We start from the raw sequence: 58,364 nt of genomic DNA, 5'->3' as shown, positions 1-58,364 counted from the left end.
TATCTACGCATATGAAATTTCTAGTATCTATCGAGATCTACTTACTTATCTAAAGTACAAAATTTCATTAATGTACCTATTGTAGATCTTGAGATATTGACGTCAGAAAATCGCTATTTTTACTATACACTCACTGACTGACTCACTCATCAAAAACCTAGACCACTTCCAATAGTCGTATTGACTTGAAATTTGGCATGGAGGTAGGTCTTTAGGTCAAGGTAAAGGAAAAAATCTGAAAATGGCCAAGTGTGAGTCGGTTTTAAAAATAATGAAGGTGTAAATTCATACCCCTAAGGAACTAAAACAAAAAAATTATCTATATCTTCCAATGGTCGTACCGACCTAAAATTCGTTACGAAGGTTTGTATTTAGTCAAAGTAAAGTAAAATAAGAAAAAAAGAAAATAAACCTTACAAAAATAAATGAAATCCCACCCAAAACATAAATGTGAAAGGATGCCAAGTTCGATAATATTGGAATGCTTCGCCTATAAAAGAAGTGAGATCTAAATAGTACCAAGTTCCATACACAGACCTCAGTTAAAAATGATATAACTTGGCAAGTTTTAATAGAAAATTATATACTTGACTCATTGCGTTTAGTAGGTTTATAACAAAGTGTGTGAAAACTTGCCAACTTGTTATATCATTTTTAACTGAGGTCTGTGTATGGAACTTGGTACGTATTTAGATCTCACTTCTTTTATAGGCGAAGCATTCCAATATTATCGAACTTGGCATCCTTTCACATTTATGTTTTGGGTGGGATTTTACTATCCCTAAAACCTTCTCCTAAGTCTGAAAATTACAACGCTGAACACCGCTTCAGAATCGGTTCAGTCAAACGCGAGATAATCGCGCACAAACATACATACACACAGGCCAAACTGAGAACCTCCTTTTTCTATTGAAGTCGGTTAAAAAGAAACAGTCTGCTAAGTATTTTCCCAGTGGCCAGTGTGACAGATAATTTTATAGGCTTGGCTTGACCGTGTTCCATTGGCCACTGCGCCTTGGCCTAGTTTCAGCAGGACAACTTCGCTACAGCTGTCAATATTACACTCGATATGTTTTATATTTCATTTACTATCGATTGAAAAAGGGACAATAATATTGCTCTAGTTTCTTGGTGGTTAACGATTGAAAATAACCGATTAATGGATATCGAAAAATCTTTGCATTTTCACTTTTTTTTTATCTGGCAAATCGATTTACAGATTTTGTATTAGTAGTTAATAAGTGCTAATGCTCTAAAAAATCTTTATTTACTCAAGCTTTTTAGAGCATTTCTTCTCTTACAAGAAATTCTCCTTCTGTATAAAGATAAAAGTACAAGATCAGTAGAACGCATCATTTCAAATTGCAATACAATCAGCCCAATAGGTAAATACAACAATTCTATAGCATTAATGTCCACACTGGGCCCATTAAGGTCCTGCCCAAGAGCTAAGCCTATCGTCCTTTACATTGCTACCTAACTACGTGTCAACAAACCTTATTTTACATACCAGCGTACTGGCAGGTGACACTCCCCGTGTTCTCATGGCTACGTACGAAAACACACCCTAAACTGCTACGAACACGAGCCTAATTTAATTACACGCTACAAATTAGTACACGTTTAATAAATTAAATTACTTTTTATTATTAATGTATGAAATTAATTGTTTAAAAAGTTTATTAGAAAAAATAGACATTTGCTGCCAGTGTCAAAAAGTTAAAATTGTTTTTGGAATAAAAGAAATAGCAGCCATTTTGAATATCCGTTAGACAAATGCGCATTTAAAATTGGAAACCGACTGTTATTAATATTCACAGACGTCGTATTACTCGTATCCTTTATTTGGACAAAATGGCTAATGTCTAGCTCTTTATTGCACAAATGTCTTGTTAATTTGATCCTAACTCAAATATTACAAATTCAAATAGGAAGCAAAACGTTTGATAAATGGCTATAACTCTTCGATTAACAAATTAATTTGCCGTATCTTAGTAGTTACACGATTATATACCTTATGTACTACAACATAAGCCTCATATGAGTACAATTTCTCTTAAATCAAGGCTGTCATAAGAACAAGAGATTGTGCAATGCGGACCGACTACCCGGAATGGGGTCATTTCCGAAGTTGGCAATGGTGATGAATATTGAATTTTACACTGAGAGAAATAAAGTTGAATTTTAATTGGATTTGTTACGAGTGTCTAGTCCAAATACCGGTTTGCAAAAGTTTGATCGGATATTGTAGGATAAGAGCAGTTTGTTGCATTTTGATAGTAATTGCGAACACGTTCTGTGTGCACAGTGGTCGGTTATTGCATAGTTTTCTATATTTATTATGCAAGCAAGAGTCGCGGACTCGCGGCACATGTATGGCCTTATAACAAGTGACACGTGTACCACTATTACATGTAAACTTACATCAAAGAAATTGTTACATAATCTATTCATTTCCATTTTCAATCTACATTCTTATAAGTCGATTCGATACATCGCTAGTAACAATGTTAATGCTTCACAAAATTAAATATTTGTTAGGTTTGTAAGAAAGTATTATGAATTTAAATTTAGGGTCAATAGTTAATGCAAATGTTTCTTTTATTTAAATAAATAATCGTCGCTATTAACTTATATTTGTTATACATACGACAAAATAAACCACAAATATAGGCATAGGCGTGAATAGGTTGCTTATGGACAGACTTGCTCCATCGTAGACCGCATTATCGCTTACCACCAGGCGAGATGGTAGCCAAACGTCGATCTATCAAATTAAAACCACTTTCATATTTTGTATAGTAGAATAAATATAATTAAAACTAAAATAAGTAATTGTTGCTACCTCCTTATAAATTAGTTTGATGAAATAATTCGTTAGGCACCTTCGTATTATCTTAGATTACTGTACCTATACAAAATATGCAAAGTAAGCATGATTACCACAATACATTATCTAAATGGTCCCCCAGACATTATCATATAAATAAAATTTCCTTGTTCCAAAAATCCAAAATTTTACGTATAAAATCAATTACATATTATGTTATCAGCTTACTCACGTAACTGTTTGACGAGGAACTTGACTAGTTTCAAGCCATGCTAGAGGCTTATATTCATGAGCAGTATAACATATTTCCAAAGTCATATCGAGTCTCACTGATTGCCATAACTAAAATCCCTAGCAACAAATCCTAAAACTTAATTTCTAAAACACCGAGATCAAAGGCAATAACACAAATAATGCAATTCATCTAAAAAAAAATTCTTGAAAGTTCTAAAAAGAAAATTCAAATGTTTTGGTACGAAATGACCGATAGTGTCGCGTATGACTTATCGCTGCCATGTGCCAACACACGGTCTCCATTGGCGCATAGATATTTATGTAAACATGAATATTAGTATTTTAAAATTAGGACTGTTGTAATCAACGATAATAGATGTTACAACACTTTCAAGGGGTAGGGAGAGAGACTAGGCCGAAATATACGTCGATCTCTCGACTGCTGACTGCTGTTATATGATACACTAGCTACTTCCGCGCGGTTGCACCCGCTCTGCTTGGCTCCTATTGATCACAACGTGAAGTTTCACAGCCTATAGCCTTCCTCGATAAATGCACTATTCAACACAATAAGAATTATTCAAATCGGACCAGTAGTTCTGGAGATTAGCGCGTTCAAACAAACAAACTCTTCAGCTTTATAATATTAGTATAGTATAGATTACAAAAATAAATTGTCTTGCTTAGATTTAGGTCCTGGTAGCTCTGTAACAACTTGCTGGTGGTTGATAATAACAAGAAAAATATCTTAAAGGAGATGTTATAGTCAGACACCCCAAAAACCAGAGGCGTTACAAGTGCGTTGCCGGCCTTTTAGGGGTTAGGAATTTAAGTGTTGGTGGATAATTGGGGAGATTGGGAAGGAGGGTAATTGGGCCTCGAGTAGAGTCACTCATACAACGAAACACAACGCAAGCGTTGTTTCACATCGGTTTTCTGTAAGGCCTTTGTATCACTCCGGTCGAGCTGGCCCATTCGTGCCGAAGCATGACTCTTCCACACTTAAAACCTTACTTTGGCCTTTGGTTCATTAATAACGTTTTGTTATCTGATTTAATAGCACTGCTAGGACGAGTTCTTGCACTGACATTCCAAGATTACTACCCGTCGCTGCATCACTACCGCATCGCATCCAGTGATACTCCGATAAGTATCATGCGTGATAATGATCATACTTATGTTATCGGTAAATATTGGATACTGCCGCCTCAAGCCCGATACTGGCAGCCAGCTTATCTGATACCGTTCCAGCAACCGATCGTATGATCGTTCTAGACAGATTTGGAAAAAAATCGGTAAGTAATGAATAACCTATAAAGACCCAAATTAGATTCTTTACAAAGGTGGAACAATTTTTCTTGACGTAAAGAACTTTAGTAATGCTACATGTAATATCAAAGTTCAATTATTCATGAAATATAAAAGGCCGGGTGTCAATGGACGGCGCTGATCGCTCACCACCAGGTAATCCGCTCGTTTGCACCCAATTTATTGCAATCTCTTCAAGCTCCACTTCCCCGAAATGTTTTAAGTTATTTGCCGGCCGCAGTATATGGTCTGGTATCCATCAAACCCGTCACTCCGTCAGTGATTCACGCCCACTTCGCGAAGACTTCACCCATTACCTGCCCAAACATCATTCTACATCGTCAAACAACACGTTCAGCTTGTTAAAATTAATAACATTGACGATACTAGATTTCAATGTTCCAACGGGATTTCCAAAGTGTTTTAAAAAACATTATCCAATAGACTATTTCGTTTATTTTCCTTGAGCGTTACTAGGAAGCCTGGTCAAGATATTGGTTCTAACACTAATTTCGCAACAGTTTCATTTCCTATGAATCGTAAACTTCAGTATAATCAGATAATAATCCACTTTCCAGTACTTTATTTATATCGTCAGGAAGTATCGAATCACAGTATCGATACTAAATGACGCATTAAGATAAAATATATTGACTCTTCCCGGCGAAACAACAGCCCAGCCCCCATTGAACACTAATCGGACTCTCTCAGAAATCCAAACGTATCGATTTGTTATCAAATACTTATGTTGAAAATTCTAAATAATATGGCGTCACAACAATTTTCGTAAACAACCCAATAAGTAGACTTGCACAGTGAGTCATCATATTGCAAGTCCAATAAAAGATGCTGATATTCCAAATCAGCACATTTCCATATTTACTATTAAATACATCGAATACATATTCAAAGGTGCACAACACGTATGAAACGTAGGTATACAAGTATAGGTAACACAAATTTTCAGTCAGTTTTATCGAAAGCCTTTACTTAAAATTTCGAAAACTCAACACAACACAAAATTATTGTCATTACATTTTATTAAAAATCTTTCTTCGCCTTTTACAGAGGTTTACGTGATGGCGGGACCCTGAGAGAAAGTAGCCGCGCCCGCCAATACCCTGCAAGTTTCCATACCGGTGCCGCTGCTCGCCCACATGTCCTCGACAAACGTGCAGTCTACATATTTTATTGTTTTGTTTTTCTTGCATGATTTTCCTTATAGCTTTGAAGAACATTGGACAAGATAATAAATATTATGTACCTACATTATGTTGCCAATATTGTTTTAGAACTTAGATTTTGTTTTACTGCGGTTTGTGGCACGTCCTTGGGTAATAACTAATAATAGAAACCACATAAGTTATATCTGTTTTAAGTGTGGAAGAGCCATGTTTCGACACGAATGGACCGACTCGACCGGAGTGATACCACCGCCTCACAGAAAACCGACGTGAAACAACGCTTGTGTTGTGTGAGTGAGGTTACCGGAGGCCCAATCTTCCCAATCCCCAATCCCCAACAACCCTTAATCCCAAACCCCCAAAAAACCGGCAACATGTGTGTTCTGGCGTTTGTTTCGGATATCCATACATGTTTTATTCCATACAGATTATAAATCAGCCATATTTACAAACAAAAAGGTAGAAACCTCTGACGCCCTCTAACGCAGTTTGATCAAGTGGTGATTGATCTTTTAGTGACAATCCTAAAACAATTTAAATAAAAAAAATTGGCTCTATAAATTGGTTACAATATCTTAGTACTTTCCCCTTTAGGTACCTAGTTATATAATTTGATAAACGATAAACAAAATGTTTATTTTGTGTAATAATCAAAGTTCATCAACCTTTATTACTTAGATTAATCAGTAATGAACGTTGTTAGTTGGTTGTTTTGTAGCTTTACTCGTAATAAAAACATTAAATCTTGGTACTTAGTGCTCAAACTTAGTACTTAGATCTTCCGATATATTTATCTACTCGATCGTTGTTCTTCAAACAAATTAAAAGTTGCAAAGAAAACTACACTTTCGTAGCTACAGCTTTTTTAGGCAAAAAACAACTTTTAGAGCAAAAAGATTAGAAGAATATGGTAGGTATAGTATGGAACTGTAATGGAGCGATTGACAGATGATTAAAATCAATCACGGTTTACTCACGTAAATTAATGGAGAAAAGCTCTACTAGTTTCGAGTCACAGGGACTCTTCTGTTGTGACGTTTTACTGATTAAAATCCGCAGTTTTCAAATCCTGATTAATAGATAGGATTTCAAATCCTTAATAGATCCTACATAATTAAATAATCCTATGCTTTGTATCAGATTAAAATACAACTCTAGAATGGCATGTACGCAAACCAAATTAACCACAAATCAGCGATATTCCATTGTTTCTGTATTTCCATCCGACTGAAACACCATTTGTAAACAGGAAAATTAGACTCTAATCACTGTTTATTAGAATTAATTAAAATATACTGAGAATATGGTATTATGGTATAAGTATTGAAAATATTCAGAACATGGAATTCTTTATTATCATAGTTACAATTTTCGTGAATACCTACAAGTTGTAGCGCGTGGCGGCCACACCAGATTCAACCGTATACGGCGACTCCATATAAAATGTATGAAAAGTACAGGAAATATGCCGGTGGTGGCGTTTTATGGTTGTGGCCGGTGTGCAGAAGCCCTAATTGAATTCAAATTCGTAGTCCAAAATATTTATTTGCATACGTTTATTTGAATAAGACCATAAAATACTATACAGTAAATATTAAATACTAAGATCGTTGAAGAATCATTCTAACAGTTTCTTTTATTGAAATAATTTTAGCCTATTTATGTTTTAAAAGGTAAAGGACTGAAATTTTACAAGAAGGGAACTTTTCAGTAATAGTTAATCGTTAATCGTGCTAGTTAATTTTACTAAAATAAATAAAATGAATAATGAGAGTCGAGTACAACACCACGATAAGAAATAAGAAAGACAAAGTTATACACACTTTATTATTTTATCTTCCAAACAATACTGAACACCTTTGTATTATCTTTTATCAGCAATAGACAAAGTACCCATAAGTAAATAGACACGTGGCAAATGACATGGGTATTCCCCAAAACATAAATTATATGTACTCATATTTCCTTATTTATTTTCGAACTACGAAATCGATTAGATAAATCGATTTATAATAACTATTAACATTGCGATATCGAGCAAGAATCGCTGATTAAATAAAGTGAATCTATTTTGACAATTGCAGCAGTGATTACTAAATAGTTAATTACTTGGATGACTCATTGTTGTACGGAGACAAGATATTTATAAAAATGTTTATAAATAGGAAATGTACCAATGCTCAACTGAAAGAGTGGTATTGAGCGAGTATTCAGGGAAACTTCGGTATGGCCCTTTTTGTTGAGCGGGTAAACTCATCCAATGACTTCTCCAGCTTTGGGCAAGGCGAGAGGGAGTGTCAGACTCTTACTGACTAAAAACCACCCTGTTCCTACTCCGGCTCTAAGAGCAGGATCCTCTGGATCAGGTCGGTATGGCCCTAGGCGACACAAAGCTGTTCAAATCGATGACAAAATTTTATAAGCAAAAGAGATATTCCTGAATTGCAATTGAATTGCTTTTGAGTGTTCGTTATATCTAGCTACCGCAATGAAAGATGGAATAGGAATAATGAAACGCTGAACCTGTTGAAAAATATGTATGCAACTGCCAGTCCATCCCCTGCAACTCTTTGTTTCCGAAGGACATACGTTACTTTGTATTTCTACTGCAAAATATTGAACTAAAACAATACTGGCTTCATACCTTTACATCAATAAGAATATTCATCATCATAAAGGTAAACTTGATATTGTGCCCACAAATCTGCAAAAAGGCGACGCCACGACGTCGGACTGTTTACCGAAGCTGTTTGCCCAGCCCGCGCTATCTTATCACGTAAGATTAGACATTAACCAAGTCCCAACAAACAATGGCCGTCCATTTTCCTGAAAAGGCTTATCTTTGTTTTGTCATCAGATATGTGGCCCTCTTCACAGATTAAAGGATCTTGCGATTGTGACGTACTTTATCGAGTAATTATGGACCTTAAGCTGAGGTGAAACGGCGTCGTAAGCCGCGGCGATATAATCTGGTGATGTGTTACGTAAGGTATCAGTAATGTGATTATTCGCAGAAGTATCGTAGTCGTCATGTCGATTAGCAAAACATTGGTGATTGTACACAAAGGGTAGTCACCAGATTTTTATCAGGTTTGCTTTAAAAAGTTATAAATACGGTCGATGCATACAGATGTGTGGGGTAAAAGGTAATGACGGAAAAAATTATGCAAAAAAAGATTTCAACAGAATAAACAGTAACAAATAACATACAACAACAGTGTACAAAATGTCAACTACTTTATTAAATAGTCGAACATTCCAAGAATTCATAACTATTTGGCAATAGGACGGCGCCAATACTTGGCACGGTGGCCACCCGCTTAACATTGTTACTCACTGACAAATTACATGGACAACGCTTTATTTGAACTCAACTAATTAGCAATTAGCAATAGGTAGCCTAACTAATTACCTGCTTAGAGTTTGTAATTAATATATCCAAGAAAGATCTGATTAGGATTAGTTACACAGAAGATTTAAGAAAGTAATTAGGACGACCCCAATCAAAGAATAACGTTCGTGGGTTAATAACCGGTTGGTTCTAGTGCAACCATCGCAACGGATGGGGCCCAGTAGGACTGATGCCTGATCCAGAGCTGCGGACTACCTAGCCGGGTTTACCGGGGCTCCGACTCCTTAAAGCAAAGTAGGAACGGGGTGGTTTTTAGTCAGTAAGAGTCTGACACTCCCTCTCGCCTCACTCAAGACGAGAGAAGTCATTGAATGATTTTCCAGCCTAAAAAAAGTGCATACCATTAGATCAATCATCAAAACTACAAACTTAGTTGACAACAATAATAAATATATTATATGTTTACTTCTCAGCACAATGTTTTTCAAATACATCGTTGAAAATGTTATGTGAGCAGTTTATTTACTGTGGGAGTCGGTGACTATGTACACAATGCTCACAACACAGACTAATGTACATAATCACACATTGTATGTTAATGTAGCAAATACATTTAATTGCCTGTTTGCTTTTTGTCTCTAGTACGTCAAACTACGGCAAGAGATCCCATTCGAAACCAAGTTCTCAAATGCATGAAAGAATCAAAGTCAAATCTCTTACTTGAAGAGGATCAAGCTCAACAGGGTTTTAGACATGGACAAAAATGTCTGTCTGCAATATTCTTATTTGAAGAAATAGATAGTCTGTTCCAACGGTTTTTACAGGCTTGTGCAAACCGATGGCAATAGTATCTGGCAAACGAAATTGGAAACGAGGGGACTAATGACGGGCCGGGCACTGACCTCATTCGTGAGAATGTAACACGAGCCACAGGGATGGTTTGATGGGAGGGACCTTGACCTGTTTGCCCTCTAGTTTGACCTCGTACCCTCACATTGAGTAGACACTAAAGGTTGACAAACAGGGGACGATATAATGCGTATTATAAAAAAGACTAACAAAAGTTCTATTCGAAGAAATCAACCACAAACTGAAATAAAAGAACTCATACAATACAGTAGCGACAGCGACCAGAACCGCATTGAAAGCCGCTTATGATCCACCTAAGTACCCCTTAATTCCCGTATAAATACAGCTTTTACACAGTAAGTGTATGCTTAAATACTGAACAAAGGGCATATGGTGGCTTGGCACATGGCTTCAATAAGCAGTTTATTGTCAAAGTGAGCGGCTATCAGGCCATTAAACACAGTTTCGGCACATGCGGGTGGAATGAACGAGAGGTCGTCACACTCGATTGTCGCCACTCTATAGACTACGGATTATTACATACGATACTGTTATATTATCTCTGCTAGGTATATCAGGACCCCAGTGGGCGGATCGCTTTTATAACAAAAGATATTTAAAAGATTGTAATTAATATGGGCGCGGATTTGCGGTAATTTTATTTTCATAGTGAGACACGACGTCGCTTTTAATTAGAATTTTAAAAATCTGGTAAAGCTTTTCAGACGTGAATTTTTTACTCAATATAGAATGTAAAATTACCAACGAGCATGCTAAAAGGAACTGCTGTCCTGTCCTACTAATACGTAAGTTCATAACCAGAAAAGCAACGGAAATGGTCACAACTTTGAAGAAGGATAAACCAGAAGGAAAGACAAAAATAAAATGGATGACAGGTTAAAGACAAAAATAAAATGGAAGATAGATTAAAATGTGGTGATGATCGGATGATGAGTAAGTAAAGCAGAACAAGGATGGGGAACAAATTGATGAAAGAATACCAACTTACGAATACGATGATACAGAGATCAGGGATGTTACGGATATGGAATTTCGGATATGGATGTGGATACGGATAGTGGACTTTTTTATATCGGTTTCGGATACGGATAAGAAATTATTCCAAATTATCCAGTATTTTTTTTTTATTTCAGATATCCGATAGTTTCGGATACGGATGTGGATATCCTTAACATCCTTGACAGAGATGGTGACATTTACAGAAAATATGATGGAAAATATCATCGTTAATTGGTCTCAGTGTAAGACCTTTACTACTTTTACCTCCCAAAATTAGTAGACCAACAAAACTTATTACAAACAGTAAAACTCTAAAATTAATACAACTGACACAAGTACACGCATATGTATACCACATTAGCAAAGGTCAATTGAGTTAAAACCTTCAATTGATGTAATTGCTCGATACGAAACGAAATATGGTGATATTAAATTAATTACAATTTTAATTAACTACGTATAAACATGTACTGGAAAGTTCCAGAATATTCCTTGCTCATTGTTCAATTGTGGTGGACAGACGACCTGATTAAAGTCGGAGGGAGCGTCTGGATGCAAGCTACTTCCAACCGGCCTATCTGGAAGTTATTGGGAAGATCAGGGGAGAGATGTTTAGCAGTGGACGTCTATAGTCTGATATGATGATGATAAAGATTGTTGGATAGAATTAAATTAATGTGTACTTACATGAGTAACATGGGATCTTTCAGCAAATGAGAATAGTTAACTCAGAGTAATCAATAAACTGGTCGGTACATAATTAATTATATGTTTTTCGGTAGCAGCGCGACAGTCGCCGCGTCGTGTATCGCGTAATGCCTGAACATGAGCCTCTAGCGTGGCTTGAAACTAGACGAGATCCTCGTCAAATAACTGCGTGAGTAAGCCGAACAGCATAATAATTAATTTAGTATATCTCACGAAAGTTATAATATAATCACGAAAGGTATATAGGTTTAATTTGTACGACTGGATACTGGATAATCTGCTCGTAATAGTTAGACGTGTATTTATGTATAAGCTTAGCTACATTAAACAGTATTCTAGCTGCTCAATAGTGGATGTGGAACGCATAAGGCTTGGCTTGTAGAATGGTCAATTGATCCATTGTGGCAGAACCTGGCACAATAAAGCTACATACCTCAGTTCCATGGATTTCAATAAGCTGAACCATTTGTAACGGGCAATCATTATATGCCTAGATTTATAATGGGGATGTTTGTCCTTGTATTACTGGAATTATTCTTCCAATGAAATACAATTGATTGGAAAGGAATAATGTCTTTTATACGAGTTTATTTTTTATTCATTTTTAATTAACTTCAGTGTTTTTTTTATTCATTTTTAATTAACTTCAATTTTTCCTTCTGCCTGCCTAGTTGAGGCAGGCAGATAGTCCGTCGGTGTTTCTGGCTGTCAGTGGAATTAACAATACTAAATTCTTACTGACAGAAACAAAATTAACAACCATCTACCATCTGGTTGTCTCCGTGACGAGAGAATCTAAAAACTAAAATAATAAAACGATTAATTTCAGAAGTAACCATAACAAAAGAAAGCCGTCGCATGCTGCATGGATTTCCGTGACAATGTGACAATAAAACAACAGACTGAAACGCATCAGTAAAACTTCAAACAAAAATAAACATTCGTCTATCTACATTTCATTTGGGGGAAATAAAATGAAATATGAGACTGAATGTGTTCAAATAATTAGATGTCCGTCTGTACGTATCGCGTTCCCCCATCACACTGACAAAGAATGATGAGAACCAATCTTTTAAAACTTGTATTTTTGGCGCGAAGTCGTTGACTCGCCGCCATCTTTCTTTGTCGGAAAACGAAGTAATTATGCAAAGGAGTTTTATGTCAAAGAAGGTTGCGTCTAATTACCGATCTTTGTACTGTTTATCTCTTTGTTATCTGTATCCGTATGCGAAATTTTCTGACAGGAAACTACGGACATTAGACTCGGTTAAAATTCTGCTTGAAAATAAATGCTTCACATTTTCCTTATACGAAAATGCATCAAAAACATGTTGACTGTGCCTGACCATTTAACCTACATAGATAATAAATAGTATTAAGCGGAGATACTGGGTATTTAGGTTACAAATATAATAATATGGGTGCCTAGGGGCTTATAGAGCACTAATTTTGTGAAACATCTCACTGTTCTACTGTAATAAGTAGGTTATCAGTTACGACATTACATTCAGATGTTATTATGATTCATTTGTTATCACTTTATCAGAATCACGAAATCTATTTAGTTTTCCATTGTCGATTGGTAAAACTCACGTAGATCACGTTTCGGAAAGGGAAAATAATTAAGAATAGCTTTTCTTTATCCAAAAAAAGACGCAGGTATTTATCTTGTCTAGGAAAATACCAGACTGCAAAAAGAAATATTGCCAATAATATTGGCAATCAAAGGAGATGTAGGGAAAACAATTGAAATAAAGGACTTATAAATCGGAAACCCAGTAATCTAGTCAGTAGAAAGCCTAGTATCACTTGAACAAATAAAGGGAATAATCTACTCATGAAGCAATAGTCTGAAGACGACCCGACTTATCATACCGACCCGACTTATCATCAACCACAAGACGTCCACTACTGAACATAAACCTCCATGAATGACTTCCACATTGCAATCATCAAAAGCGACCTGCATTCAGCGGTACGGGAGTACTTATACCTAACAGATACTTTCTCCCATGTTTAGGGTTCCGTAGCCAAATGGCAAAAAACGGAACCCTTATTTAATTGAGTGACTTGAAACATAATGATGAAATATGCACCATTTGTTGGTAATGTTTGCACAGTGAATAAAATACAGCACTCATTTAACTTTAAAGAGTGAACGACGCAGTTGGAAAAACCGATTCGTTCCTTTAGTCACGTAGGTCTACTTGTTGCAACTCCACAGTTTGTAAGTGGGTTACAAATGTTACACTATCTTCGCTCACTTGCAAGAAATGGCTAATATCTATTCCAAGAACTACTTGATACTTAAGTAACTTAAGCAGTGGTTGGAACATTGTATATTCTATTGCTTTGTAGCAAATTCCATGACATTAGAGGTGATACTTGGTACTTACTTCATGGAGAAAGGCAGACAGAAGTAAAGTAGAAAGAGCAGGGGACTACTGCCAGTTAATCTCCTATTTATCTGACTATAATTGTGCATAATTTTTTCTCCAATTCTTTGTTTATTCGCCTAACATTAGGATTTATTCTGTGTTGTTGGTGTATTTCGAAAATCACATAAATACGCGGAACAGTCTCTGGATCACAAAGAATTGTTTCTAAACTTGCGACAAATTGCGCAGCAGCCAAAGTGCCAACCGTGCCGTCTAACTCTAAACACATTAGTCCTATTGTCAAACATTTGGAGTTTGGAGTTCCAAACTTAATTGCATATCCATTTTTTATGGTATTCGCCGGTAAACGAGCAGACGAATCGCCAGATGTAAGCAATCGCCGCCCATGGACACCCGAAACACCAGAGGCGTTCCAATTGCGTTGCCGACCTTTTGTTGGGAGATAAGGAATTTAAGGGTTGTAGGGGAAGCGAGGATTGGGAAGATTGGAAAGGTGGGTTGGAATTTAGGATTGGAATTGGGCCCCTGGTGACCTCACTCACACAACGCAAGCGTTGTTTCACATCGGTTTTCAGTAAGGCCGTGATGTCACACCGGTCGAGCCGGGCCATTCGTGCTGAAGCGTGGCTCTCCCACCATACAAGCTATTAGGATAATTTCGTAATAAAAAAACCAGTAATGCAGTCAAATAAAATCAGCCACCTCTTAATATTAAAGACTGTGAAAGTAGTAAGAGGTGTGTCCACCAACACATTTGCCATTCTATTGTCTTTGATTGTATTTTTTCTAGAAACTTCTTGCATATAGACTTTCTTATTTAAATTGTAGTCACTGATTAACATAATAAAGTCACTCAAATATAAGAAAACGTAAATAAAAAAAGTATTTTATTATATCCTCGAAAGAGTTATTAGAGCCAACGATGTATCCATACTATAATTTCACCATATTTTTCAATATTTCCAGGAACCCTGCTACTACTGAGAATGTTGTAAACGGTGCGAAATAACTTCGTGGGAAAATCCATTCTAACGTGGTTTTTTTTGCAAAGGGATCTGGTTCCTGCTCACGGCTTTGTAAAGGGCGGGTGTTTGTAAAATTAGGTCAATAGCCATGGGCAAAAAAAATATGAAACGACCAGCATTGTATCGTATGATTGACATTAAGCTGATCTGTGTTAGTAACGATGCGGCAGGTTGATGTCTGTCCAGTGTAATACCGTACTTGTAATACCATAAGGGCTAGTCAATTTTTTTTACGATTGTTCTCATCTGTACACGTCTATAAGAAATAGTACTTAGTAAATATTTGTGCTAAAATATGTAGAATCCGACAAGTTCTTTACAAATGGTATTGAGAGGGCTATCTTATCAAAAATCAGGATTACAAGACGCTAGTAAGAGATATTGTAGATCTATCATAATATTTGAGTGCTACCTATCTCTTGTGATATGATGCACGAGTATGATCATACAAAAATGCCTTAAATTTAGATAAGCAGCGGCCTTTAAGGTCAATGAACAAAGATGACCAATTAACTATGAAATTTCTTGCTCGTATGAAGTTTCTTGCTCGTTCTTCCCCATTCGAAGCTACACTGTGGAACAAGCACTTAGCTTGACAGACAGACTGAGGGCCAATTCAATTGGACGTTTGGAAGAAAATTGCCTAATTGAGGATTAATTGAAATAAATGCTTTGCCTTTGACTATGAAATTGGCTAAAACTCTGACCAGATATAGCAGAAACCCGTAGTCTATCTTCGAACAAAGGTTGAATTAAAAAAATACGACACATTCATAGAAGACTTAGTAAGAGTTTTGCTGATTGGCCTGTTCCAACAAACCAACCAATCAGAGGGCTAAACGCAGTAAAATTACGATTTCCTTAAAGGTAAAACAAAATAGTACTAGGCCCTCATGATCCTCAGGAAATAGCACCTAGGCAAAACTGAAACGGGCATCTAGTTAAGGAAAATTCAAAACCGATCGAATTTAAAACTACAAAATACAATAAAATTTGCCCAACTTTCAGAAGACCGAAACAAAGATCTCATGTCCAAAAATCACGTGCTACGAACGAACTATTTATACACAGCAGACACAAATAGCACAGTAATTAACGCTGGCTCGTATATTTCAGTCTCTAAATAAAGGAAGCAATTGAAGGTCATCGCACTGTATTCTGCATATTAAATCAAATCGACCGTTATAAAGTTTTTCAACCATATACATAGGTTTCATACGAGATTCTAGAGCTAATTCTATTCTAAGTCTTACTATACGCTACAAAAAAACTATGTAATGTGTGTGTGTCCGTAACTCCGAAACGACTGCATCATATTGGATAATTGCTGTCTTGTGTTGTTTATTGTCAGAATCTGTAATCTGTACAAAATAAGAAATGCAAGTTCTACTTGAATGATACCCTATCATGCTTACTGTGCAGAACCAGAAAATTGTTCGTAAACCTTTTGATTAAAAATATGTAGGTTGTAGGTAAAATAAGACACCACACTAAACAAATTCAGGAAATGGATGTCACATGGCTATGATCCGACTTCTGACAAGACGAATCATATGAAGAAAATGGAATCCATTCCAAGAATATCCGTTGAAGGGACGAGTTTTTGGCAGAGTGTACTGTTGTTTTGATTACCTAAATACCTCCTGTAATTATTTGCATGTATTTCTGTACCCATAACATACGGAGTTTTATGATCTTGTAAGGAGGCAAAGAAAGGGGAGCCAAGTTGACAATTGTCTAGAAACACTCGCAAATTAAAGGAAATTAGTTACTGTTTTATCTTCATTCCAGCTACTATACACTTCATCTTTTTTTTGAGGGGGCAAAATCATCTAGTGGCTTCTCCCGCCCTGAGCGAGCCGAAAGGGAGTGTCAGACTCCTACTGACTAAAAACCACCCCGTTCCTACTCCTGCTTTTCGAACCGAAACTCCGGGAAACTCGCTAGGCAGGCCGCAGCTTCGGAATTTTTCATCCCTAGCTTGTATTAATACCAAAAGCAAACTATTCAGGTGCCTAGGGCGCAACGTTACAGAATGGAGGAAAAATAAGGGCGCCTATAAGGAGCTTGACTAGGGCGTCCTCTAGGCTGAAATCGTCTGGCTAAATATTACCTATTCATAATCTAGGTTATAATATTAGATATCTGGTTGAATACAAAATCAAAGGACTCTTCATAACTTAGGGCTTCTATCAGTAATGGAAATATCTAGACTGTACTTTCTGTACAGTCTAGATATTTCTGTATAGACTGTACTAAACTAAACAATAGTTGACCTAGCACATACTAGACTTTTTCAAAAACTGTGCAAAGTCTACGATGGATTGGAATGCGGTTTGAGTCCCTGCCAGAGAATTTACATTGTCAATATAAATATTAGCATACATTATACGTACACATCTATGTAAGTAGGTACATAGTACATAGCAGAAGCTACTGCAACTGCAAACTATGGTTGGCTAATCACAAAGAACCCCTTTCCTTGTGAACGGACTTGATGACAGACGTTAAATATACATACAATATAAGAAAAGTGGGTAATATGAGACAACAAAGCACAGATAAAAAAGAAAATAATTATATTCTTATTTTGAATTAACAGAAAAAGAAGTTACAATGGTTATATATATTTTACGTAGGTATATGTAATATTTTTAGTAACAGTACCATAGGTAATCAAAAATAGATCTACCTGTGTTATTAACCTTTGAGCCGTAATACATAGTACCTGCAATACCTGCATGTGTTAGACAAATGGTTATACTTACATTTCAATTAGGTACTTGTAAAATTATAAATCGAATAACGCTTATCGATACAGTTTGGGAACATTTTCTTCGCAAAAAAAAAACATTACGTATTTCCAAAATTAATTTTCACCGGCAGTTTCACCATTATTTAGAAAAAATAAACGAAATTATTATTTGTCATTGTCAATTCACACGCACGAAAGAAGAACAAAAGGTCATAAAAACCCCAATCGTTGGGTATAGACAATTGGTTCAATTCAAACTAATAAACATTATACCTTGCGATATCACGAAAAAAAAACCGTTTTCTATTCATTCAACAATAAACAATTCTATTTACACACGTTTTTCCTTCAGTAATTCATTCATAGAAAAATCTTCCATGTAGGTATCAATTAATTTCTTTATTTGTAGAACAATTTCATCATATTCCATTGATATGCAGTTGTGTGGGTGTGGTTTGAACGTAAAAGTAACACGTGCACACATACGTGCAACCTCGCACGTTAGCTCTTTGTCCGCGCGAACAAAGGGGCTGCGATTATTGAATTTTATTATGCCGTTATAATATAACATTCGATATTTGAAACGATTTGATTTGACATTTGCGTTTTTTTTTTTTTGTTTTTTAATCGTAATTATTTTATGACATTATCCTCTATGATTTTTTAATCCTTTTATCTGGGGGCACGGCAGTGCCCCCGCCAAGTCGAGCAAAAAAAAGCGGCACGGCCGTACCATCCTTTTCTCGAAGCAATTCGGGCCTTTTTCGACCCCCTATAATTCGGTTGTGGATAAAGCAAGAAACCTGAATCTTCAGTAACTAATCCGGCATTGTATAAACACGGAATATTTAAAATTTCAGTCAATTTGAACCAGTAGTTTAAGAATGACAACTTGTTAAAGTTTCTAAATTTTGTCACTCACTGACTCACCGATCATCAAAAGTCCAAGGCACTTCTAGCAGACTTAGAAGCTTCATATTTGGAATACATATAGAGTTTAGTGTCTTAATCATGGGAAAACTTAAATATTTTGTAATTTCGGTCCAGTTTTCCAAATACACCAACTGCATCAATAACTTTGTAATCCCATATAAATATATGGGATTACAAAGTTATTTATGCAGTTAAAATATCATAAGACCTTTAACAAAATTCGTTTGAAGTAGATGGTATCAAAAAGAAAGGCTCTACAAAAAGAAGTGAGATCCCATCAAAAACATCCTGTAAAAAACCCAAGTCTCGCAGCTCAGTCTTTCTACCGTCAAAAGTTGTGAGATCCATGTAATACCAAGTCGGTTAATCTATTTAGTGTCTACTTGAAGGACCTTCTGTCTTAAGTTATTACATAAGTTATTATCATGCCAATATTAAAAATATTTAACGTTTTAAACAAATAGATCGACTTGGACATCGCATGAAAACAAAATGAATATTACAATATTATATTAGATTCTTTAGTCTCTCGCGCCTCACGCGATTGAAACTCTCGTTCCTGTTGGTCGCTGGCCCGTCTTGCTGTGTAGTGTGATACATACTAATAATCAAATCAAGCGATGTCCAAGTCGATCTATTTGTTTAAAACGTTAAATATTTTTAATATTGGCATGATAATAACTTATGTAATAACTTAAGACAGAAGGTCCTTCAAGTAGACACTAAATAGATTAACCGACTTGGTATTACATGGATCTCACAACTTTTGACGGTAGAAAGACTGAGCTGCGAGACTTGGGTTTTTTACAGGATGTTTTTGATGGGATTTATTTAATGTCTTTTCCTCTATACTTATTTTTGGTGGCATGTTTTTTTTGGTAAATCCATAAATGTTTTGTTTTTTTTTCATATTAAATTCTTTTCCAGACTTGTTTAGTAAAATGAGATGATAAATAGATAAGCAATTAAATAGGAGCTGTACTACACAGAATGCAGAGGCTTATTTTTTATCAATCAACAGCATTTACAATTTGTCATTCCACAAAGAAACTATAGAATTTAGAAGGATCAGCCATGCGATTCTCTAACAAACGTATCACAGATATTAATAAGGACGATATAACGGAGGCTTCGCCGTTTATAACGCTTTTTAAAACAACATTGGTAAAAACGGTATTCACTAAGCTACCTAACTTCGTCGACGATCTGCCGAGCAACGATTATACGTACGATGTTAACAGTGTTGCTATGATTTATCTAAAGTATAATCGAGAAAATCTCGACTAACTTAATTTTAGGTTATTTCATCACTTTAAGTTGATATAAATACACAATACGTATCTACAAAACCTATTTTGTTTATTATGTAACGAAAATTTAACTAATCATAATTTAGAAAGAATTTACAATTAATTATAATTTAGTCAAATGTTTGCCTTTTTTAACGGCAACATTCTGGGTATTTCAAATTTCAAAACAAACTAGGTACCTGCCACTTGAGTTCTTCACGTAAAGTTTTTTTATATATAAATATGAAATTTCAATGTTCTGAGTGTTTTTTTTAAGTGTGGCTAAGTGGATTTCAAACTCGTAAGTGGAATTCTCCACCCTTAGCAATGGCATTCTACTTGTTCTTTGTTTTAGTTTGGTTCAAAACCTTTCGAAAGTAAGTAAACATCTCACCTTTCTATTTATAAAATACAACAGTTTCTACTTTGAACTACTATCTGTGTAACCAAAATATTTATCTTTTAGTGTCTCGCAACGCAGCGCCTTCCTTAAATCAGCTAGAAAAACTAGTAAACTTTTTGGAAAGCAATCCATGGCTGGCTATGGGTCATGCTCGTACTGCGAATGCTCGCAATCGCAGTCGTCAGGCATGGTCCGAAATAACGACAGCTTTGAACAGTGAAGGTGGTGGGTGTACGAAAACATGGGAACAGTGGTGTAAGGTTGGTACCCAATTATAATAATATGATTATGTTATGTGTGTGTATATTGTTGCAATGAGTTAGTACTGTAGTAGTATAGACTACGTTAAAGTATCCTTTTACATTGACCCTGTGCACATTAATTATTATTAATGATAACAAATAACAAACAAGTGCTGTAACTTAACACGTTGACTGTCCCATCTATTTTGGATAATCTCGTTGGTGCGTCCAATGGAACTTAAAATATTCTACTGATAAAAAAGTATAAAATTTCGATGGAACATTTAAGTCTTATTTTTTCAAGTCTTTGTTCATATGTCCCTAGAAAAATCAAAGTTCTAGCTCACACGTGCAGCACAGTAAAGGCAGTTCAGTTGCCACTGACTAATGCATTGCATATAATGCACGGACGTTACAGCCAGATTATGTCATGAATTACATGTAATGCACGGACAGTCAACGTGTTAAGGTTAGGTTTCAAATTGGGGTACATTATGGCATTAAAAATTGCAAACTGAGCAAACAAGTGTTCTATTTAAAAGATATCAATATTTTTAATAATATTCTTCCTTGTGTTTTAGTACTGGAAGGACAAAAAAGGAGCAGTGAAGAGGAAGACCAGCTTAATTGCAGCAGCAAGACGGCGGACTGGTGGTGGTATAGAGGATGTGCCAGAGCTCAGTGAAATTGAGTTAAAAATCCAAACAATCATGGGAGGAGAAAGTTTTGGTAGCGGAGATCGGAACTTAGCAATAAATCCCTTTGAGGTTTGTGATTATAAAGGCTATGTATGTTACATATTTATTGATTTCTTTGAAAAGGACATAATACAATATTATACTTTATTATAATTTTTAGGAACAGCCGATAGATAGAGTTGCGGAAAGTGAAGAGTCTCCCAGCATTTTACTTGTAAGTATTTTTATCAGTTTAATGAGTTACTGGCTATTCTATTACAAATATGAGATTGTGTCAACATTTTATTTTCAGAATATTGACCTGCCAATTGAGCAACAGCATGCTGACCAAAGCAGATTATCTGAGCCAGGCTATGAAGTGCTATGGGTATAAGATTTGTTATTACTTTGTTTTTTAAATAATATTTTGAATAATTAACTTAACAAAACATTAAATTCCAGTCTAATCTTCCTGCCTTTGATGGGAACAGTGTGCAAGACAATCTGGCACCGATACCTTCAACCTCAGCATCCCAGCCAGTAATTGAACCAGCATCAGACGCTCATCGTTCAGAAGCTGAAGAAAACAGGGTATAGTTTTGGAAAATTATAATTTGAACTATTATACATAGAAACAAATCAATAACTTTCATATTATATTTTCAGGTTCTGCCAACTGAGCCAACAAGACCTATGTTACAGCGAAATGATGTTTTGGAAAGGGGCAGTCAAAGTAAGTTGCATTCTGTAACCAAACATATATACATAATACTACCAACCCACCCCGGCTTCGCACGGGTGCAATGTTGATACTAAATACACTACAGAAAAACTGTGAATGTTGTATATAAAACATAACAGCCTGTTCTGGCTTATATAGGATAGAGACAAATAGGTTAATAAGATGACTGTAATAAGTACAATATTTCAATTTTAATTGCAGCTCCCAGTCAGCGTTTGCCTAGAGAGACCTTACATAGTCGCCGACGGACTCACCAACAGTCTCCGCGGCAATCTGCCGCGCGCCGGCGTCTATTAAGAAGGTCACCTCCCGCGCAACGCCGCTCTGAAATGGTTAGCATCACAGAGCGGTTCATTGCAATTGAAGAACGCCGAGCAGACGCAGAACTCTTGATTGCTCAAGCAATCAATAAACAAGCACAGAACAGCCAAGCTACTGTTGAGGTTTTAGGTCAAGTCGGTCAAGCTATGGTTCAGGCGCTGGATAAATTAGGTAGCGCTCTTAGAGATTTAGCTAATAAATAAAATGTGTGTCAAAGGACTGATATATACATTATTAGTTATGATAAAATACACTATATTAAGATTGTTTTATTAATTAATTAATTGTAATAAAATTATTGTACCTCCACACTCTCCTATTTTTTTAGATTACTTATATTAATTTTATCTTATATATTAAGTAAAACATTATAAAAAACCTTTAACTTGCTTTATTTTATGATAAATAATACATCAATAGATAAACATAGATACCCACTATAATTTTTAATAAACAAACTGTATCTTAATCTAATTTAGTAATATCTTAACTCTATTGTTAGTATTTTTAGTTTTATTGTTGCCTATTTTGCCCGCGCCACAGTCTATTAATTAGGCGACTTCTAGCAAGGCGTCCACTGTCTAAATCACTAATCGAGTTCTGGCTTCCTTGTTGTAATATCTGGAGAAAAGTATCTTCTTGTCTTTGTAGATAACTTGGTAATTCTACTGGAGGTACTCCAGCTCGATTACATATGTTGTGTAGTACACAACATGCTTTTATTATTTTCCCCACCATCTCAGGATCATAGTGCAGAACACGATGAACTAAAAGACACCTGAAGCGGCCTTTAAGTATGCCAATGGTTCGTTCTGCAGTATTTCTAGCACTTGCATGCAGGTTATTATACAATTCTTCCCTCGATCCAGGCTCAGGGTTACTGCAAGGGATCATCATGTATGGCCTGAGAGGAAAACCTGAGTCCCCTGAAATAAATTAAATAGGAATTTAATTTTACAATAATATTATTCGAATTTGTCATTAATATTCAATTGCCTGTGGAAATAGGTGCAATTTATGGTGGTAAAAGTAAAGAAACATTTTCAAAGAATACACACCAAGCAGGTACACTGTTTCTCCTGTATTGTTCAGCTGCTCCAAATGCGTTTTTATATATGAATTATTAAATATAAAGCTGTCATGAGTTGCCCCTCCAAAAGTTACATCCACATGCATTATATTTAAGTCAGGATCATTTATCTGAAAAGGCAAAAAATTGTAGTTTGAAACAGATAGGTTCCTATTCCTACTACAACTCACATAAAGTAATGAATAAAAAACTTACAATTACAGCATTTCGAGCATGATACCCTTTTCTGCAGTAAAATCGTTCTTCATGTTCTTTGGGCCGCACCATTGATATCAAAGTACCATCAATACAACCAATGGTCCCAGGAATTTTGAACTTTTCATAAAATCTAAATAAAATATAGACATAGTAAGGGAAGGGAATACTACTACGGATTAATGTATTTAAGTATGTAACAAAAATATATAAACATATGATTTGATTCATGAAAGTATCATTCTTACTATAACTACTACATACTTAAAAAAAACTAACTAAAATATAAAACTTAAGAAATAGATACCTAGTACTCATACTTACTTTTGTTTAAGAATTTCCCTTTCACTTGCGTTTACAGGAAATCTTATGTACTTTTTAATAATATCTGGCTGGTTGATGGCATCTACTACGGTTCTAATAGCCCTCGAGGCAGATGCTTGGGAGATATAGGTCCTTACATTTTCGCCTAGTATTTTTTGGTAACTCCCACTGGCAAAAAATGCGAGAGTACATAAAATCTGGAATGAAAGTAAGTTTTAGGCTATATTACTCTGTATGGTGATTTACTTGTTATAGGTATATTAATTTACTAGTAATACCTTATTTCGGTTGCTAATTCCTCCTCGACGTTTTGCCGGTGTTAAAAATGGGGAAATATCTTCTTCTAATTGTGCAATTAGTTCTTCACTCAACCTGAATATCTTGATATAGTTTATATCTGTTGCAAGAAGACCCATATTACGAATTGTGTACGCTTGACGTCTTTTTTCTAAATTATCTCGACGCTTAGCATTTTCCAATGAAAATGTTATACAGGATCCACGAACAGCCATCTAAAACATTAATTATAAACGTTTCGGGTATTAAAGCACGAAAAAGCTAATAAATATTATGTATCCAATTTAAAAAATAACTTGTTTTACTTACATTTTAATCGTCTAGAAGCCTACAAACAATCAAACAACCACAAAATACTAGCTTTTCGGTTTGACAGTTAAAATCGAAGACGAAGGCGTCATTTTCATCAAAGGCGAGGATGTTTTGAATTGCTGAATACCGTTTTTCATACATTTGGAAACATATATTAGTTCCATGTCGCGCCGTCAACATCTGCGAAGCGCTGCGATCGGGTAGTTGTAACTATAGAATACCGTTTTTATTTCATCGAATATTTCACTGACGATTTTCTCGTTGTAAAGATGTTTTGCCTTAGAGAATCGCACTCCAGATTAGTGGGTCATTTTTGGGAGGATTTTAGAGGGCTAGTATATCTATATCTTTTAGATATTTTTCATTCTCACGGCTTAACTTTTTTTGACGCGGGAAAATCATCCATTGACTTCTCCTGCCTTGGGTGAGGCGAGAGGGAGTGACAGACTGTTACTGATTAAAAACCTCCCCGTTCCCAGTCCTACTTTAAGACGGAGCCCCGGCTCCCGATCCAGACCTGTTAGCTCCGGATCGGGCTTCAGCCCTACTGGGCCCCATCTGTGGTAGCCATAGCCATAGCCCATCCCGCTCTTTAAGCTTAGTATAGGAATCAAAATCAAAAGAATGAAGTGTAAAATGGAAAATCCATAATTATGGGAATAACGTTATTGTGAATAAAACACCACAAAGCAAGTGTCAGTTTATCACTATGTACCTTTATACTACGTATGTGGCTATCAAACCTCTTTGTATAAAATCGTATACTAATTCGTATATAATAAGAATAATAACGTATGTAGGAAGTGTAGTCTGTAGTCTGTTTTGTTTGCCCGTTACGCTTTGTTGCTTTCGACAGAGTATGCTAATGTTTAAAGCCAAACCACGATTGTGTGATTATTATTAATTTCAAATTGAAAATTATGGTCGTTGGGAACTATTTGCTTAGTAATGAAGAGAAGAATGATATTTCCTCCGTCATGCATTATGAACTATCTGTTTAGGTGTTAGAACTTTCCTAGATTGAATAAAATAACCAAACAGGTGAACCGTCTGCTCGTGGCTTATACCATAAAAAAATTTGAATAATTTAATATTTAATTTACACTTAGAGCAAAACTTGTTGATAATGAACATTTTTATTCTTTTTTCGTTTTGTTTCAAAAATTTTGTAATTTTATCAGAAAACAAAAACTGATTTAAATTCAAACACCCTTCCGATTGGCCAATATCTGTCAACCCCTCACAAAGGTACAATACCAAAGTACTGCGAACCTATACAATCAATACATATTATATTACATATACTTATTACATACATAATATATATTGTATAGTAGTTGAACACCTGCGGCCGTATTGTGCAATAATTACGATAAGATTAATCCTTAACCGCTACACACTTACATGAATGGCGTATAAGGTGCGATGTAGGAAATATTTGAAGTACATAGGTAGGTATTTACTATTATTTTATAAAGGTAAACCCCGGTAAATAATATGTAGAAGAGAGTAAATTATATACGCTATGATATCGATGTAAAATTATATTTATGATGGTATACGTTCTTTCATAGTTTTATATAAAAACCGGCCAAGTGCGAGTCGGACTCGCCCATGAAGGGTTCCGTAGCAGCAAGTAAATGATAAATGATATTTATTTCTGTAAATAGATTATAAAATAACACTTTTACACGTCAATATTTCAAATAGCTAGATGAGGCCGGCATTTCCTATCCGACTACTCTGAGAAGAAATGCCGAAACAAACTCAGAGGTCTCATACTCTCTCATAGTCTCTTTTAAAGTCCAGACAAAATCAATTAAAGATGTCGGAGAACCGTGCAAGTTTATTCTGTAGTGGTCTTTTGAGGAAAGAACCACAGCAGTTTGAGCGGACCTGTTCAGATGGCAGCACGCATGTGTCAGTTTACAATGAGCTCAGCTGACGGCTGTTGCTGAATGATCCGACGAACAATACCTACCGGTAAACTATGGCAACTTTACCGGGCCCTTGGCAACTTTACCATACTATAGGTATTCGGTATAAATTCATTTATCTAAAAATCTACCCACTAGAATTCTGTTTTGTAATAGAAGTATTTTTTAGACATTAAAAGGAAATATTTACTATATTTTGCGTAGACGTAAGACTGCTATTATGCCAGTAATGGCCGTCACAATGTATGCGTGAAAATGAGCTAAAAGTTAGTAGTTCCTAAATTGTGCTCACAGAGCCTTAACTATTTGTCACAGGTGAGTGAAATTTTGATCTTGTATGTATAATATAGTTGGGATTACTGTTGTAATGTCAGCAATTGCTTTTTCTTTAATTTATTGATAAATAATCGCTTCGGTAATGTTGACACAGGTTAGGTAAAGTTGCCACGGCCTGCTTTGTGGCAACTTTGCCTACAGTTAGGGTTGGCAATAAATGTTTTTTTCTTGTTTGTGTGTATATAACCATTTTCGAATACCTAAATTTCACAGAATAATAGTGAATATCCTGGATGATAAGATATAATGTATTTAATAATACCTCTTGTTTTACAGCCAAAATGGCTCCCATAAAACAAAACCGCAGAAAACTCGGAGCTAGACACTATAAAAATTATACGGAAGTGATGTTATAATTAGCTATGGAGATAGTGAAGTCATAAAATTAAAAAGTCAAGGATTAAACATTATTTTGTAGCCTTTTTTACAATTTTAAACATAAATACTTAAAATTTTAGAACTTAATTTAGTTTAAAAGGGAATAATATTTATGTTAGAAATTTGTGCGTTTTTTTACTTTAGGTTTAAGGTTTATTAATTTTTTTTTAAATATACATGTCATAAAAAAGTTCCTCCTTTTTTGACAACCCCGAGCGTAACAAATTATTTGTATGTAAATTACGATGAAACCCGTGGCAACTTTCCCTAATGTCTGTGTAGCCGTTATCTTTATAGATTTCCTCATATTGTTTGCATTATAATACGAAGAGGTCCTAGATGAAGCCCTCTGTACCTTAACAACTCTTTAATATGCAATACACGATGAATACGGCGCGTAGGTAAAGTTGCCAAAAATTTGGTATCTTTACCCATGTTGTTTTTTCTTTACTACGGCTAAAATAAGTGTTTGTATATAATGACGATTACAGTAAAGTGAGCCAGATAGACTACAATTCTAAATATATAGTTTTGGTTTCTATGCGTCTTATGGTTAAAAATATATTTCGTGTTTTGTTCTAAAATAAGGTAAAGTTGCCATGTTTTACGGTACCAAAAGAACATTTGGGTAGGCCACACAAATGCTCACACTGTCAGAATATAATTAACTAAAAGTGAAATGACTAGGCAAACTCTCACACGGTCCTCAAACTAACAATTTTAAAAATAATATGTGAAAACAAAAAAATATCGAATGATATTAATGTATATCATGTCAAATTGTATAAAAATGTAACTTGTGTTACAAACATGTCAACATGACCTGTGTGGACATTATAGCGGCTCACTCCCAAGCCTGACTATCATCTAAGTAGTCTTTAATTTTATAAAAAGCTTTACTATACAGTTTTTCTTTAATAACATTTTTAAATTTATTCAGGCTCAAACTTTGAATATCGCTGGGAATTTTATTGTAAAAGCGTATGCATTGACATCTGAACGAACCACTTATTTTCTTAAGTCTAGTAGTGGGAACAATATATTTGTTTTTACTTCTAGTGTTTATATTATGTATATCACAATACTTTTTGAATAAATTAATGTTTTTGTGAGCATACACTACATTTTCATAAATGTATTGAGAAGGAACAGTCAATATATTAATTTCTTTAAATAGTTCCCTAAGAGAGTGCCTCGGACTAAGATTATAAATTGATCGAATGGCTCTTTTCTGCAGCACAAAGACAGACTGAATGTCAGCAGCATTTCCCCACAGGAGGATACCATATGACATGATACTATGAAAATAACTAAAGTATACTAATCGCGCTGTATTTACATCGGTCAAATTTCTAATTTTTTTAACGGCATATGCTGCAGAGCTGAGTCTTTTCAACAACTTATCTACGTGTGGAGCCCACTGTAGCTTAGCGTCCAGAGTTATACCTAAAAAGACAGTTGAATCTACAGGGTCCAACTCCTCGCCCTTGATTAGCACGCTGGTTTTCACATGTCTAACATTTGGTGTTGTGAATTTAATGCATTTAGTTTTTGATTCATTAAGTAATAAATTATTGGCACTAAACCAGCGTACTATTTTTGAGAGAGCACTATTTACATGATCACTGACTAATTGTCCACGTTTGAGTTTAAACAATAAAGATGTATCATCAGCAAACAGTACTATCCCATGGTTATCCTTCACAAGGTAAGGTAAATCATTAATATAAATAAGAAAGAGAAACGGGCCGAGAATTGACCCCTGCGGAACACCCATCCTAACAATAGACCCGGAGGAAACTTTTCCGTTAATGTCGACTCTCTGAATCCTATCACTCAAGTATGAAATAAGAAGGTCCAGAGAGCTGCCCCGTATTCCATAATGGGATAGCTTCCTGATCAGTGTTTCATGAGAGACACAATCGAACGCCTTGGATAAGTCACAAAAATACCCAATGCGTCGGCCGAGTCCTCCCATGCATCATAAATGTTATTAAGAAGTTCAACACCGGCATCAGTTGTTGAACGACCCCTTGTAAAACCAAACTGGTTTCCATGTAATAATTTATTTCTATTAAAGAATCTTTGCAACTGATATAGAATAATTTTTTCAAAAATTTTACTGAATGTAGGTAGTACTGAAATAGGTCTAAAGTTAGTGGGGTCAGAAGTACTACCCGATTTAAATAACGGAGTTATTTTACTATTCTTCATGAGATCAGGAAACACACCACGATCGACACAGTTATTAAAGATTAGAGCTAATACGGGTGCTACAATATCTATTACAGAGCCGGTAATGTACACAGAATTACCCCACAGATCTGCAGTCTTTTTCTTGTTCAAGGTATGGAACGTTTTGACAATATCTGAATAATCTATGTGTTCGAAAGAGAAGCCTAAATTGCAAGCTGCAACATTTTCTTTTAGTAAAGATTCTGCAACTGTGGGAGATGAGTTCAAAGACTTAGTAGTGGATACAGGAACGTCCGAAAAGAAGTTTTCAAATGCAGCTGCGACTTCTGCATCCGATTTAATTACATTATTATCAATTATAAGACTAAATTCACTACTCTTCTCTTTAGACCTCCCTGTTTCACTGTTAATAACACTCCAGGTCGCTTTAATTACATTGTCACTGTTTTTTATTTATTAGTAGATGACATAATATCAAAGTTATAAAATAACTTGGTTTTGCATAGTGTTTGTATGAACGACAAAGTTATATTTGCGGTTTTTGAAAATGTTTTATTTCTTAAAAACTAATAATGATATCTCGTTCAAACTAATTTTCGTTGGTAGTTTCCATTAAAATCTACAGCATATATTTTTTTTAGATTTCTCACTCTCTTATTTTAAAAGTTACAGGGGGGGACACTCATTTTTCCACTTTGGAGGCGTCTAACTTTCAAACGATTGATTTTAACTAAAAATGGTTTTAGGAACCTTAATGTCTTTTTTAAAGACCTATCTATAGACACGCATCACGGATATGTTAGCTGAAAAAAAAATTTTTTTTAATCAGTTCCATGTATGGAGTTTAATTTTTAAATTTAATAATTTTTATTTAAAATTCGAATAGCGGTTATCCAAATACATCAACCTACAAAGTTTGAACTATGTAGGCCCAACAGTTTCGGAAATAAATGGCTGTGACATACGGACGGACGGACGGACGGACAGACGGACAGACGGACAGACAGACAGACATGACGAATCTATAAGGGTTCCGTTTTTTTGCCATTTGGCTACGGAACCCTAAAAACTAGCTGGCCGGGCAAACTTCGTACTGCCTCAATAAAATTTTTCTCACCGTTTAAACCTTCCCTGGACTTCCACAAATAATTCAAAACCAAAATTAGCCAAATCGGTCCAGCTGTTTTCGAATTTTATCGAGACTAACGAACTGAAATTCTTTTTTTATGTAAGGGAAGATCTGAGACGATCGTAAAAAACCGTCTTTAATTTGTTTAATGAACACAGTGGAAAGATTGAAATGAAATCCCGAACTAAAGTGGACGCAAGAAATCCGAATGTATATGAATCTCTTACAACTTATAAGAGAGTGATAAAGATACTTTAAAGTGTTCGACAACAGCCCATGAATGACAAGACATCTATTTTAGACTTAGACACTGCAGATTTCAAAACCTACACAATAACACTTTAGTTGGCCAACACAAGCAGTTTAAGTAAACAATCAAATAAAAGGTACAATAATGTTAAAGGAGCAAGATTGTAAATAAATGTGGTAAGATCAAGAAAACAGTGGGTGCGGGTACAGTCGCGGCCAGCGGTGGAAAGTGTGCCAGGACTATAACGGGGAGCTTCCGCACTTGCACAACTTGTGAAATCCATAGAAAGCGCGACTGTACACAAACAACGGCTTTCGTATAATCGTATCGCACTACTTTGTTTGGCATTCTGTCTCCTTTTGTTTTGGATATTGGGCATTAAAATTTGTATCTTTTAGTTCGTTGCTGTTGGCGCTGTTCTCGCATATTGCTGCTACGTTTTTTTTTTTATGGAACACAATCGCCTCCGCCTATGAACACTTGACACACCAGAGGCGTTATAAGTGCGTTGCCGGCTTTTTGGGGGTTAGGAATTTGAGGGTTGTTGGAGAATCGGGAATTGGAAAGATTGGGAAGGGGGAATTGGACCTCCGGTAACCTCACTCACACAACGAAACACAACGCAAGCTTTGTTTCACGTCGGTTTTCGATGAGGCCGTGGTATAACTCCGGTCGAGCAGGCCTTCATGGAAGCATGGTTCTTCCACCCTTAGCATATTTCTATTTAGTCTATTAAATACTAATAACATTTTTTATCCATTTATCTATCTACAACATTTTCCAATAGCCGTCGCCGACCCAATTACTCAAGACTAATTAATCCTAATGTTATGTTATTAAATAACTTCCACCCGCCGCTGGGTCCCTAGTACCGTCCATTAGTCTCGATAAATACCGCCATTACAGTTTAAACTACAAATTGTCACTGTTTAACTGACCTAATTAACTGCAACCGTCGTCCCTAATTAAATAACCACGTGCAGTTAAAATATTCACTTAGTAACGATGTAATTAACCAAAGCAGCGGACAATTTATCCAGTTACCGGGGCTCCGACTCCAAGTAGGAGTAGGAACGGGGTGGTTTTTAGTCAGTAAGAGTCTGACACTCCTTTTCCCCTCACCCAAAGAGGGAGAAGTCAATGGATGATATTTCCCACTTAAAAGAAAAAATAACTCTATTATTTAAAGCGGTTGATTTTAACGTAAAATTAGGAACCTAAAGCACCCTAAAGCTCAACCTTATAGCAATCGTACATATTCAAAATTCAAAATACTTAAAGCGTATAATTTTAATGAGATATCAAATCAAACCTTGACTTTAACAGTTCCAATTCAATAAAGTAAAAAAAGAAAACTGGGTTTATTATTCTGTTTGCGTTTTGAAAACAAATTCTGTAAAGGATTTCCCCAAAGCGTTGCTGTGCTTTCTCATAGCATATTGATGTTACAAAATTAGACGTTGCGCCCGGTTGGTAAACCCAACTATTACTCGAAACATATTTCTGTTATAAGTTTTTAAACTGATATGGTCACTAACACTAGTATTACAACTCGAAACGGGATATTTACCATGTTTTTCTATTTTCAGTTTATCCGTGATCATGGCGCTTGCAATAGTGCCGAAATATCGGAAACTCATATAAATAGAAAAACATGGTAAATATTCCGTTTCCAGTTTCTAATACATATTTCTGTGCTCCGAAAACAATTTTCAAATTTAAAAATAGAAGACAGCCAGTAAATCTATTATATTGCATAATCTGTATTATTAAAAGACAGTTCGAAGACGCGACACAATGGTGCAATGAATCTATCTGATTTATTATCTGTGCGAGGTGCGAGCCGAGGGTAGTGACACCATCATTCACGGTTTTACAGGACTTTACTCGTTCTGTGATTTATACGCTATTTGTAAATTCTTGTTGTTCCACATATTTATTTTTATTTTCTTCGCTTATTGAATTCCTTTTTAATATAGACATAAAGGTACTCGTGTATTATAATGTATAACTATTTTTTTTTAATTCTTATAGGCAAACGAGTATCCAAATTTTTATTATTTTAAATTAGTTCAGTTAGTGACAGGATGTCGACGAGACAAGGTTAGAAGATTTACAACGTCAATGTCCGTGATTCAGATAGGGATATATTCGCCTGATAAATATAATTTGTTGATGCAATTTAGATGCGTTTTATGAGTTTATGTTGAAATAAAATTAATTTATAATATCGTTTTTATTGCCTTCCAACACAAAAATATCAGGATCCCGCAAAAAATCACGCATGGCAGCAACACACACCATGGCACGTGCGGTGGTTGGAGGCTCGCCAACCGATTTTCGAACTGTATCGAATATTAGCCCACCAGAGGGCGCACCTGCGCGCACATTATGTCGCCGAGTTGAAGGTGACCCGTGGGTTATTAAAAGCCAACGGGGTCTTTCTCAGAAATTGTCTCCACCAGCCAAATGCCGAATTTCCTTTAAATGTCACTAGAAATACAATCGGCTTCTTGATAAATAAAGGTCGACCCTACAAATTGCCAGCAATTTAGACTCGTTGTCAGTTGTCACATAAAATTCAATAAATGATTTCCAAGAAGAACGCAGCGCGTATCGACAAATTACTTTCGAAGTTACCCCATTTCGCAATCGCTTTGATGTTTAAGCTAACCACATAATAGTGTGGCGGCGCTAACCATCGAACAATACGCTTCTCAGAACTAAAACTGTATTCCTAAGTTGACATTGTCCTCGTTGTATCATTATTATCCTTGTAACAAGTAGCTAGACAATGGTTTTTGACTATTTTTATTTCTTTTAGTGAGTCACAAGCGGTGCCGATGGCAAACGACCGCACACGGTGTTTTCTTTGGAACTTATCCAATTTTAAAAAGCTTTGCAACTGTAATCGACATTTATATAGTCCATAGACATAAAAATGTATTTTCGATAATCATTAAACGCCGCTGACCTAGGAGGTTGATGTTCGTGGTAGTAGGGATTCTAGAAAGTTCTCCGTATACAATATTATTGTAGTAACACATGTGAAATGGGTTAGTACGGCAGCATTAAAATACAGTAAAACTTTATGAAAATCATAAATGTCTCCCAAAAAATATAAATTTTAATAAAACGTATAATAATTGTTCAGATACTATTGCGGTGTCTGCCAATTTACTCTCACTGTTTATACGGCTATTAAATATTTGAGTAATTGACTAGTCAAGACAAGCAACAGATAAGTACGTGGAACGCAAAAACATACAATTTATCATACAGAAGTTCTACGTAAACGCACAGCTTCATCACTTGAAGTCAAATATGTACAGACTCCTTAACTTGGTGATTGCACATGCAATATAAACAATATGGCGACATGAGCATTTTTGTTGATATTAACTGAACATAAAATATTGATCTTTAAACACGCTCGCATGTTATTTTCGGCGAACGAAATGAATAGGTGAACGCAGCGCAATCAGTCAACATACTCGTCGTATGAAAAACATCCAATCATAAATATATAAGTGTTTTAACAACAGCCGGTATAAACACGGTGGTGTTAGTAAATATTGCGATGTTTCAACGAGAACAATGCGTAGGCTTCGATGGCTAATGCTCATGTTAACAGCATACTGACCCACATAACAAATGACCGTGATTTTCCGCCCCCAGCAAATGGACGTAACATTACCGAAGCCAGGAATTCGGTAATATTTGGGTCTAATACAACATTACAACACGCAGCGAGATAGGGGTGCCCTTTCACCGCTCATACTTTTCTTGGGAACTTAATATTACTGCCTTTCACAGAGCCAAACCTATTTCTACCACAATTATGGGCAGTATTGCTGAGAAAGACAAAATAAAAATCCCACGAATCATGTTCAGGAACCACACAATCATCGGGGCCGACAAATAGATGTACTACTTATGTCTGCGTTAGAGTATAGTCGTAGAACACTGAAATTTTAGTCCTGAGAAATATTAATTGAAGATAGAAATTGCACTATTAACTAGTAACAAATTAGACGAATTTCAGTTGTATGGTACAGAAGAAAATTAGATGCTTCTGTCTGCTAGTTGGTTGTTGAAATATGATTTATTCATTCTCCTCAACGACCGCAAATAACACCAATGTGACACAGGGATAATTTATAATTTTAAAAATTATTATTTATTTTGTCAAACGTGTTTGTTTCAAGTCGTGTGGTGTTTTTGCCACGAAAATCGGACATCCGGCCGGCGAGATATCGTTGGCATCGATTCATTTGACCTTCGTTTCTTTCGTAATACAAATTTCAACTCATTGACAAATAAATAAGGTCTTTATTCGTTCATTCACGGTTTACGACTCGATAACAAGAACAAACCAAGCAGCCAGTCATCGAATATTCGACAAAAAATTGCATTTACATCGAGTCGAGTTCATCGTTTGTTTACATTTAGGAAAATAGCTGTTTATCTTCATTAAATGCGTTTGGTTGACAAGATATGCACAAAAAGTAATTTATTGCTGCTCATTCAGTTTTCCCTCTGTAACATGAATCAGTTTGTTGTGATCATTTTAAAAGAAATCTGTTCGTGTTAAAAAGAAAATGAGAAGCAAAACGAATAAATGTTTAGAAAACGTCTGCCTAGATACAGATCTTGGTTCCGATTAGTAAACAGGTGTGTATTCTCAATATTCTCCCGTAAATAATGATTAGATAAGCAGAAAGTATTTCATAATCACGGTTGATTTGTCATGTCATAAAATGTCGGTTCGTGAACAGCTGTTGTTCTCGTTTCAATGTCAAAGCGCTGTGCTTGCAATATTGTGACTTTCCTGATCCACTTTACTGTGTGCTCATACTATTATGTAATAGTGTTTGTTATTGGCATCTTTGTAATTATTTACATAATATACATTTGCCATTTCATTGTTTTTGTTTTGTAGTTTTGCCCAGCGGCAATGTGCTACTTTGGATATTTGTATCCGTTCAAGTGTCAGTTTTGGGTGAAATTTTGGGTGTTTTTCCAATGAAAAACACCCAAAATTAAGTAATTCAGTAATGTTGGTCAAAGAGCCAATGCTCTTTGACCAACATTACTGAATTAGGGATTAGAAATGAAATCATGGAGTAAATGGTATAATAATCTTCATAATTTATTTTCTCTTTCAATTTTATCATACAATATGATATTTCGTATAAAACAATATTCTTTGTTAAATTCATAGAAATATATTATTTTAGTATAACTGTGTCCATATCTTTTATAAACTTACAAATTACTGTTAACATTCTGAATTTCTTTTGTATAAAAATAATACAAATGGCAGTGGGGTGCGCTCTCTGCTGACACAACTTTGTTTGAGTTCTCATTGCTTCGCACCCTCGCCCTATATAGTCTATATAACAATTCAACTTGTTAATTGGTATTATAATTACTTACAATAACCTATCGAAGACAATGGTACAGAACAATTTACTGTAGCACATTTATGGTAACAAAAACAATTAAAAACATAGGTATAGGCTTTAGTTTACAAAGCGTAGGCACTCGAGATTGCTACTTCATCCTATAAGATAAACATTCTCACTAATAAATACTTCCATCACGCATTCACTCGCATCGTTCACAAGTCTGACGTTCGTTCATTACGAAACACTCCCAATCTCATTCGTCCACAACAAATATTTTAAATCGGACGGCTTCACGTTACAAAAGACACGTCCTCTAAAGAGCACCGGGTCAGTTCCGAGAATCATCTTTCAAAATGGAGAAAACAATTTGCGCGATCCAAGCTCTCGCTCAATGTACAAGGCACTCTAATTCACTCGATACTTGCATACAATCAGTCTCCCATACAAGCACTTCATTTTCATCTGTCTCGATACAGTCAAGCGAAGCGAACAAAGACGTTCCAGTCCACGGCGGCGTCAAAACGCTATTGTCGCGTTTAAAAAGTTAACCTTGTGCAACAAAACGTGATTCGGAACGTCCGAGTGTTGAACACATGGCCGCCATTCCGCGAGGGCGGCGCAGGCGGAATTTTAATTAGCAGAACATCCGCTCGTGACTCGGCCTGATGCGCCGTTGCCACTCTACACTACACTATCTCTTTCGCACCGGCTGCGTTTCGTACCTGTCACAACACGGCCACAGTGTGCGTCTCCGTCCAAATCGCAATAAATAAAGTCCGAAATGTAAACTAATTATTATAATAAGATTCTATTGGACAGATAAATACACACAATGGCCGGGTCACAATGAACAATGGAAATCCCCGATTCAGCGAGGCAAGTGCGGCAACATCGCTGAAACGGGAAATTTGCCGTAGAACTGGCAACGCCGCCTCAACCTCGTTCAGTCAGTCTGCAAACGAATGACGTCGCACGATTATCCTTTCTAGTTTCTACACTATTCTAAATGAGACAACGCAATACTGATTTAAGGAAAACATTAGTTCTGCAACTTACAATGGAAGCTAAAGCTTTTGCAGTTGTGACTCGCTCTAAGTACATCCCTCGCTAGTGGATCATAAACATTTCACAATCAACAACCTGGAACCAGCTCCTCCGAGCGGACGTTCTGCCTGCACACATCACTGGCAACCTAATCTCTCAAACTTAACGATACATCCACAGCATCCTTAACGTAGCGTCAACACCTTATACACTAGTGTTCATTAACTATATATTACACAGTAAAATTAAGATCACAAATCGCTTTGTATGCTGCGTCCTACCGGGCGCGACTAGCATGGAATGTGGTGGAGCGGCGGCGACGGCACAATCAGAAGTGCGAGTCGATGTGGCAGCCGCCGTTGGCGTGCTCCAGCACCTGCTCCTTGAGCCGGTGCACGTGCTCCTTTAGCTTGACCACCATCTGCGCCAGCTCCGCGTTCTCGCCCTTCAGGATCTTGACCTTGTCCTCCAACTTGGAGATGCGCTCCAGTTTACGCCGTCTGCACTTGGACGCGGCCACTCGATTCCTTTGCCGTTTGCGTTCCAATTTGATTCTTTCTTGTGTGTCCATGTCAATAGGTGACATGGGAGGTGAACTTGCAGCACTTGGAACAGTCTGTGGCTCGTCCTTCACCATCGGAGTAGGGTAGCGGTCAAGCGGCCTGTCCAAATCAGCGTACACTCGTCGGTCGACACGTCCGATCTGTGGCGTTGGGTCCGAGTGGTGTAACTTGTCCAGCGCCTCGACGAATGGGCGCGCGTACATTTCTTGTTCCTCTGTAGGCGCGATGCTGGCCGGGAATAGAACAGGCGCACCAGGTGTAGGAGTTGCCGTTGTGATCATACCGTTCTGGATGATCAGCTTCTCAAGCTCCGGAGAGCCGAGCTTCAGCATCTGCAGGTCTGGTGAGGAGAGGACCGGCGCTCCGCCGATCCTGGCCCGCTTGATGCCCCGCCCCACGTCCAAGGTGAGGGGTCTCTTCAGGTTCTCCACAGGTCCACTGAGGGGATAGCTCTCGTCATAGAAAGTGGTCTCCATGCCGTGTTGGAAGCGTCGAACCATGTGTTTGCACCGAACGTCTCGGTATCACTAAAGTCACTGCGCGAATATCAAAACTTTTTCATGCGGCAACGCACGTCCGACTCCCTCAACGTTCCACTTGTTTCTAAACATTGTTAAGAAACAACCACTGCTTTTATTGAGTGACTCAGATAAGCTATTTTTAGAAGTAGCGTGATACAGCCGAGCGCTCATTGGCCGAATATCACGCGATACCAAGTAACGCTGGCGTGTGATTGGTGATTGGCGTCGTAGCGTAGCGCGAGGCCGCAGCGGGCTGTTTACGACTTCGTACGATTACCGAGAATCAGTAAGAGCGTGTCCATTATAGTATCGAACCCCAACTATAACGTACTTACATTACACGTCAATTCAAATATATATTTCTACACGAACTTATGGCTGTTCAAATGCAAAAACTGACCGTAATTTTAGGTTACGCGTCTAATTTTAAACATTATATTGTATATAGGTATCCCTATTTAATAACTAATTATTATAAAATACTTATGTACTAGGTCATAAAAACATTATTGTAACTTTTATACATTTTCCCTATTTTTTACTTCAATCGATTCGGAAAAATTGTAATGCTCATTTTACATGTATCTCAAGTATCTATTTGTTTTTTTAAAGTGCCTATCTATTTTTTATATAATTTTAAATATACAATTTTAAATAATAAAATCTTTAAAAATTATGAGAAATCGTCATTGTAAACTCTTCGTAAATTATGTAAGTCAGGACTAGTCTCACTGCAGTAAAAATATATGGTCACCTGTCATTAAAAATTATCAGGAAATTTAGAAAAAATTACTATTCAAATTTTTTTTATTATTCAAATTTTTATTGCATTGATGCGAATGTTTTTTTTTTCTTTTTTGTCCCTAAAAATTTGTTTACTAAGGTGTACCTAGCAAAAAATTGCACAAGTTTCATAATTCATGGTAATTATTAACATAATAAAAATAATAATGAAATAGTTTTAACGAGAGTCAAAGTGTTACAATGGAAACGGATGGATTTGGGTGAGGCACGGAGGCGGGGTAGCCGCTCGCGCGCGGTGCAAGAAAATATTGTACGGGGCGCGGGGGGGAGGGCGCGATACTTCCACACGACAGAGCGAGACGCAACGCTCCCATCTCTCTCGCACAAAAGATAAGTCCAACAACTGAGCAAAAGGAAAATAAAATGCATCTAAAATTCCTCCATTATTGTGGACTCACATTTAATGTTATTGTAAAGTTGACCTTCATTTTTATAGCCATCAACACAACACCAGAAACCTACAGATATTGCTATAGTTAGGTACTAAGTGTGGAGGTACCTACACCACCTTCTGGCCGTGGTAGCAACGGCTAGCGGCGGCGAGAACACTTTATGGATATTAAGCATCATTAAATTAATAACATTGTTTTATAGCCACATAAAAATGTTACAACATGTACTTCAAGTCCAAGTAATTAGAGTTTTATGTCCTGAAGTTAGCACCTACGTACCTAGATAGCAATAAAAATGTTCTAGATTAGCCCTTTTTGTGATTTTCCATGTCTAAAGTCCAAATGTCAATTTCCCTGTTGCATAAAGAAATGAGATAAGAATGTCACTGACATCAAACTTATCGCCACTCAATAATTACTTCTTTGAGTAGGCAACAGATGTTCAAAGTAAATAAAAGTACGTGTCATACACCTACCTGTAGGTAGCTAGTACTGTCGGAAGAGATAGCAGTTCCTCCTTACACAAATATAATAGTGAATGAATAATTAATAACCATCAACGATTCAATGACATAAAAAAACTAACATAAAAATAGCCGGTTGATTTAAATAAACATAGAATGACGATAAATAAAAATATTTTGACAAATTCGGCTCCTAAACACACGATCTACTGGTTCCTACGCATCATTAACTTATTTGAGGTCAAGTGCACACCCGAAGGTTCCCATGTGGGTCTCCAATACAATGAATTAATAACAAGTTGGTAATCATCTCAGTTATTATTGAAATCATAACTAAATCGTTAAATAATAACACGAGTACGTTTGCAAGGAAACAATTAAGTAAGGAATCATTTAATACTAATAAATAGGTAAGGTTCGATAGATATGTTATTTTTAACCATTAGTATTTGCGGTTTATGGTCGGCCGTTAGTGTAAAAAAAGAAATTATGTAATAAACTTGGGGATAAATTAGGTAACGGATGTCTGATAAACATTTCCGTTTTCGAAATGGATTAATATTTAAAAAAATACTCCCAAAACCATTTGGAACACCCATTAAGTAAGTATTATTAATTTAATGTATTACTTTTAATGCTAATTCTATTGACAGTTTGTAGTTAATATTATTGGGTCAAACACAAAAGGAGAAAAAAAAATGTTCATACAACTTAAAAACCGTTATTTAAATATCATATCAACATTAAATCGCTTTAATAAATATTTCGTCTGGAAACCTTTCACTGGATCATAAAAAAAATCAGCTTAACCGAAATTTATTTCATTTTTCTCGCTTTTGAATATGAAAAGATCCCCTTCTGTAGACTGTTCGGACGGCAGGTAGTTGAGTTCAAGTGATAATTAAAAATATATACAGATACTTTTGATACTTTTAATTCGTTTTATTACATCAGTCATATTATCAAATATTCATAACATAACGAATAAAAAAATATATAAAACTTAATTTTGAATTAAACGTCATACAAATGATGTTCACAAATTTTGGGTCTACTTCTGTAGACATATAAAATGAGCCTAAATTTGCTAAAGATGAAGGCATCGTTTTTATTTTGTCTCTTGTGTTGGTAGCATTGCATTCTCTGTCATTTGCTCGGTTGTAATTTTACGTAAAGTGCGTGTGATAAGAGAAACTCTTTGTATTATTCAAATACACAATTTTTCAGTCGAGATCAGTGTGTCTTTCCTGTGACTAGGATACCTGAGTAAGTAACCTTTGCAAATATATAAAAACATAGATAGTAAGTGCATATGTGGGCGCGGTTTGCAAATATTACATTGCTTAGATTCTAACCTCTAATGGAAGGCTGCCATCTTTGATTTATAAAAATGTGTCTCTCCTGTAGACATCTTTACTGTAGACGTAGTGTCTACAGGAGGGAGGTATGTCAACAGAAGTGAATAATCAAGAACTTTGACTACCTATATTCAAAAAAAACAATTGTGTTAATCACTTTTAGCTGATTTATAGATAAGAGGTTCATCTTAATTCATATTATACGTGTATAATGTCTGGGGTCTGTCTGTGGGTTAATTGCTCAAAATCTGATGATGAATTTTTAAGATCTTTTAATAAGGTTTTGAAAAAATATATTTTTTGTGTTTGATATTATTTAAGATTTTAATTATAATTATAATTATATTTTAATTATAATATTATTTGGCACTATAGCGAACGTGGTCACGGCAAAGGTGCACCTGATGGAGTGGGTGGTTGCATAAAAAGAACTTGTGATAACCACGTCGCAAGAGGCCATGATGTGGCAAGTTTGAACGAGATAATGTTATGCTTAGAAAATAATTGTAAGGGGATTAAAGTTTATCGAATCAATGAATCCCTAGTTCCTGAAATTCAACAAATTATTGACAGCAGCACTACACGACCTTTTAAAGGAAAAAAAAAACAAAAAAAGGACAAATTAAATTAATTAATTATTAATTAATTTAAAGGACAAATGTCAAAAAATTTTTGTACTGAATTCAAGTCAAGTCAAGTCAAAATTATTTATTTCAATTAAACCAGGAAGGCACTTTTGAACGTCAAAGCAAATATAATAATATTAATAACGTCAGTCTGTCGGTCAGTCCTCTAGTGAAGCTATTTGCTCGTTCCAAAGTGTAGATTCCTATGGAGAAGAACGAGCAAGAAACTCCATAGGTTACTCTTTTCCAATCAGATTCACAATACAATTCATGGTTACATTGTTTCGATTGCTTCAACTATGTGAGAACAATGTTAAACTAATATTTAGTCAAAGTGATAGAAAAAGAAAATAACCCTGAGGACAACAAACTTAATGCAGTCTGGAGCTGACCAGTCCCAGTTGACAGCGCCCGTTCACGAACATGACACGTACACCAGCACCGCCCAACTCAACCATATTGCAGGGAATCGAGCGATCCAATGCCCGTGCCACCGCCAATGAGACCTTTGAGTGAGTATGACAACTCCAAGCTGACACAAATGCATTCTACTATAATAATAATTGGTATACGTTTTTATTATGTTTTGTTTAGGGATCGAGGACAGCTCCATTTTAAGTTTTTTTTTTTTTTTTTTTTTCCTTTCTGACCTTATTAATATGATTATAATAAAGTCACATTTTGTTCCCTTCTGTGGAAAACACAATCTCTTCTGTAGACATAAAAAAACAAAAAACGTGTTTTTTTCCTAAAATATCCAAGACTGATCTCTAGTGATATTATTGTAAGAATACTAATATGGAACTTTAAATAAATACAACATTTTGTAAAAAATTGTGAAGTTTTATTATAAATATTTTGTAATGTTCACTTTTTGTGTTTGACCCTATTATTTTGCCGGCAACGTGTTTGTTTTTCATAACAATACATCACGTTGTTAATACTAGTACTGCCATCTAGTAGACTTAATACAAACTTTTACATTTAGTAGGTCTATTCGCTACTAGATGGCGTAGCTAAGTATATTTTTCACTACTCGACAATAGATGGCGTTACGCTGTGATTTAATCATTATAAACTTGTCTCACAAGTGACCTCAAGCTATTTATATTAAAAGTAATTGAAATAATTACATTAATTGCAGTTTTGACCGAAATTTAATAGTAGACCGTATAAGTCTGTATGGATGACCGTTTCACGTTTACAAAAGTTTCCAAAATTAAGGAGGCAACATTATTTATTGCACATCGTCACTTACACTGCGTTAGGCGCCAATGGCTTGATTTTCGTTATGACTGTCTGACTATGTCGTCAATTTGAAACATAAAATCACGCTATAAAAACCGTTACAGAAAAAAACACATTTCATATCAATTAATTTTAATACAACATTCATTTGTACATGCAGAAACTTACAAAATAACTTAGGCCCGACAATTTGCTATTTTTATTTAACGGTAACGGAAATTATTCTAACATCTTCATATGGTTTGTCCGTCTTGGGGTTTGTCTTGACACTGCCGATGTTTTGTACCACTTCCATGCCGCGAACCACTCGACCGAACACCGTGTGCTTGTTGTCCAACCACGGCTGTAAACAAGAATAAAATAAAAATACAAAATACTATTTAAACAATATATATCCTTTAATTCAGGACATGCTGTAATCAGATTTATTTTGATTTATAATAACCAGGAAAATTAACCCTTGTTGTCATTTCAAATTAAAACTCTTTTTTTTGTTATTATTATAATAGACAATAATAAATTAGTCTAATCTACTTCTACTCATCTATACATACATTTGTAACAATCAATTAATAGATAATAACAAAATGATCAACTGCAATACATTCTACTCTATTCTTACTTACAAAGTGGAAGCCAGCAATCACAAGTTACCTCAAACTGTCTTACTTCAATAAATTCTCAGCTTTGTAATACATGCCATTGTCCTGTAGGGGTAGGCAGAAACAACAGAGCATCCACTACGATCCTTACATACTTCTTTATATATCTTTATTACACGCATATATCTGAACTGAGCTTTCATATAGTCCCTCCAATGCGACTCAAATCGACACTACAATAAGGATAAACCAAATAGAAAAAATTTACAACCTGCATTGAGCAAATGTGGTGATTATTGGTCAAAGTTCTCCAAGAGAGAAGAGGCTTTTAGTCTTTCGGCTTTAGGTGCCAGTGGCCACTTATGGGCTGTTGATGTGTGATATGATATAGAAAAATTTGCCAGAGTGAAGTAACTTTATATGCTGTGTTGTCACTGTCAATTACTAAACTCGATCAACAAATTATTCTAACTACTCAATTGATTCGGAACATACACTGAACTACCAAGTAATTAATCCTAACGGAATTAAGCCATCAATTGGAAGCAATTGAAATTGTTAATAGTTCAATGTATGTTACGAATTCAGTGTTTTTAAATAGCATAATTGGATATTTACCGGAGACTTGTATTTCTTGGGAATATGTGTATAATAGAGCTTCAAGTTCAAAGGACTAATAATGAACAAAACGATAATATAAGCAATGATACTGTACTGCTGTGTTGTAGGAAGCGTTAGTTTTTCTTTTTTTTTTAATCTTCCAAAACTATACAGGATCGAGGCATTTGATGTGTACTAGTTGCAGTTTTCAATCCGTGTCAAGTACTTGCGGTATATTATATTATTTTATTTGTAAACAAAATATAATAAGAAGATTACTTACTAACTAAATTAAATATAATAATATAAACTAGAACACAATCGTTTTAGATTATTTAACCAACTTTTCTACGCGAAATTCACATACAAACGGAAATTAAATAATGTATACAACATGTTCTCAACGCAAAAGTTTTGTTACATCTTGTAATGTTGGCCTTAGCGATATTCACGCAGGCATACCTTAGCTTTACAAGCTGATTCAATAATCATCTAAGGCACTTCAATCTCCTAGCCGATATAAAACTTGAATAATAATAATATGATAGATGACTTACCGTAGGCGCGAGTGTGATAAAGAACTGGCTGCCGTTGGTGTTGGGGCCGGCGTTGGCCATGCTCACGGTGTACGGCCGGTCGTGCTTCAGGTGCGGCTTGAACTCGTCCGCGAACTCGCCGCCCCATATACTCTCGCCACCAGTGCCCGTGCCTGCACCACGAAAAAAGAAAAATAAATTAATAATTGCGTTGTTTTAAAGTTCCTAACTGTTTCACTTGTTTCAGTACACAACGTCACGCGTTTTATCACCGAAACAGTAGGCAGAGGTGCACATTACTGCTTCAGTGTGGTGTTATGTTTTTATTACTTTAGTAAATATTTTGATGTAGGTATGTTTCAAATAAAATGCAGTAGTTAAACCGACTTAACAAACTTAGTTCCAAACTGATCCTAAATCGTCTTGTTTGTCAAGTCCTTTTTTAATGTTCATAAACAATAACTAAGTAATGTCTAGGCCAAATCCTTATAATAATAATAGGCTATAGGATATACATAAATAGTGATAAAATATCTACCTTATCATTTAGATAGAGTTCGTTAAAATAATCGCACATTTGGCAAATCCATGTTATCAGTAGATGACAAATAAAACGTGACAATAATATTAGATTACATTACAAAGATATATTTAATCTGCCAAAAGGTAGCCTTGGATAGATCGCGTGATCGATTTCACTCCGTACAATAAAATTTAATCCATGTGGGTCATCCCACAGGGATTAAATTTACAGTATAATATGATCAGTATAAATAATATATTTAGATAACACTACATTAACACTAGTTCAGGATGCTCCCTGAAGATGTAGGCTAAAGAATTCTATTGTGTACCTAACAAATAAAGAATTATGTTGTAATAAGACACACTAACCCCATAAGAAGCCGTGACGACCAATTCCCTGCTTATATGTATTTGTGTCTTCTATCTTTTTAGCCTCTTAACATACCTGTGGGGTCTCCAGTCTGCACCATGAATCCTTTAATGACGCGATGGAACACGTGTCCGTTGTAGTACCCGTTGCGCGAGTGCACGCAGAAGTTCTCCGCAGTTTTGGGCACGTCCTTGCCGAAGATACGAATGTGGACGTCGCCTAACGATGTGTGTAGGATTGCTTGCTCGTACAGACGTTGGACTCCTAGAAATACATATTGGATATTACATAACGTAAAACATATAAGTGTAATAATAATATGACGCAAAGAGGTTGAGGGCAGTAGTGTGTATGTCCAGATTGTTCAGTAAAGAATACAAATGGGCTGATGATATAATATTTAACCACGTTACTCAACACGAATTACATATATACTTAGATTTTATTATTAGAACCTAGAAAAAAAAATGCTTAAATTTTGTTTGGTATAAAATGTACAGCAGGATAGTAAAATACACTATGCACATTTTATTAAGTAATTTATAGTATTACAAAACTGTATCAGACAATTTCTTCAACAATATTTTTATGTGGAATAATCGGGTAAACGAGAATGGTAAGTTATCAGCGCTGCCTATAGACACCTTTAACACCAAAGAAGTAAAAATAATAGTACCTTGTCCTTCAGTAGCAGAGATAATATCCTCCTTGGAAGGTTTCTCATTGAAGATGTCTCTGTCAGCGTCAGGGCTCTTGATGTCGTCGGGGCTGCGCCGGGAGAACATGTAGAAGCGGTTCTTCTTGTACGCCGTACAGAACAACGTGGGGTCCGTCTTCACGTTCAGGAGGGTGGGGTTCTCGGACCCTTCCATCTCCAGAGTAGTCGCCACTTTTGATTGGTTCGTGCGACCCTGCAAGATAGGGATACAGATTTAGTAGGACATTGATGTAAATGAGTACCTTTAACTTGAAAGCTTATATGGTCAGAACTCAATCCATAAATGTAATAGTAGCTAAAGAACAATTCAAGGATAGTAGTAGATGGCTTTTCAGACTCTGTTGTTTCAATTTATTTCCGGAGAGCATAGGAAACTATAGAACAGTTAATTTACACTATTATTTTTTTACACATACACAGAATTATATTGTTACATAGATACCTGGAACAGCGCTAAATGAAGAGGGCGCAAGTTCTCGGGCTTGCCGAGCATGGCGACGCAGCGGTTGGTGACGAGGTTGACCACCTTCACGCCCAGCATGGTGGCGTAGATCACGAAGTGCCCGCTCGCATCGAACAACACGTTCGCTAGGTGCACCGAGTCTGACTTCTCCAAATCACGCTCCGCCGCCATACTGGAACACAAATCGATATTAGTTGCATTTTAACTTCCTTAATACATAGGATTAATAATGAAATGCTGAAAAAATAAACAGCAAACTCTCCCTTCAAATATATCAAACAATATTTCAGTCTCTAACCAACTTGCTTTAACAAAACCCAGGTATTTTAACGCATACTTCTTACAAACAAGAAAAAAAGGCAGTTCAATTAACTACAAATAATGGAAACTCATCACCAAAGTCAAACCTGAAGCAAATTGCAGAAATAAAATATAATTGTAACATTACCGTCTACCAAACTCCATGTTGGGCAGCTGTTGGGTCTGATGCTGCAGGTCCTGGAAGCGCTGCAGGCTCTCGTCGAGCACCTTGTGCAGCTTGCCTGACAGGAAATGGAACACACGCACCTATTACATCAACAGACAAACATCCTACACATTACATACATTGCTCACACTTCACACACTGATCATTACAACATATTATTATAATATTATAAAGCTGAAGTTTGTTTGTTTGTTTGTTTGAACGCGCTAATCTCCGGAACTACTGGTCCGAATTGAATAATTATTTTTGTGTTGGATAGTGCATTTATCGAGGAAAACAAAACAATATAAAACATCACGCTATGACCAATAGGAGCCGAGCAGAGCGGGTGAAACCGCGAAGTAGCTAGTTACAACATAAAATTAAAGCTGTCACTAAACTAAGACTGCCAGTTTTATATGGTTTATTTACCAACAAACATTCACATACACATCACATCCATATGCGGAACTGCAGTTGTTATGGATTATACAACGAATTTAGAATTAAACTATATGGGTACGCGTCCACAGGCGCGCATCGTACGCATCGCACGCAACGGATTTTAATTTGTCTTGTATAGAAACTCATACAACTGCGTCCACTGATCCGCATCGTACGGACCGCACCATCAGCAATGCCTACAAGCGATACGTACTGATGACGTCATACGCAATGCGTACGATGCGGGCCTGTGGACTTGGACCTTATGCATATAAGAAAGGTTGAATACTGAGTAGTTATGTACACATTTTGAAAACTTAGAACTTTCAATTTATGTATTAAAAGTATATTTGGGAAAAAATCTAAAAAAGTAATGGCATTCCTTCATCTTCAGCTTCATCATCACAACTTCAACAGAACTTAAGAAAGTACTATCAAAACATTAGCAATACATCATCTTACCTTTCGATCCAAACTGATTGACGCCATTTTCTTCCCATCAGGCGAGAACGCGAGCGCAGTAGGATAAGTCTTGTTCTTCACAAAGTCATACAAATCTGTATCCAGCTTAGATTCAAAGTGCACAGTCTTAGGGAACTGGTATTCATGCTTGGGACCGGTCCAGTACTCAATGATCCCTGCCTTGTCTACTGACACTGCAGTTTCATAGACCGGGTTATATTTGATGGTGGTTACTGTAGCTTGGTGAAGAGTTTGGAAGGTATGCAGTGGAGTGCTTGATGTTTGTGTACCATCGAATATGTGGATTTTGTTACTGGCTTTCTCGGAGCTGAAAGGTAGAAATAAAGATGTAAATATTAAGTTGTATAGATAGTAACAACTTAAAAGTTTAAGGTTTGAAACATTGGGTCTTGTCTTTTTTGTTCTTTTATTACAAAAAATGATGTTAATGTTAAAGCCTAATTATTTCAAAAAGTTACTGAACAACATTTGGTCTGGTAGTTGTGCTTATGCACTCTAGGATTATAAGAGGAATTATAATCTACAGATTATTAAGATTAAGAATCTGTAGACTAAAATCCCTTTCTGTTGTCAATGGCTAATTAGGATAGGTTTATACTTACATAGCTAGAGCAGATATAGGGTCCCCAGCAGAGTGCACCCACTCAGCAATGTATGGCTCAAACTCTATTGATATCATGTTGATCATATCTGGAACAGACAAAGCACATTTATCAGTAAAGCTATACATTACCAGTCTTGTGATCTCTAACTCAAGATGTAGGCTGTCTTATTGTCATAAATTAACCTCTTGTATGCCGTATATAAGACAACAATAGAAAACACATTGTGTCTCGCATGGATCCACATTCCAAACATACGAAGGGTTAAATCAAGAGTCCAATATCACTATTGTACAATATGTGTGTACTGAACTGCAATAAAATTATGAATAATAATTTTGTTTTTGGTTAAACATTAATTGTATGTAAGCTTAGTTTTTTGATAGTACCCAAAAGTTAATGCAAATGTAGTGAATGACTAGTTTATGCAAATAGAATGCATCTTACCAAAATTAACAACATCAAAAACTTTGATAGTTTTCTCCGGAGAGGCTGTGCAAAGCAGTGTACCAGTAGTGTTGGTAGCAACATGACTGATTGGGGCAAGGTGGCAGCGGAAATGCTTGACAAATTCTATGCCTTCCTCCTGGAAAACAATGATAAATATGTTATTACGAGTTTAAATAACTGGTGGATGAATTAAAATAAAAGGTCTAAATTGACCGACCCTTTACCAACTAGCACACATAAAAACACAGATGAAGATAGAAAGATAGATAGGGATACATAAAGATTCATAATAGTGTTCCATAGAGTACCTGTGGCCCATGTGGGTCCATGGGACACAGGTGTGAAGTTATGAATGTAGGTATAGTTATCCATTCTTTGGTAATGTCCACATTAATAAAAATCTAAACTAAATTTAGTAACATTAAAGTTCCATGTTTTACCTGTTTCTTCCAGAATTTTAAGTGACCATCTTGACTAGCGGTGATCACGAAGTCTGTTTTGGTGACTACAATGTGTGTGACCACATCTCGGTGCATGTAACTGAATTCGTAAGTTTCCGAAGACGGCAAATTCTCAATGTAAAGAGATTCAAATTCCAATACTGCAATAATGAAAGAATTTTGATTAGTCCACATTAGCTACCATAAACTTTAATGTATGTTCCTTTAATAAGAATTTGTAAAGAAATTACTATACCTTTACGCTTTTTTGGTTTAGGTTTCGACGCTTCAGACGGCATAGGCCCTATCCAACCATCATTTTCATCTGGTTCTTCTTTTTCATCAACACTACTACGTCTCTTTTCTGCAGACATTATTACACCTCCTGAAGCCTGACTCTTTTCTTTGAAAATTATTTGTTTCTATTATATTGTATATCTAATTATATTTCTTCGTAAACACCGTGCTAAGTAGGAATTTGTCAACTTGACAAATTGATTTCTTTTTTGACATTTAACAAAAGTCTTTTCCCATACTTCATTCGCTTCACGGAAATAAATAAACAATTTACTACTCTTTGATTGGATGAAATACCGGGTTTATTCTCATTGGTTTAAAAACCTACCTCCAGTGTATCTATTGGTTAATAAACGACATGAACCATAAACAATTATTTTGAAAACTGTTGAAATTACTCAAAATAAATTATACAGGCTTTTTTCTTAACATTTCACTTTATTTTAATCCATTTAATGTTTTTAAGACTCAACTGCTTTATTTTATTTTATTTAGTTGCGTAATATCATAAAAATACGTTTTGTAATAATCACTAGTCACGTCGCAGGAGCGTTGGAAACTTTTTACCTCTGTTGTCTATGCTCAAAATGTCTTTTACGGATTCGTAGTGATGGTGGCTGGCTTCCTTGCAAACGAAGCGTCGTAAATTACATCTTATTTGTAAATTTTAATAAAAATTTGATCGTTAAACGATCGAATCAGTAGTGATTTAAGTGCTCAAGCAGTTTCACATCCAATCGGTAAGTGTAAAGTGCATCATTTATTGTGAAACCGCGCGCTACCGGTACCTCTACACGTGGTTAGGCTGTTAAACGGCGTACGTATGTTACAGATGTGTTTTCTTTTAAATATCTTCAAAGATAATAATTACATTGATTCCCCAAGTGCTTTTAAGTGAAATTTGTATATTTTTATGTCAATGCATTCTATATAGGTTGTTTATTGAACGTGGTTAGTTTGACAAACGGTGACTCGATGCTGACACATAAAGCTGCTGTTGAGGTAATTTTATGTTAGAATATGTTATCGGGATTCATTTAAAGTCGCGTTGTAGCAGCCACCTCGAGCACAGAAAGTTGTTCAATCATCACCGTGTGGTATTTTCTTAAAGTATTTATCTAGTCTACTGTTGTAGCTTTCTTTTTTTTCTGTTAGTGCAAGACAATGACGCATCGCTGCACTATGAACAGCATGTGGGAAAGTACAAATACGTATATGTATAGGACCTTACCAAGCCTAGTTTAAACATGTGTTAAATTGTGTACCTGTTACATTCTCACACAAAGGGCCCTTATTGTATGTTGAAATGTGCCATGCCTATTATCCCTTTAAACGTGGTATTATTCACTTCAATTAATTACAGTTAAAAATATTTTCAGTTTATAAATTAATTTGTTGTTTAGTAGTCATTGTCTTTCCACGGATATACAACCATGTTTTTTTTAATAATTCAAGGACATTATCCGTCATGCCACTAAAGAAACTTCTTGATTAGTTTTCATCATGTGCTCATACAATTACATTGACTAGAATTTCTCAGTATGAAAGTCAATGTAATCAATGAACAATTATAACAACACACTTTCCAAGAATTTAAATTCTTCAGTTTAAGTTTCACCTAATCATTTGCAACAGAATCATTAGCAAACTAGTTATTAATTAACTATCAAAGTACAATAGTAAGTACTTAACTATTTAAAAACCATTACAGATAATATTACTGTTACAAAAGGAACATTATGGTTAATGAAATTGCTCTTTGTTCGAAGATTTTCTCTTTTTAATTTCTACAATAAGTAAAAAGGTTTGTTACTTTGGTAAAGTACAGTTAGCACACTCAAGCTATTGCTCCATTGACCCTATAACAGTTGTGTTTAGAAAGTCATTCATTTCATGTAATTGCATCACAACCAACTTGATTTCACACAAAAATTCATGTCGGACATTAACATTTTTGATGAGCATTTTCACAAGTAAATATTTGTTTAAAATTGTCATTTATTTGGTTTGAGATAAGTTTTGTTTGTTGAAGTACAGGTGAGAACTTTTTGACTTTAAATTTGACTGATGGACAAAAAAGAACACATGGAGTAAAACATATTTATTATGGGTCTTGTATTTCACAATTTTCATATTTTACAATTCATGAGTACATAATTTTATCATTCAGCTATTTGCCCACTCGTAAACCTACAATTTTCCTAATGTGCACTTCCACAAATAAGTATTGATTCTCCTGAGACCTAATTGTGTGGCACTAAATGTAGCCTAGTTAAATTGGGAGTGTATGTACACACTAGCTTTTATAATTACACCTATTTTATGACTTTCCCATTTGCTGCTTTTACTTTACCCCCTCTACATTCGACTTGCATTGTACCGAGTTGAAACAAAAAATAAACCACATCGCTGGAATACTGTAAGGTGTTCTAAATTGTTAGTACAATAGAATGCTTAAATGTGTGACTAGTTGGGAATAATTCTATTACATAACCATAGCAGTATTGGTTATGCAAATAAAGTACTCAATAATGTCTCGCTATGGTGTTGATCAATAGTTTAGAGGCCAAAGAAAGGTGTCGCCATGTCGAGGTCGCTCGGCCGTATTATTTATGTTCTAGATAACAATATTGTTTCAATCATTTATTGTTTTAACTGCTACACACTCAAGTTTATAACCATCTGTATAAATAATGTGTGGCTCTGGTTGCTGCATTGCACCATCAACATTGTTCTTACTAAAATCTCAAGGATTACTTGTCTTTATAAATCTTTATTCATGCTATACCTATAATAATTGTAGCCATACTTCGCGCCATAATCTTTTCATTGGAGAGTTCTTAACACAATCTAATGCATGTCTCAAGAGCCAATAACCAGAACAAGTGTCTGTTAAAATGACCAAGTCAACAGACCTTGTGGAATGCGCGACGTTCATATATTCTCAATTGTTTTGCATCGTAGCGGGCCTCCCTTGTACGTTTCGATCAAAATGTTTGCCGCGAGTCAATTGCTGACAATCGTACGTAATTTGCCGTGATCTTGGCACATGAAGCGCGTTATCAACCTCAGGGTCATCACGTCAGCGGAACTTCTGTGCAAATAACTCAATGATAATGTCTCTGTTACACTTACGCTCTGAAAAGGAGTAAGAAAGAGATAGGAGAGGCGAATGACCGTATTTTATAAAGGTCATTATTACAAGGTCAAAAAAGTTCACTGAATTAAATGTTCGTCCGAAAACATGTTTTGACATACAATTTTATAATCTTGACTTTATTAATTTATCAAAATTATTAGCCTTGCCTTACTTACGATAACTAATGTAGTTCTGTCACTGTTCTCGTAGAGGTACCGTTACTACACAGTAACAAGAGTATAACCAACAATGTGCATCGTATTGTTCCAGACAATGAGTTCGAGTGTATGCTACAAGTGTAACCGGACAGGGCACTTTGCCCGCGAGTGCACCCAGGGTGGTGTTGCCGCTCGTGACTCTGGTTTCAACCGTCAGCGCGAAAAGTGCTTCAAGTGCAACCGCGCTGGGCACTTCGCTCGGGATTGCAAGGAGGAGGCCGACCGTTGCTACAGGTTACTATCATTTTAATAAACTTTCAGCAAAAGAATAACACGCCAGACACTGTTGACGAAGCCTAAAAACGACCGGTCCATCATAACAAATATAATGATAACTTTCTGCCTTCTGGTATAACGTTGTACGTTGACTGTACACCTAATCGTAGTTAGATGGTGTGTAAAGATATTCGAAGGGGAGATATAAGATCGGTGACCCATTGCTCAACACAGAGCGGTTACTTGACTGCGGTAGCGCAAATCAATCAAGCATCTAGTCGTAATGTTGCTATAGGTTAACGACACTTGTAACGATACGTGTTTCGTGTAGACATCGAGTATCTCCATTGGCACGTTACGCATGAGTGGTCACGTTTGAGTGGCTGTACTCACGCGTAGTATCAGCAAGCGTGCGCCGACAAGGAAACCAGTGCCACGCGCCGTTCGTATCCACGTGAAAGGAATAACTGAACACCAAATAGTCAATATCTATGTCGAAACACTGAATCTTAGACCAGTGCTATTCAGTTGATTTATTTCTCATTTATGATTACTTTCAAGTAGTATGCAATCAAACCAATACGTCCAATAAAGCCAAGTTTGTCCAAAGTGGTGACCCCCGACGTGATTGAAACCAACCTTCACGGAGCAGATCAGCACCGTCATCCTTATCGCCATCTCCCTCACCCATCACTTCTCCGCTGAGCGGTAATCAAGTCGCAGCCAACCAGCATCCTCGGCCTCATCAGGGACCACCACACGCTACATCGAAGATATGCAGCCTGGTTCTTCCCTACGGCCTCATCAGCGTCTAGGCACAGCACTCTCTGCACACGGTCTGAGGACGTCTTCCTCCCGTCAACGCAGACGCCAGCCACTACGCACCTACCCTCGCAGCGTCTATTCCCCGACTCACCGTGGGACACTGCGAGCTTCACTACTCCGACTCACTGGAGTATCACCCTGCACCGCTCACCCGACTCACTGGGCATTCAGCGGCACAGTTCCGACTCACTGGAACTAGGGACATTCAACACTGGCTCTGGCACCGCTCATCGCAAGCATCGACAGCCGTCTCAACAGGATCGATCTCCGGTCTTGGGGGGATGATCTGACAAGTGACAGATGACAGATGACAGAAGTCGCACATAGACTATCGACGAGCAAATCAACGGATGACGTCACAAATATCCTGCATCGCACATACGAAGTTTACATGCGAATTAACACGGATAGAAAATCCCAACGAACAACAGTTGGGCAGAAAGCCCGCCAGGCATGATCACCTCGCCTGGTCGGAGGATCCTCCTTTTCTTAGGGAACTTTACTCTCTGTTCCCTAAACGTCCAATAAAACCAAGTTTGTCCAAAACAAGTACCAGAGTAAATTATATTTGTTAATAGGCGACTAACATTGTGCCAGCCGTGTTCAAATAACGTTAGGTCGAAAGCATGTTAGCTAACCGGGGCTCTTATCCGACACACGTCGGTTTATGATTAGATCATATCTAAAAACCAGTTTCGATAACGAGGAAAATGGTCTTCGATGTTTCTTAGCTATTCGTTTTAACTTGAATTTTCGTGAAGTCCATTCGACCGAATTTACTTAATTTTATACATTTCTTGTATAAAATACATTGAATAATTCTTATGTAATAGAGAAAGTGTTGTGTATCTATCTCCTAGTAGTCAAACATCACGTGTCGAATACTATTAGCATTGACCTTGACTTCTACACACGTGCTGAATTCGATTGTCATCGACCTTTTCTTTTTAAATTTTAAATTATACTTGAGTAATACTTGTGGGAGTAGATTTTTAAAACGATTTTTATTAATTTGTAATAATATGATTTTTTGTGTACAGATGTAACGGCACGGGACACATAGCGCGTGAGTGCGCGCAAAGTCCGGACGAGCCGTCGTGTTACACTTGCAACAAGACCGGGCACATCGCACGGAACTGCCCAGAGGGCGGGCGCGACAGCTCCAACCAGACCTGCTACAACTGCAACAAGTCCGGCCACATCTCACGCAACTGCCCCGACGGCACCAAGACTTGTTACGTGTGCGGAAAGCCCGGACACATCTCCCGCGATTGCGATGAGGAGCGGAACTAACACACGCCTCTTCGCGACTGCCTATATATAAAATAAACTATGTATATTATGATGCCACGCACGGACGATAAGCAAAGGACGCGATACGCGACACTAGATCGTAAGACCACACGACTGTATGAAATTAATGCAACGGAATTATAAATCAGATGCAGCAGCGGTATTCTCGTGACAGACTGAGGTGTATGATTTTTAAAATGTTGACTTGTATATAGGTCTCCCCGCCGCGCGAGCGCCGGCGCCGCTCGTCGATAAGTACGTTAATGTTTGTTCTTGCACGACGTGAACGAGTTATTGTGTTTTAAATCATTTAATAATCGTGATTGAACTATTGAGGAGGTAGCGTTACAGTTTTTAGCATTACAGAGTATATATTTAATATATTTTGTACAGATTTTTTTGACAAAAGATAAATTGGATGCTGGCGTATAATGAGTTTTCAATGTGAAGAGTGGAGGCCCCGGAGCGACCCGAACCCCTACTGGACTCTCTTGTTCGTCTTGGTATACAGTATACGTTGATCTTACGCGATCGTAATGCGATCCAACGAGTCTCAATCTTACATCCTATCACTTCGCGTGATTTATTTTTATTGTTCAATTCCTTTGTTTATGAGATCCTGCAAACTTGTGGAGAATTCAGTGGTTAATTAGAGTTTCATCAATCAAAACATTTTTTATTTTGTTATCCCTGTCAATGTGCCTCTCTGTAACACTGAAATGTATAATGATACTCGATTTACAGTAGTGGGAGATGATTAATTAATAAAATCTTGCCTTATTATTTTACAGTTTTCATCTTGCCCTATTTTTATTAGTTACATTTTTGTTTTAACGACACAAACACACACTGTAATTTCAAAATCTCCCAAGTATAATAAAATTAATTTAGTTAACATTACTGAGCTCATAGTTATGAATTGACTGAACAAGAGGGCATTACCTACCTATCCTTCAACCATACCTGCACACATACCCACATAAACTGACATTGATTTGTTTCATACAATCCTTTCACACATGTTGATGCATCATACAATCGTGTCACACAAATGTAATAGTTTAGAAAGAACACCTGGACACTGGACATATCATCATGGTATCCCATTTACATGATTTAATTATGTGACATCAAAGCTGTGTATGCCATAAAAAACACACTTGTTAGTTAATTAAGTGTAAATTTAAAAAAAAGGAACATAATCTCATTAGGATAGGTCTGGACCAGTTGTGTTATTATCAATTTGAAAATACCAATTCCTGGTGCCATTCCAGGTTATTGAGAATTTCGAAACAAACCAAAATTAAATTTATTTTAATACTATGGACCTGATGCAGCCCAGTGAACATCCAAGAACAGTAGTAATCAGCCTGTGATTATCCGACAGCTGAGAAAGGCCTCTTCTCACCAAGAGTGTAATTTAAGTTTCCTCGTGAAGTGTTCCTTCACCATATATCTAGTGTCTAAATTACAATCTTAAACATTACACAAAGGCAATTAGGAAAAAGTCCTTGGTAGGTAATACTTGTCAGCCTCACATTACTTAGGTACGGTAAAATGGGGTGAATAGAAACAAAGGTCTCTTATTAGGAGAAATGGTAGATTGCCAGCAGTAGCTTTGGCGTTAATATTGAATTACCCCGGGCGAAAATATTTAAATGGCGCCCACAGTTTTAAATTACGTGCAAACACATATCAAAATGTTGTTAGTAGTCACCCCGTTTTACATTACATTGGCGCCCATAGACTTTGTCGCCCTGCTGACCAACAAAGGTCTCTTACATACGGTGAAGTGGTAGATGCCAGCCTCACATCAACAGCCCATAAGTGGCCACTGCTGATGAAGACCACTTCTGATACGGTGACAGTTTGAGCATTGATCACCACACTTGCTCAATGCGGGTCGGCGATTTCAGACTTATAATTATTAGAAATTATAAACCCAGGACTCCTCCACGATGTTTTCCTTCACCGTTGGTCAGTGGTGTCTCATAATAATCTAGTACATCGGTAAGTCACATTTGACTTGCCGTTGGCAGGGTTCGAACCCACGCCGTCATGCATGAGAAGCAGGTGCTTAAACCCAGACCACCACGACTTTGCCAGCCTCCGGACCACTAAATTGGCGGGACACTTGAGTGGACGGTAACTTCGATTACGGCTGACTACAGTCCAAAGAGTATAATAAGTATCTACAGTCCGCCGAAAATTATGATCTGATAAAAGTATTGTTTTTTTTTTCTGAACCTTGCACTGAACCCCAGAAAAGGATTCTAGTACTCCAACCCACATAATTATTGAATAGTATCACCAAAACAAATATTTACCTATTTTATCAATGCAGTAAGGATGATATGGAGTCATGGATAACTAAGTATCACTCACTGCGCTAATTTAGGGGTTCGATTGAAATAAATGCTTTGACTTTGACTTTGACATGGCATGGATAACTAAGTATCACTCACTGCGCAACGTAGAGGGTTCGATTCCCATACACAACATTAGGTATTTGTCAACAAAACAAATTAATC

General features: G+C 36.3%; 5 protein-coding genes across 7 annotated transcripts; 2 read left to right on the top strand and 3 right to left on the bottom strand.

Moving 5' to 3' along the window:
• The first annotated feature begins 19,669 nt into the window (after window positions 1-19,669).
• On the top strand, window positions 19,670-22,580 carry LOC118274116 (uncharacterized). Of its 2 annotated transcripts, none has more exons than XM_050695208.1 (8): window positions 19,670-20,082; window positions 20,164-20,263; window positions 20,353-20,549; window positions 21,113-21,298; window positions 21,390-21,596; window positions 21,671-21,799; window positions 21,875-21,941; window positions 22,152-22,580. In XM_050695208.1, coding segments are annotated over exons 2-8 (1,110 nt in total). In that variant the 5' UTR covers window positions 19,670-20,082; window positions 20,164-20,262; the 3' UTR covers window positions 22,475-22,580. The 2 variants fall into 2 exon arrangements, with proteins under 2 accessions (XP_050551165.1, XP_035447388.2); XM_035591495.2 differs by lacking the exon at window positions 19,670-20,082 and having other exon boundaries at window positions 20,098-20,263; window positions 21,390-21,443; window positions 21,522-21,596.
• A 68-nt stretch (window positions 22,581-22,648) lies between these two features.
• LOC118274115 (putative nuclease HARBI1) lies at window positions 22,649-24,784 on the bottom strand. The gene is made up of 6 exons (XM_035591494.2): window positions 24,487-24,784; window positions 24,159-24,392; window positions 23,881-24,077; window positions 23,557-23,689; window positions 23,330-23,471; window positions 22,649-23,197 (listed from the first exon to the last, which is right to left on the bottom strand). Exons 2-6 carry the CDS (start codon window positions 24,390-24,392, stop codon window positions 22,785-22,787), a joined length of 1,119 nt encoding a protein of 372 aa, XP_035447387.1. The 5' UTR covers window positions 24,487-24,784; the 3' UTR covers window positions 22,649-22,784.
• Window positions 24,785-35,842: 11,058 nt separating this feature from the next.
• On the bottom strand, window positions 35,843-38,355 carry LOC118265902 (transcription factor JunD). Its single transcript, XM_035579179.2, has one exon. It carries the CDS (start codon window positions 38,231-38,233, stop codon window positions 37,499-37,501), a length of 735 nt encoding a protein of 244 aa, XP_035435072.1. The 5' UTR covers window positions 38,234-38,355; the 3' UTR covers window positions 35,843-37,498.
• A 4,906-nt stretch (window positions 38,356-43,261) lies between these two features.
• LOC118265865 (peptidylprolyl isomerase domain and WD repeat-containing protein 1) lies at window positions 43,262-50,366 on the bottom strand. The gene is made up of 11 exons (XM_035579119.2): window positions 50,102-50,366; window positions 49,846-50,006; window positions 49,403-49,541; window positions 48,956-49,043; window positions 48,333-48,660; window positions 47,409-47,527; window positions 46,940-47,132; window positions 46,456-46,690; window positions 45,855-46,043; window positions 44,906-45,057; window positions 43,262-43,489 (listed from the first exon to the last, which is right to left on the bottom strand). The coding sequence occupies exons 1-11, from the start codon at window positions 50,217-50,219 to the stop codon at window positions 43,346-43,348; spliced, it is 1,866 nt and encodes a 621-aa protein (XP_035435012.1). The 5' UTR covers window positions 50,220-50,366; the 3' UTR covers window positions 43,262-43,345.
• Window positions 50,367-50,714: 348 nt separating this feature from the next.
• On the top strand, window positions 50,715-56,616 carry LOC118265866 (CCHC-type zinc finger nucleic acid binding protein). Of its 2 annotated transcripts, none has more exons than XM_035579120.2 (3): window positions 50,715-50,882; window positions 53,552-53,733; window positions 55,581-56,616. In XM_035579120.2, the coding sequence occupies exons 2-3, from the start codon at window positions 53,555-53,557 to the stop codon at window positions 55,831-55,833; spliced, it is 432 nt and encodes a 143-aa protein (XP_035435013.1). In that variant the 5' UTR covers window positions 50,715-50,882; window positions 53,552-53,554; the 3' UTR covers window positions 55,834-56,616. The 2 variants fall into 2 exon arrangements, with proteins under 2 accessions (XP_035435013.1, XP_050551168.1); XM_050695211.1 differs by lacking the exon at window positions 50,715-50,882 and adding an exon at window positions 50,940-51,144.
• The last annotated feature ends 1,748 nt before the right edge of the window (window positions 56,617-58,364 follow it).

Source organism: Spodoptera frugiperda, chromosome 7 (assembly GCF_023101765.2).
Source record: "Spodoptera frugiperda isolate SF20-4 chromosome 7, AGI-APGP_CSIRO_Sfru_2.0, whole genome shotgun sequence".
Lineage (NCBI taxonomy): Eukaryota > Metazoa > Arthropoda > Insecta > Lepidoptera > Noctuidae > Spodoptera > Spodoptera frugiperda.
Note: the sequence above shows the minus strand (reverse complement) of the source record. Positions and strands in the feature narration are given on the sequence as shown.

Excerpts from the sequence above, each read along its gene's own strand:
- LOC118274116 (XM_050695208.1), top strand. Across the intron at positions 20,550-21,112 it reads CATGGGAACAGTGGTGTAAG|TACTGGAAGGACAAAAAAGG; the intron begins GTTGGTACCCAA and ends CTTGTGTTTTAG. Across the intron at positions 21,800-21,874 it reads CAGAAGCTGAAGAAAACAGG|GTTCTGCCAACTGAGCCAAC; the intron begins GTATAGTTTTGG and ends TTATATTTTCAG.
- LOC118274115 (XM_035591494.2), bottom strand. The coding sequence starts at position 24,392 with ATGGCTGTTCGTGGATCCTGTATAACATTTTCATTGGAAAATGCTAAG. Across the intron at positions 24,078-24,158 it reads GAATTAGCAACCGAAATAAG|ATTTTATGTACTCTCGCATT; the intron begins GTATTACTAGTA and ends CTTTCATTCCAG. Across the intron at positions 23,198-23,329 it reads AGAAACAGTGTACCTGCTTG|GGGACTCAGGTTTTCCTCTC; the intron begins GTGTGTATTCTT and ends AATTTATTTCAG.
- LOC118265902 (XM_035579179.2), bottom strand. The coding sequence starts at position 38,233 with ATGGTTCGACGCTTCCAACACGGCATGGAGACCACTTTCTATGACGAG.
- LOC118265865 (XM_035579119.2), bottom strand. The coding sequence starts at position 50,219 with ATGTCTGCAGAAAAGAGACGTAGTAGTGTTGATGAAAAAGAAGAACCA. Across the intron at positions 49,542-49,845 it reads TAAAATTCTGGAAGAAACAG|GAGGAAGGCATAGAATTTGT; the intron begins GTAAAACATGGA and ends ATTGTTTTCCAG. Across the intron at positions 45,058-45,854 it reads GCAGACTGGAGACCCCACAG|GCACGGGCACTGGTGGCGAG; the intron begins GTATGTTAAGAG and ends TTCGTGGTGCAG.
- LOC118265866 (XM_050695211.1), top strand. The coding sequence starts at position 51,118 with ATGCTGACACATAAAGCTGCTGTTGAG. Across the intron at positions 51,145-53,551 it reads CACATAAAGCTGCTGTTGAG|ACAATGAGTTCGAGTGTATG; the intron begins GTAATTTTATGT and ends GTATTGTTCCAG. Across the intron at positions 53,734-55,580 it reads GAGGCCGACCGTTGCTACAG|ATGTAACGGCACGGGACACA; the intron begins GTTACTATCATT and ends TTTTGTGTACAG.